We start from the raw sequence: 72,089 nt of genomic DNA on the forward strand, positions 1-72,089 counted from the left end.
ATATGAGGGAGATTAATAGGATTATTGGTGAGGATTGAGACTTTTATCACCATCCAGTTAAAGGTACTGCTGGTGGGATTCTTGTCTTATAGAATAGGTTGGAGGTTCAATTTTCTATTATTGATGAGTCTTCTCAGTTTGTTTTTGGGAGTTTCCAAATTCCTAATAAGGGTAGTTGGAATGTTGTTACGGTTTATGGGAACAAAGATATGCATATTAGAAGAAGGATATGGGATAGTCTTGAGAAGTTGTCTTCTAATGATGTTCCTTCTATAGTGCCTCGGATTTCAATTGTATTCTTTCCAAATAGGATAAAAGAGGGGGCAAAAGGTTCATTTTTCCTCAAGGTCTTTAAGAGATGATATCTTTTATGGCTAACAATGATTTTCATGAAGTATGTATTATTGGAACTAAGCTTACATGGTGCAATAATAAGGAAGGAACTTTAAGGATTTTGAAAAGGTTGGATAGATGTCTTTTAAATTTAGCAGCTTTATAATGTGTACCTTTTGCTATGGTGAGACATCTTGCTAGAGTTGCATCGGATCATACTCCAATTATTTTCAAGATTAATGAAACTCCTCAACCACATCATAAATTCATTAGATTTAAAGATACATGGAAGTCTTATCCAGCTACTTGGAATATTATACTCAGATCTTGGAAAAAATTAGACTTTGAGAATGAAGCTGAAATTCTGCAAAAGAAGATGAAAAGAACGTTTTAATCCTTGTATTATTGGAACAAAAACAAAGTGAAGGAATAGTCTTCACTCAAAGAGGATTTGAAGAAGGAAATATTGGAATTGCAATTAAAAAAAATCTCATAAGGTGGACTAGATCAGCATAATCTAAAGCTTCTCAAAATTAAAGTTCAGGAATGGAATGTTACGTTGGCCCGATTATCTATATGGTGCAACCAAAGAGCAAAAGCAAGATGGATGGAAGAGGGCTCGAACTCTAAATTCTATCATGATTATGCTTCGCAAAAAGAAATGGGAATTGGATCAAACAAATAAAGATGATTCTGATTGTTTGTTAGAAGATTAAGATAAAATATAAGATGTCTTTTTCAAGTTCTTCAATCACAAATGGAAAAATAGAACCTATAAGCTCTCTGGTTGGCCTGAAGTTTATAATAGATAAAAAATTGATGTCTTGGATTTCAATATGTTGAATGTTGATTTTACTAGAGAAGAATTGGGTGAAGTTGTATATCAATGGGGAAATAATAAGTCACCCGGCCAAGATGGCATTACATCCTCATTTCTAAAATTCTATTAGGACACTATTAAAGAGAATGTTTGGATTGCGATGGATTGGTTTTTTTAAAATCGAAAGATGCATGATGAGTGGAAGGATACTTTAATTGTATTAATTCATAAGAATAAGAATTTGGTGGGACGTTCACACTTTAGACCTATTAGCCTTTGTCAAACAATTTACAAAATGGTTGCAAGAATGATTTTGAACCAATTAAAATGTTGTCTATCAAAGATTATCACTGAATATCAAGTAGCATTTGTTCCAGGAAGATCAATGTTGGATCATTGTCATTTGGCTCAAGAAATTTTCAATAAGTTCATATTTTCCAATTCAAAAAAAGGTCTTATGATAGTTAAGATTGATATGGAGCTGGCTTATGATAGTATGGGTTGGCCAACTTTAGCTAAAACTTTAAGATGGTTTGGATGTTCTACCAAGTTTTCAAATCTCATTATGGAATGTGTTCGAAATGTAAGATTCTCTATTCTTGTTAATGGTAGAAATTCAAATTGAATTGAAGCTAAAGTGGATTTAGAAAAGGGTGTCCTTTGTCTCCTTATTTGTATGTAATGTGTTCTCAATTATTATCTAATTGTATTCATCAAAGAGGAACATATCGGGGTATAAGCTTGCTCCAAAATTTGAGAATTATCACTTGTTATATGCAGATGATGTGCTTTTGTTTTCAATTGCTTCTACTAAATCAGCGGTTCCTATGAAGAGAATTATGGCTAATTTTTGTGGTTGGACAAGTTAGAAGGTGAATAAAAATAAATCTCATATCTTATTTGGGAAATCAATGAACGGAAGGAAAAAGAAGAAGTTTTCTAAGAAGATGGGGATTAAAATAGTAATTTATTATTTGAGAGTGAAGATGGCCATTTGGATGTTAGTGAACTTTGACTTCCAAAATATTTTGAATCATGGTTTGGAAATGTTTAATGCTTGGGGTAACATATTTTTGTCTCTGGCTGGTATAATATTTCTTATTAAGAGTTCACTTCTATCACTTCCTATTTTCTTATTCACTCATTCGTTGGTACCTAAAGGGTTGTTAAAGGATTTAGATCAGCTTTGTAGAGATTTTATTTGGCACAAAGATAAAGGAAGGAAAGGATTACGTTATGTTTCTTAGGAGGAAATTTGCAAACCCAAAATGCTTGGGGGTATGAAGCTTCATTCATCAATAAATAAAGTGTGTCTATTAAGATCTCAACTCACTTGGAGATTTTTATTCAAAAACCTTTGTCATTAGTTAATTGTTATATTATCTCTAAATATGGTAGTGATGTTTGGAATGCATATGTTAAAAGTAGTGCTTCTCCTTCATGGTAGATTTTGGTGGATGGAGCCAAATATTTAATGAATATTCTTAGATGGAAATTGGAAAATGGTAGAAAAAAAAAATATGTTGAATGATGTTTGGATTCTTGATAGGTTCCTAAATAAATGGCCTATATGTTAATATGTTTGAATTGCAAGACAAAGATATTCATGCCTTTATTTTACGAAGTGAGAGAAAGAGAGAGCGAGTGCGCGCGTGAGTGTATGTTAGTCTGTGAATGCGAGTATAAGAGTCAAGCCTTTATATATTTCAATTAATATTCTCCAATGGTTAATCTATTTTTAAAAGATCTTTATATAGAAAAGGGTCTACAATGTAACAAAAAAAATATTTAAAACAAATAAAAAGATGCAAATTTTTCTTAATATATATTTTAAAATATGTATGGTCACTTTATGACTACACATAGAAGAATAGTCTATTGCAATAATGTTAAATCAAGTAGTATGTCAATATTGTAGAACAAAATGGATGAAATAGAGTTGGAGATGGAGTTGTAAGAAGTGATGTTAGTGATAAAACCAATCAAAAATTAGGCAATGATGCACACATAGCAAGGTAAGTGTAAGAACCAGTCTAGCTGACCAGTTGAATTAAACGGGCCCTAATCAAAAACAGGACTGAAAAAATGATGCACAAAGAAGTGATCTAGCAGGCGGGTTAAGTGGCCAAGCTACGAGCGCAGGAGCTTCTAGCGGGGTTGAATCGCGTCATTGAGCAAAGGATCACTTAGGAGGGAGAAAAATAACAACTCGTTGTGGAGAATAACTGTGATTTGCTCCCTCCTTTTGAATTGAAAAGTCTTTGTGTTGAGAGAATTGCTACTTAGCTTTGCATGTTTTACATTCTTGTAACTTGTATGTTTTGATGATTCCAAATATTATTGTTTTCATTATTATTTCTTCCTAACATATTTTGGAAGTTTGTTTTGCTCTTGTGTGTACTAGCATTTCAGGGAAATCATACTCCTGATTATTGAAGACTTCAAATCAAGATCTGCTTAGAATGTTTTATAATTTGGACTATGTCTTTTTTCTTTTATTTGAGCTTGAGAGAGTGCGATTGTAATTGAGTAACTTAGCATACACACGTCAAGGGAGAGCTTTAAAATTCAAAATTGTATAAATATTGATCGTACTGTTCAAACCATGTTCGTACGGGATGATCAAGTCAGTTATACTCCCCAAAGAGCAATGGAACGAACAGAGCGGGTGAAAATTTTTCTAAGTCCTTATCATCCAAAAAATTAACCCCTTCATCCCAAGATGATGTCCTCTGGACTCGTGCTTTGAACTATTCGTCCAGACGAATTAACCCCTTCGTCCCAGGATGATGTCCTCTGGACTCGTGCTTTGAATTATTTGTCTAGACAAATTAACCCCTTCATCTCAAGACGATGTCCTCTGGACTCGTGCTTTAAACTATTCGTCCAGATAAATTAACCCATTCATCTCAGGTTAATGTTCTCTGGACCCGTGTTATGAACTGTTCGGCCAGACGAATTAACCCCTTCATCCCAAGATGATGGTGTATGGACTTGTGCTTCTGAACTAATCGTCCAGACAATAATACCAATTTATCCTAGTATAACGTCCTCTATTCTTTAAACTTGTGGTCCATCCTGCTTTTTTATTTCAACGAACCTTGGGAATAACTGTTCGTACCAGACGAACCATGTTCGTACAGGACGAAGATCGGGTACAAAAGCAATTCGTACCAATGTACATTGAGTTCGTACGCAACAGTTTTTACATTATTTATATGTACGAAATGAAATCGTATGGGATGATCTTAAACATACAGATTTGAATAATTGCATTTTTTTGACGGTTTTTTGTGTCTTTCTTATAAAAGGTCCACTTAAGACTGTCATTCAATCTTGTTGTCACTTTGTCTTCATAAATGGTAAAGGGAGATTGAGGGAGAGAGTAAGAGAGAGTGTTTTAAAGAGATTTCTTGCTATAGAACCGTAAAGGGTTCACTTGGTTACTCAAGAGTAAGGATCTCTGTGTGAATTTTATATTTTCTTCACTCTTTTCTCTTGTCCTTTTAGATTTCTCGTGTGAAGATTTTTCAAAAGGATTCAGTTCTCTACCGATACTTGGAGAGTGTGAACAGCGGGAGGTTCTCTGTCTACACTTGGAGGGTGTAAAAGGACGATGGTTCTCTGCCGATACTTGGAAAGTGTAAACAGCGTGAGTTTCTCTACCTACACTTGAAGAGTGTAAAAGGACGATGGTTCTCTACTGCACCGGGTAGTGGTGAAAGAGAGTTTTTGTGAAGGCTTCTCTGCCTTGCTGTGAGGGCAAAAGGAGAGACACTAGTGGTAATAGTGCAATACCTGAAGTGGGAGACTTCAGGGAGTGGATGTAGGTCATGTTTGAGTTAACCATTATAAATCTTGTGTCTTTTATTTTCTACTGCTTTTTATTTTACTATTTTTGTTTTTTATTTGTGGTTGAAAAATTGCTTTTTTTAAATATAAAAAAATTAAATTGATTTAAGAGGAAAATTTTAAATTATCAATTCACCCCCCTCGTGGTTAGCCGTTGGGACATAAGCTTAGGTTTAACAACCTAATTCATATTTAACAAGTTTCAACACTTTGAATTAGAGGAAGTTGTGTCAAGAGGAAGAAGAATGAGAAGGGAAGAAACATAGAGAAAGAAATAGAAAAAGTAAGGAAGAAGGAAGGTGCGTGCATGCATGTTAAGGCTCGAGATTTATCAGCATGCAAGGGAGGCGAGCGTGGGTGAGGGATTCATCGAATGGGAGAAGGTAAGATTTTTTTTAGTATTATTTTGAAAAAAGATGATGATAAGAAATTTTTTTAGAAAATTAATATATTAGAAATTAATTAATGATTGAGAAGAATAACGAATTAGAATAAATTATATTGCTAAATTAAAATATAAGCACTAATTAGATATATTTAATAAATAGTTAGTTAAGCGATTGAGCGAAGTTCTAATCAATAATATTTGAGATGTTAATTTGAAATTTAAATTGTAATAATTAATTATAAATAACAAGTAAGAGAAATTAATGATAAAATGATAAATTAAATTTAATGAAGTGATCTTTTATAAGCTTTAAATTTATCATCATTTGAATAAGGAGTAAAAGTGAAATAGTGCATTTCCTAATTTCAAGATGAGTACTCATGTCTTTTAATTATAGTAATTATTTTGTTTCTCTCATAAAATTTAATTCATCAAAATATAGTAACATCTCTTTATTAAGTTTTTATTGTAAGCTAGTTTATTATTTATCATATTCAAATTCAATGATTGGTCATATTGAATGAAATATAATTTTATATGTCATGATTTACTCTTTTAAGGAAAGTAAATGAATGGTATATCAATATACTTGCCTGTACATGTTGACTGATGGATTATGGTACTAGATGGGGATGCAATGTAACCATACACATAAATGAAAAAGGATATGGAAAAAGAAAAGGAGTACATTCAATGGTACTAAATTAGATAGTGGCTTTTGTGATAATTGTATTATTTATGAGAAATAAGAAAGATATAGATAAATATATTGTATATGCATAATATTGAAAGTCTTGAAATAAAATAAATCTAAATGAAATTATTTTATGTTATGAATTGAAATGCTCATGCATATTCTTTTTAATTACATTGGATTACTATAATTTATAAGCATATTTTACCCACTAAGTTGTAGCTTATTTTTAGTTGCTCTAATATTTTCAGCTATAATTTAATATAATTAAAATAAGTTGAATATGTAAAAATGTGTATCATAGGTGTGACGCACAGAATGAAAGGTATCTAATTCATTTTACATCCGTTTATATATATATATGAAGTTTTAGTGGCTCTTTTAGTGTATTGGAAATAGATTTAGCAAATGAAAATTTAAATCACTGATTGTATGTTCTCGCCTCGTTAATTCGAGTCTCCGGGCTGGTCGTGAAAATAAGTAATGATGTTGGTTGTGGAGCAAATGAAGACACAATCATATTGACTAATTAGTTAGAATTGAAGTTTTTTAAAGTGGTTCAAGAAATCATGACTACTTGATGGAAAAAAATTTTGTTAAATGATGAGTGAGTGATGGATCTACATGAAATAAGTTAGGATGATAACACCAACTAAGGAGTAAGAAATAAAGTTTATGTAGAGTTTTATATAGAGTTTGAGAGAATGTTGTGAATAGAGAGAGAGAGAGAGAGAGAGAGAGAGAGAGAGAGAGATTGTGTGTATGAGTGTATGTGAGTACGCGAGTATGAGGAGTCGAGCCATTATAATTTTTAATTAATATTTTCTAAAGGTTCGCACATTTCTAAAATTTAATACAAATAAGAAATCTACAATATTTTCTTAGTATATATTTTAAAACATGTCTAGACACTTGGTGAAGATTTGCACGTAGAAGAATATTCGATTGCAATGATGTTGCATCAAGTAGTATGTCAACATTATAGGAATGAAGGGATGAAACATAGTTGGCAATGAGTTGTATGAAGTGATGCAAGTGATTTAGCCAATCAATAAATAGACAAAGATGACGCATATAGTACTGCAAGTGATTATGATAGTTATGGAAGAAATGAAGAAACTACATGGCTAAGTATAAATAATCATGTCGACTAATCAGCAATTATTAAAGCCTTTTAAAGTGGTGTAAGAAATCATGACTACTTGAGGAATAAAATACAATTAATTGTTAGATGAGGAGTGAGTGATGGATCTACACGTAATAGGTCAGGGTGATAATACCAATTGAGTAAGAAATAATGTTTATGTAGAGTTGAGAAAATGATTTGAATGAAGAGAAAATGGCAAAATCACACATGGTGATAAACAAAGATGCTTATAGAGATTCAAACGATAATGTCACTCTTGTAAAGATTGAAGAACACTTGTTTGTTTGCATGTTATGTGCAAAAATTAGTTGCATCAACCTTGTGTCTTGAGGTTGTTTGGTTGCATGTAATCATGATGGATACGTTTTAAAAATCTCGAGAAAAATAAAAAAATAATAATGTATTTGATTATTCAAAATAGTTTGGTTGGTTATAAAATAAATATGGGTAAATTAATTTTCCTATTTTATTTAGTATAAAGTTAAGAGTATGATACATGATTACTTTGCTCTCTTAATCCCACACCATATATCAAATATGATACAGAGGGCTATAAGGTGATGAGGGATAGGACAATAATAACACTGAACAAATATTAAATTAAAGTAGGAGGACAAATAGATTAAAGATCATATATATACGATATGTATGTGATTCATTGATATTCATCATCATTAATAATCACATAAAGACTAAATATTTCACTAAGCCTTACAAGAATGTTCATCAATGGTTTATATTAATGTAATGTTAAAGATAATGATAGGAATGTCATTTTCTCTATTACAATGATGGATAGGAAATGTAACCATTTTCTATAAAGAAGATTTATCTTTTTCTAATGTGAGTGATTTTTCTTAATATAGTTAAAAGATTCTCCTTTTGATGGGACTAAAACTAATAGCATTTCATTCCTTCTAAATAATCAGAAGATCTCCCCAAGCCCCTCCCTAAACTTGGAGGGTAAAATTTTTAAGATCTACAAGAATAAAATATCTCTTAAATTCAATAAACATCTCTTAATTTTTTTTTAAAATTAATGGAATGTTTCCATTTTTTTTATAACCGACAACAAATGAGTTAGTAAAGATTTTTATTTAAAGAGGAGATATGATTTTATCTGGTGAGATTTCATTTAAAAGAAACTTTGCCTCTGCTGATTAATCTTTAGCCTAATTTTTATTTTCATAAGAAAATTTGTTATGATTTTGGAATTGTGGAGAAGAGTAAATCAAGATGAGGATGTGGTTAGTGATTTCACAAAAGAAGGATATTTTGTGTATGAATATAAATAAAAAAAATTATGAATTTATTGATGAAGTATGACAGTTATAATTTTATTATATGATGTAAGTTGTTCCTTAGATTTTACGATTCAACCCATTTTCCTGTTATGAAATTAATTTTAGGTTGTAATTTTGGTCATTAGAATGAAATTAAAAATATAACAATTTAACCTTGATGATATATTTGTGATATAAACATAATCTTATGACATAGGTATGCTTAAAATTAGGAAATTGGATATTTGACTGTAATGTTAGTTTAAAGTATTAAATTAGAAAATTGTTAATATTTATTTAAATAAAAAGAGAAGTTAACTAAGTAGGATTTATATAATTGAATGAAACAAAAATAGAAATAAATAATGAGAGAAAATAATATTATATATTTTTTAAATGAAATAGTTTATATCAATTATATGATATTTATAACTACGGTATCATGTATTATTAGACATGAAAGTAAACATGAAAATAATAGTATTATATAATTTCGATTTCAAAGCAACATTTAAAAGAACAACTATATCACTTAAACAAAGTACAAGTATAGATCTTCAAAATTTATAAACTATATGGCTCGAGTTATAAGCTAAGTCTATGTCTTATTTATAGATTGAATCAATCTTTAAGTGTGGGAAAAAGTTCAAGGAAAATCAAGCTAGTTATTATATAACCAAGGTCTTGAGGTGATTTTAAGATGGTTAACTCTATTCTATCTTATAGTAATTACATTTGTTCTCTTAAGCTTGATGCCTTAAAAATTTATTCTTTTATATGTATATTTGATAATGTTAACATTGCAATTTTGCATTGAAGAATAATTAAATGGACATTTTCTTTTTCCTACATAAATAGCTTTGTATTATTATAAATGTTATATAATATTCAGCTTATTTCATGATAATGAACTATCATTTTAGAATGATATGAATGAATGTAAGGTATATGATAAGAAAATATATATGGTATATTGAATGACAAACCTCACCCCCTTATAATTCTAGTTGTCGATGTTGCTTTGCTTGTGCATAAAATAATTGTTTGTTCATAGGTTTGAAAAATGATATATAAATGGATATGATTTAATTCGAATAAATTAATAGATACTTATATGGTGGTTGTACTTTATTAAAAGTTAAATATGATATTACATAATATGTTCTTTTTAAGATAAAATGACGCATAGTGAATCATGATTTAAGTTATTCATCATTTACAACTCTCTAAATAAACCCATAGATGATTCATAATCTCTTTAAAATCATTGGAGAATACTTAAGAAGCTTAATTTAAGGTCCCTTGATGGGTAGGTGGGTCATACCAATTAAAGAGACAAAAATCTTCAAAAATTATTTCATTTTTTAAAGTTTTTAATTTTATTTAATTTATCATATTTTATTTCATGTTATATTAGGATAAGACATCAATCTATGTAATAGTATTTTATTAATTGATAAGGGTTTTCAAAGTTGGCAAAAAATTTTAATATGCCTATAAATAGGGCATTGTTTTATATTTTTGGATTCGTTGAATAAGATTTTTTTAGTGTAAATTTTTTGTGAAAATACTTGATGGTTGCTCTACTCTTTGATGAAGCTTAGTTTATGATTTCTAGTGCTTTAGTGAGTCATTAGTTATCTTTTTAGCACTTTTATTTATTCCTTTTTAACACAATTCTAATATCCTCGACGTAGCCTAAGGCCTAGCTTTCCTCAACTCCAAAACACATACAACCACTTCAAAAACTCCCCCAAGTATTCCCCCATATCCCTCTTAATCTCCCAAGGCCTCACTATCTAATAACCACATTATATTTTAGCCAATATGCATTTAACTTAATGACACTTCGTACGGGACAATCTGGTCAGTTATTTTCCCAAACGAGCAGTTGAACGAATAGATTTGAAAATCTTTTTCTAAGTATGGATCGTATGGCACGATATTAATTTTCTCACAGGGACAAACGCCTCTGTTTTGTCCTTACATGAAGATCATACGGGACAATATTAAATTTTGTACCATGATGAATGTCTCTATTTTATTCTCGAATGAAGATCGTATGGGATAATATTAATGTTCATACTATGATGAACGTCTCTATTTTGTTCTCGCTCATTTCGTCATGACGTTTCATACAGACGAAATTTAATTTTCTAGCTGTTCATCCCGGGAACTTAGTTGATACCTGACAATGATCACATACAAAATGATTTCATACCGATTCATAATAGGTTCGTACGTAATAGTATTTGAACTGTTCGTACATATGAACATATGATCGTACGGTACAATCGTGAATGCTCTAAATTGAAAATTTCAATTTTTTGGATGGTTTTTCGTGTCTTTTGTATAAAATGTCCACTAAAATTAACGTGAGAGAGTCTTATCTACGTGATTTTTCAAGGGCAATTGAAGGAGAGAGTGTGAGAGAGTGTTTGAGAGAGATTTGTTGTAAGTGGAGTGTGAAGGGTTCATAAGGTTACTCAAAGGTAATGATGTCTTTGTAATTGTGGTTATCACTCTTTCTCTTGTCTTTATAGATTGCTTGTGAGAAAATCTTCGGATAAGATCTGGTTCTTTGCCGACACTTGTGAAGTGTGAAAGGATGATGGTTCTTTGCCGACACTTGGAGGGTGTGAAAGGATGACGGTTCTCTGCCAACACTTGGAGAGTGTGAAAGGATGAAAGTACTCTGCTTACACTTGGAGGGTGTGAAAGGATGAAGATACTCTACCTGCAATTGGAGGGGTGTGAAAGGATGAATGTGCTCTTCCTACACTTGGATGGTATGAAAGGACCAAGGTACTCTGCCTACACTTGGAGGGTGTGAAATGACGATGCTTATCTATCGCATCGAGGATTAGTGGAAAAGAGCTTTTGTAAAGGCTTCTTTGCCTTGCTTTGAGGGATAAATGAGAGTCATTTTGGTAATAATGTAATACCTGAAATGGGAGGTTTCAGGGAGCGGATGTAGGCCGTGTTCGACCGAACACTATAAACCTTTGTGTCATTTTTTTATTTCCGCTGCTTTAATTTCTGTAAGTTATCTGTTATAGTTGAAAAATTCTTTTAAAATTTCTTAATTAACTTGCATCAGAATTTTAATAAGTTTTCTAATTAAAAATCCAAGAAGGAATTTTTAAAATTACCAATTCACCCCCCCTCTTGGTTAGCCTTGAGTTATAAGCTTAGGTTTAATAACCTATTCTAAATTCAACAAGAATTAACATATAGTAGCAAAGAATAAAAATTAATAATGAAACATATAATTTAATTTTATAATGAATTAACAAACGAATATTATCTACAAAAAAATTTTATAAATGGAAAAGTAAAGATTAAGAGTTACAATTCATACAAGCAGCAATTACAAATTGAAATAACTGAAAATCATCAATGTTTCTCTGATTCAATTATTCCCATCATCTTTCTTATATATTCAGGTGTCGGCTGGCTGGTTGGTCAACGAAGAGTGTACTCAACTGTGAAGTATTCTGGTATGTTTATGAACTTCACCTAACTGAGTGGTTCCCTAGGTGTACATTATTTAGTTGAAGGAGTAGCCTGGTCCTCGATTTTCTTTTTCTTACATTTTTTTCTTCTCCTAGTGACTCTTCAATCTTGCATTAGAGATGCCTTTAGGCCTACACTTGAGTGAGTCTTTCAATTTTTTTAACCCATCTTATGTTATGGCAATTAACTTGTGGTTCTTTTTTTACCATCCAGTATCAAGTTGACATTTTTCAGCCATGTTAGTTATTGCAACCAACATGTACTTTTTCACTTCCTTATTCCCTTGTCCTCATGTGCTGATTTAACATACATATATACTGAGATGATTTTTTGAATATCATACCACATAATCCCTCGTGAGATGGGATCACTTTCTTTCCCATACATGTGAATGTGCATCCAGCATAAATATCTTTTCTAGTTCTAACTAACCATCTCAGTAGTAGGTATTTCGAAGGAATATTAACTATATCTAAATGCCTTATCACTCTTATGCAATGGAGAATATAGTAAACCTATCATGTTAAACTTTCAATAGCTGCATTGAATGGTATCCTCATTTGCATCAAAATGAACAGTCCAATGGTGCGAATGATTAATCTTCTCGACACTTTTGTGTAGATGAGTCACTTGAGGCAAGATTTATGCACATTCCACCCAAACCTTATAAGAACTTCTCAAAAAATGAATGCAATATCCAAAAATAAAATCGAGCAGTTTATTTTAGTATTGGGCTACTTTTTATTAAAGGCACAATTTTGAATTGGCTGCATCTGAAATCTTCATCCTGTTCATTCCGATGCCAAGTCATCATCACCTTATCTAAAATAATCAGTTATAGGACTTTTTGGCTTAAAAATGTCATGGCACACATTATTAGTGGATTCACTACAATGTGTTGAAAGAATACCAAGGTTAAAATGACTCTTGTTGAATGTTATATACCACTTATTCCTTATTTTATAATTCTCCTTCAAATAGTCATGGCTGTGGAAGTCCCCTTTGTTGATCATTTTAGCACAGGTTCTCTCAAACTCATCAAAATCACACTTACTTAATTATCTATAAAAAGGCCTCTAACTTTGTTGTTGTTATTGAAGCATTACACATTGGATGATGCCTTCTTAATGATGTGCCATTGGCGCAACCTATAACATGTCTGAGGTAATGCAATTTTTATCGCCCTAACCATTGACTGGTCTTGATCAGTAAATATTGTAATGGGATTATTATCACCCATTATTCAAAAAAATGTTCTAAATAACTAGGTAAATGATTCAATTGCCACTCTTATGTAACCCCTAAAAAATATTTTATCAATGATTATTAACTCCAGCAAAGGGTGCACACACTAGATTATATTTGTTAAACCTATAACTTGTATTAAAAATTATCATATCTCCAAAGCAGTCATAATATTTTCTCCACAACCCATCAACCTTAAAAAATTTAACAATATATCATCCTCATCAGTTTAGACGTCTCATACAAATATGTTATCATAAACTAGTTGATCTTTAAAAAGTTTAATTAGGGAATTGATGTTCTTATTCTCAATATTTGTTCTTTTATCTTTCTGAATGTAGTTATATGTATCCCTTTTAGAGAATCCAATATTTTATAAACCTCCTGCTATATCGCATGGGTAGGTAAATGCATCAATGATTATTATCCCGACTTATGTCATTGATTTAAAAACTGATGCTTTTTATCACTAATATTCCTACATGATCTAAGCAGACGTTGATCTTCCGACCTAGCTAATTCGTGATTGTGGCTCTTTATGTATTTTTGCACCATCCATACTCCATCTTCATCAACTGAAAAATCTAATCATAGCAGGACACCCGGTTCTTGTATTTAATTTTCTATATTTTGATTTGAAATTTAAGTCAATACCCTTCTTAAATTTAACTTTCGAACAGACAAAGTCCTTGAATATTATTTTTCTCGAATTAGGCTAGTAACTGTAAAGTTCTTTGTGAACACTAAAACCAATATTATGAGCATAATGCCAATAAATCTCATATGCTTCCTTCTCATAGTTATCAACACCCTGTGTACAAGAAAAACTTATTAGACACTTTGATTTAAACATGACAAAAAATACACTAGTGGTATATAGAGGTACAAAGCATTGGTACTCGTCCAGAGGTACATATCAACGGCACAGCTGGTTAGAGAGAGAGAGTGAGGTATAAAGCAGTGGAACATGAGTAACTTATCTAACACTTTGATTTAAACTTTGCAAAAAACATACCAAGGGTACATAGAGGTACATAACATCAGTACCCAGAAGTACACATCAGGGGTACACAGAGGTACATAGCGAGCCAAAAGGAGGTAGGTTAGAGAGGTACAAAGCGGCAACACACATAAACGATATTATACAACAAAAAATGTTTCAATTTAAGTTTTTATCAGGACTTTCACATAGATTCCAAACTTGCATGTAAGCATGTGCATCTAAAAGAGATTTAAACAATACACCCTAAAAAAAACTTTAGATTTTCAAAGGAAAAATAGTAAAACCTCTTAGGAGTATTAAATTTATTGATAATATCGCCAACTAATCTTTTGTAGTTAGCTGAGGTGCTTCTTCCTGGATATTTTGCATGGTTTGGGTAACACCTTTCATGTCCTCGCAATATTGACGTCCTTCAAACCGGTTTTTATCTTCATAGCATCTTCCTCTCTTCTCGTTCTCAGCTTTCTTTGGAGGAGAAAATCTGTCTCAAGTGAGAAAAATAATCCACCACATCATAAATCTAATATTGGTGCATTTATTTTAAATTTTCATGTCTGATCTGGATCAATTCGTCCGGCCACACGATAACTTGAAAAAAAGTAAAAATGATGGGTCACCGGGCCACACATGATGACATTTTATTAGAGCCGGAGTCCACACCTAATAATTTTTTCTCTTGAAGGTCCTATAAATAAATCAAGATTTTAATGAAGGGCGGTTATCTAATTTTTGATTTTCCATTTTTCCATTTCTACTGGAAATAGGAGTCGAGAAGATAAGAGTTTAAAGGATTCGAGTCCGCGGCCAGAAGTTCCCACGGCCTGTTGTAATGGCTCAGGCTCTCGTTGCTTCCTCTTCCTCCTCCTTCCTCCTAAGTCTCTCTCTCTCTCTCTCTCTCTCTCTCTCTCTCTCTCTCTCTCTCTCTCTCTCTCTCTTTCTCTTCTCTATGTATTCTTCATTTCTTACATAATAGGTTAAGCTGATTTGGTTTTTGGATACAGATGCTTCAGCTGCCAAAACCGCCAGGCCTCAGGTTTCTGCTTGTTTTCTTCCGCGTTCTAGAGTCTCACAGATCGCCTCTTCCTTCAAAAGCGGCTCTCCTCTTGGTAAGTTTGTTTTACTTTCTTTGAACTACACCCCCAAACCTAGCCACATGTGATGACTTCATAATCAGCTAAAATGTTCTGAACTGGGTCCTTACTGAAATTTGAATTTTTTTACAGAATTATGTTCCATTCAACCATGCGTCTTTTTTATGGCTGTTGTATAAACTTACCTTTTCATGTTCACTCTTCTTTGTACTTTGTTATTTATTGACATTTAGTTTCTGTAGTTGTTAGGCTTGCTTCGATGAGAAATTTTGAATGCCGATCAGCGTGGGTTCCCATTAGGTGTGAGCAGGGAGCCAAAGAGAGTAGTGGATTAGATGTGTGGCTTGGTCGTCTTGCAATGGTTGGCTTTGCCACGGTAATCACTGTTGAGATTGTTACTGGGAAGGGGCTTCTCGAGGTATGAATATACCTGAAGTATTCTTTTTCCAATTTAAAATGGCAAATGCAGTACAGGAGATGTTATACCTAAGTATGAAATCGATTTGGTTTTATCATTACTGTTAGTTTTTGATGCAACAGCTCATATTTTCTATTATATTTCATTGTTTCCATTTTTTTGTGCCGATTTGGTTTGGTATTCTACCTATTATTTGCCTAATACCTTTATTTTATTTGGTAAAACTAGTTACATTGTTGTAAGTGTATGTTTTTGTTATTTTTGTTACGTTATTTTCCTAGCTTTTCGTTGGTAAGTCTTGCTAGTACGAAAACTTTTAGTGTCTATACTCTTTTATTCTGTATCTTTTTCTGTGAATTATGCAATAAGTTCTTTCATATTGAAAAATGTATGGTTGTTTGATTAAATCGTGAAAGTGGTCTTGGAGGATCTCAAAACTTTGCAAAATTACTAATAGAGAGTTAGAATTGTAATTGTTGAATGAGGAAAAACTAAATTTCAAATTGATAGTTTACATTCAAAGAAAAGGGGGACATTGCAAAAGATAAAAGAGTGAGGATGTTCAAATGAAAGTTCAACAAGTTTTCCATAAAATCCTCCTTTTCCCAAGGCACTAGCCACCTAAGGAGAGAATATGGAAATTTTCGCAATTTTTATTGTTCTGTATTCATATCTTCAATTTGAATTGTAATAGTACCAAGAGTTTTTTACGCATAATTAAGGTTATAAATAAGCCTCTATGTATCCATGATGATATAATTGAAATTTGATTGAAGATTTAGAATTCATTCTCAAAAAATTACTTGCAGTACTTCTTTCTCTCTCTCTTGAATTTTTCAGTAAAGGCTCCTAGAGCTCTCTTTTTCTTCTCCATTGGTACACCATCCAATGAATGACAAAACTCTTGGAGTCTTCAGGTACAATTTCCAAGGTGGTCAATGGCTCCCTATGATGCACAGACACGAACACGGGACACATCAATTATTGAAAATATATGATACGAATACGGGTTGGACATGGTATTATAGTTTTTATATTTTAAAAATAGTGTATAAAAATTAAATAAGTATAATTTTAAAAATAATTTGGAAATAATAAGTCATTTAACTAGAATTTGTGCTTAAAATATATAGTATTAGGATATCGAAAGTCGGGTGTCGATGTCGTTTATCAGTCACCGAGAGAGGAAATGAAAATACCTTCACTACCAAAGAGAAATGAAAATTAAATTATTTGATGAATGGGTATTAAGTGCAGACATTGATTTTGTGTTGTGGATAGGAAATAATAAATTTAGTTTAAATCCCGACATCCTGTCAAATACAAGAAATTATATTTTTAAAAAATTCATAAAATATTTAAGATACGTGTGTCGGACACGCATGTCCAATTTTTATTTAATATTTTTTTAATCAGACATATTTTCGGCTTGTCCGACACGTTTTAGAGGAGTGTCGGATGAGTATCATGTCGGATACGTGTCAGACATTGCATGCCTCTTTGAGGAAAAGTGGTGGTGCATCATAGATGGCTCCTTTCTCTTTAATTTCTCTCCCAGGTAGATTAGAAAATCAACCTATTTTCTCTCATTTTCTCCATATAAATGTTAACTTCTTGACTTAGCAATTTCCTATTGGTTCTCGAAGTTTTCCATGACCTAATTTTAATGAAGGCTTGGATATTGGCCACCAACTACACTAGATCACACCACAACCATCTGCTCTTTCTTTTAGTTACTGTGATGTTCTTTTGTCAAAAGTCATCCCTTTGGTGTTAGGGAATAGGTAAAACTCAATTTAAACACAGTTGAAAAAGAACATAAAAAATAAAGAAAAATCAACACATACAAACACAAGAATTTTACATAGGTTCACCCAATTGATAGCTATGCTTTTTTTGCCACTGCTGTAGATTTCACTATAGTTTGATTGTGGAGAAAACATAACCCTAATTTCTCAGATATAAACGTAAGATGTTTCTTTTTTTTAATAAAGAATTAGGATAGTCGAAATATAATAAAATTTTCGAAACACTCTGAATGAAATAACCATAAATTTTGGACGTGTTTTACCCCAAAGCCTTAAGAGGTAGGTGCCCTATTCCTTTTTCAACCCTATAGTGTTCTTATAACGAAATTTGACTCGTGACTAAGTTTGCCTGGTACATATTCTTCATAGAGATTAGATTAGTATCCACAACTTAAAATTAGATTTCCTTTCATTTGACCTTTCATTTGTAAGCATATTAGTTATATCTTTAAATACTATTCTTTCTTGTCTATAACGCAATAACAAACAATCAAAACTTTCTAAACATACTGTTTGTTATCTTCACTAATCTCTTTGTATTGATTATCACAGCAACTAAATTTACTTAATGTATTATTCTAACTTTTTGTAGTTTTTCACAGGCTTTGTCCCATTCTCTCTCCTTACATTGATTGTTATTTCCATTCTTTTTTCTTACGTTGGTCATTACTATGCCAAATGGACGGCTTTCTTCCTAATTAATTATTCATTTCTTCCCGTTGCTACCATTAGGTTTTCTTGCTTATACTTATTCTAATATCAATTCATATCTCTGTCAACTTAGTCAATTATATCCAATTTAACTTTTTTGTTTCTTAAGTACCTTTCAAAACTTTACTTTCCATATATCTTTGAAGTTCTCATGCCCCTATTGTACACTCCATTGAATAGTAGCTAAACTACTTTAATATCTAGAAACTTTGTTTGCTTTCAGTTTTTCAACATCAATTTCAACAGTATTAGGAAATGCTTTCATTATCTTTTCTTTAAGTTCTTTGGGGCATTTCCTGTGATTGAGGATATGACCGAGAACAGAGAAGAAGCTAGCAAGTTGGCCAATCCTTGGAACAAAAAACCGTATATCAAATTGAATTTCAATAGGGAGAATGTCGTTCTAACTGAGGATGGAAAGGCTGTAAAATTAATTGAATCCTCTGAAGTAATGAATGCTAAAAAGCTAGAATTTTCACTGGTTGCAAAGGTATTTGGTAGAGAAATACCTTCTCACTTAGTTGCTTGGGAGTTGTGACGACAATGGGCTTTTTTTGGTCAAATTCATTTTACAACCTTAGGAGTGGGATGGTATTTGTGTTCGTTCAAGACATTGGATGCTATGGAAGGAGTTCTGTCAGGTGGCCAATGGTTTGTAAATGGTCACATTGTGGGAATGGAGAGGTGGTCGATTGATTTTTCTCCAAACACAATGAAAGGATTAACATCACCTATATGGATCAGAATGCCCCAGCTGCCTCTACAATGTTGGGATGAAAACAATGTGACTATGATTGCTTCTAGGGCGGGTGTTCCATTGATGTTGGATGGGAACATGTTTCAATGGGGTAGGAAGGAGTTTGCAAGGGTTTGTGTTCGTGTGGAACCAGACAAACCTCTCCCCATGGGTGTATGGGTGGAAGGGATGGCCGGAAGGTTTTATCAGAAGATTGAATATGAGAGAATATCATCTTTTTGTTATGAATGTGGTATGATTGGCCATGATAAAAGTTATTGTAAAAAACAATGTGGAGGCTACAAACAATCAAGTTAAAGGCAGCCAATATAAGATTGCACAAGAGATGGAGGTCAAAGACACTTATAGACCTTGGGTCCATTTTAATTACAAAAGAAACAGGAGATTCAACAAATCAGTGAATAATGTGAGGCCGGTGCAGAAGAAATTAGATGTGAAATACCTTAGCAAAGCAGGAGCTGCTCAAACTGAACAACCTGATTTGGTAAGCAAAGATAAGGAGGCTGCTGTAAACAATAGAGCAGAGAAGATCATTGAAGACTGTTTGTTGGTAGAAGAAGGTGAGATTATATCGGATGGAGAATTCTGCAATGAAAATTCTGCAAAAATGTTGGAATGCAACAACAAGTCTGATAGTTTGGTGGAAGAATTTTGTGATGCCAAGGTATTAAAATCTACTCCAACTTCTTCTACTATGAGTATGGCCAATAAATTTCAAATGTTAAGTGAGAATGTGGAGGAGGAACTATGTCTTCTGGCAGCTAATAAGAAATCTGGAAAGGAAATTAAAAATATTGTAGTAATGAATCTATGGTGGAAAGCTGTAAGATGTTGGAAAATGGAAGCACAGGAGTGATTGAGAAAAAAGAGAGGTGGTAATAATGAAGGAGCTAAAGTTAAACTTGCCAAAGAATTGAGATCGCTTAGGCCGGTTAAAAGTTTACCTCGTGTCAGGACATTGGATGAAAATGGAAAATCAAGAGCTGGGGCTATCCCCCCTTGGTTGATTAATGAATACTATTGCATTCTGGAATTGTAGAGGGGCTAAGAAGGAGGCCTCTCTCTACTTGAAGGAGTTTGTAAGAGATTATAATGTGTTTTTTGTTAGTTTGGTAGAGACTAAGATCTCTTCCTTAGATAAAATGGCTTTTCAAAGAATGATTGGAATGGATTGGGATTTCTTCCTTCTTCCTTCAACTGGACTGTCAGGTGGCATAATGGTGATGTTGAGGTTGGATCTTGCTTCCTTCTCAGTTTTAAAGTCTTCTGAGCAATGTGTAGTTGGAGATTTGGAGGTGTTCAACAAGGGGACCTGGATGATTTCCGCCATTTATGGTAGCAAGGAGGTAGGAAAAAGAAGGGGGCCTGCCTTCATGAAGTAACTCATAGAAAAGTACCTTTGGTGATTGGAGGAGATTTTAACTGTATTTTGGCTCAAGAAGATAAAAGAGGTGGAAGGAAATTTTTCTTTTCTCAAAGCTCCAATGACTTGATTAATTTCATGAATTTCAATGATTTTCATGAAATTGGGGTGGTTGGACCAAGGTTCACTTGGTGTTATAACAAAAGTGGGGGAGGAAGGATCTTGGAAAGATTGGATAGGTGTTTGTTGAATTCATATGCTTTGGAGAAGATTCAGGGGGCAGTTGAAAGGCACAATTAGAGTGGCATCTGATCATTGCCCTGTTATTTTAAAAGTTTTTGATTCTACCAATAGGAAGAAGAATCTTTTAAAATTTGAAGATGTGTCGGTGTCTTTTCATGCTTCTTCAAGTATTATCTCCAAAGTTTGGAGAAAGTCTTTTGTTGGAGATGAAATGCAAATTTTAAACAAAAAATGCAAAAGAACTTTGAAAGAATTGTTCTTTTGGAGCAAAGCTTAAATGAAGGACTTCTTATCTCTTAAAGAAGGCTTGAAAAAGAGGTGTTGCATTTACAAGAAGAGGAGGCTATGGAAGGAGGATTAAGTGAAGAAAAGTTGAAAATGTTGAGAAATAAAGTGAATGATCTTAATGTCCACCTTGCAAGGTTGAATACTTGGTGGAGGCAAAGGGCTAAGGTGAAATGGATGGAATAAGGGGATTCTAACTCTAAATACTTTCATGCCTTTGCAAATGCAAGAAGGAATAGTAACTGGATTAATTGTGTAAAGGGGGCGGATGGAGACATGGTGGAGGATCCGGAGGAGATTGAAGAGATTTTTGTAAATTACTTCAAAACAAAATGGAGAGAAAGGGATTGTTCATTACTAAATTGGCCGGCTCCTTGGAATGTATTGGATAAAGATGATAAAACAAGGTTGGAGGCAGACTTTACTTGTTCGGAAATCCTGAATGTTATCAGGAACTTGGGTAAGAACAAAGCTCCAGGTTATGATGCATAACCTATTCCTTCTTCAAATCCTATTGGAATATTGTTGGTGAAGATGTATGCAAAGCTATCAATAAGTTCCTCTCTTCGGGTAAGTTGTGTGATGAATGGAAAGAGACATTGATTGTGTTGATCCCTAAGGTTAAAGATCCTATTTCTCTTTCAGGATACAGACCTATAAGCCTATGCAATTCTATTTAAAAGATTGCAGCTAAAGTCTTATTAAATAGATTGCTTTTGGTGATTCATAAAGTGATATCGGAGGAACAAGTTGCTTTTGTGAAGGGTAGATCAATTTTGGATCACATACTCTTGGCTCAAGAGGTTTGCAATAAAATTAGGTGTTCTAAAGCTAAGAATGGTTTTTTTGGCAATCAAAATTAATATGGAACAAGCATACGATAGTATGTGTTGGGGTACCTTGAGGCAAATGTTAAAGATGTTGGGTTTTCCATCTAGATTTTCAGATTTAATGTTGGAGTGTGTGAAGGATCCATTGTTCTCTATCATGATTAATGGAAACAACTCAAGGTGGATTAAGGGATGTTGTGGATTTCGGCAAGGATGCCCTCCTTCTCCCTTATTATTCGTTCTATGCTCTCAATTATTGTCTAACTCTTACTTGAATAAAGGCTTGGAGATTGGCCTTAAACTATCACAAAATGCAAAGAAAGTTTCACATCTCTTGTATGCAGATGATATTCTACTCTTCTCTGATGCAAAGTTAAAGAACATCAAATTGGTGAAGAAATTGATTCAAGACTATTGCATGTGGACCGATCAAAAGGTAAATCTTCAAAAATCTTCTATGCTTATGGGGAAGAATATAGGGAGAAGAAGAAGAAGCAAATTTCTAAATTGTTAAATATAAAAGTGGCTGAGGATATGGACTATTTGGGTATTAAACTTGCTTTAAGAAGATTGAAGAAATCTGATTTTCAAATTCTCTTGGATAAGGCTTCAAACAAACTCAATATTTGGGGAAATAGATTTATCTCATTGGCAGGAAGAATTACATTGATAAAGACTATTTTTCTAACTCTCCCTTTATTTATTTCTTCTCATTCATTGGTTCCTTTGAGTATTTTGAAAGAATTTGACAAGGCATGTAAGAACTATATTTGGAATAAACATGATGGTTCTCATGGTCTTCATTTTGTGGCGTGGGATATCTTATGCAAACCGAAGGATTATGGTGGCTTGGGTCTGTTTTCAGCCGTATCTAGAGTGGGTCCATTAAGAGCTAGATTTGCTTGGAAGCTGCTTGAAAACCCAAACTCCTTGCTTAATAGGAACATTATAGATAAATATGGAAAATGCTGGTGGAATAATGATGGGAAGAGGAGTTCTTCAGCCACATGGAAGATCTTGATGGATGGATGGAATTCTCTCAAAGGAATCTTAAGGTGGAGTATAGCTTCAGGCTCGATGATTGATATTCAAAAGGATATATGGATTCTTGATAGAAGTTTAGAGAGATGGCCAATGTTTGCATGCAATAGGGAGGAAGAGATTGTAACTCTAATTCTCTTATAGTTAATAGAGCTTGGGATTTCCTAAGCTTCTCCAAATGTTTGGAGAAGAACTTGTAAATCTGGTTACCAATGTTGAAATACATCAAAGCTGGGAGGAAGATAGATTGGAACTCAAGTATAAGTTATCTGGTAAATCCATTTCAGCTTTATGCTTAGGAGCTCGGTATACAGAGATTGTGCAAGAAGAGACGGACTATTGGTTTTTTAAGCTGAAGCTTAATCCACGAGTTGAATTGTTTATTTGGAGGCTATGTATGAATGCAATTCCAACTGTAGATTTACTGTTTTTTAGAAGGCTTGCTGATTCAAACCTTTGCCCAAGAGGTTGTTTTGAGGTGGAGAATATTGACCATTTTACACTACATGTCCGAAATTGCTGCAGGTTATAAAGTTACTGAACTCATGGGGATTCTATGTTCCAGCTTTTAGCTCATTCTCGGATTGTATGAAGTTAAAATCTTATTCGGTAAAGAACCCTTTCTTGCCAAAAATGTACTTTACATTGCTTTTTTATTCATGGATTAATAGAAATAGAGTAAAGCATGTTGATATGGAAGAAAACAATGTTGTTATTGCTTCTAGAATCATAAGTTTTATGGCTACTTTACATAAAGACAAGATCATATTGGGCAACTGGGGTACTAATCAATCTTCAAGGCTATCTAAATTTTGGCACCCCCTCTACCCAATTGGCTGAAAATTAATATAGATGGATCCCTATGCAAGTCGAATAAAACTGGAATTGGGGGAGTAGTAAGAGATTGCAAAGGCAGGTTTTTAATGGTATTTGGATGTGGATATGTTCATTGAGATAGTGCACAGTTGGAGCTCTTGACATTTAAATCTTTGAGAAGTTTTATCCAAAGTTGGATGCTGGAGGCTAATGGCATTGTTATAGAGGGAGATAATCTAAATGTCATCAACTTTCTCCACAAGTTGTATAGCATACCGGAGAAGAGGATGAGAGATCAAATAAATGAAGACCTATTCATGAAGAATTTCAGCAATGTTTTTTTTAATTTTGTTAATAGACAATGTAATAAGTTAGCAAATTATTGTGCTAACTTAGCTTGTGAGTATGATTTCTTTTGGGATGTAATTAGTGAGAATAATATTCCTCCTTTTGTTTTTTGTTAAAGGAGGAATGTAATAGATTGCCTTTGATTGTGTAGTTTGTATCTAGGCTTCTTTCTTAATGCAATTTGGCATTTCTTCTCAAAAAAAAAAAAAAAAAAAAAAAAAAAATTCTTTGGGGCACTTAAGCTCTTCTATGTACACCATCCAACTTAAATCAAATGAGCAACAGCTCATATCCAACTTGAATAAAGAGGAAATTACCAAGATGCTAATTATATTTTACCATGCCATGGTTAAAATGCACCATCAATTGTTAGACCGGTCCAGCCGGTCCACACGGGACTGGCCCAGCGCAACAGAGACGGAACTTCTCCGCCTCTTACGCATGCTGAGGGAGCCACCAAAGCTAACAGAGCATTTTAGGAAGGATTTTTGAGGGATTTGGGAGGGAAATTTGAATGTTGGGTCTATTTAGGGATTTTCTCTTAATTTGTATACATTAAATACTTTATTTTCCTAGGGTTAGGGCATCTTGAATTTGGCTGAAATTTTAGATATCTTAGATTTAGGTTTTCATTTGGACTCTAGCGGCGTCTAGAGATTTGGGTGAGATCGATCCTCCTCTCGAATTGAGAATCAACTGAATCTTGCTATTTCTCATTTCTATTTCATCAAATAATACAAAATGTCTACTGTTTCTCCGGTTTTGTGTGGATTTTTGTGGACAATTCTCACTGTTTTCCAAAGATTAATAGGAACTACTTGAGAACTACAAGTGTTTCCTATCAAATTGGTATTAGAGCATGATTCGGGTACTTATGGCGGGAAGAAAGGTATAAATGTTGGAAGGGGAGATTAGACAATTGAAATCTGTTTTTTTAAAGATTTCAGGTTTTGAAAAGCTATTTTTAGCCATTCATGAGAAGATCAATGAGAAATTTGTCATCATGGAGGAGATGATAATGAAGATTCTTGAGGGCCAAACCAAATCGACAACATCGGGGGTGAGAGCATCATTGACTAGACAAGAAAATGGGAGAAACCCTAACATAAGGATAATGAGGGAGAATAAGGAGGTGAAAATTTTTGGGGAAGAAGAGGAGATGGTATCTTTGGAATCACTTTCAAGGAGGGGAAATGATGGACTAAGATTTTTGGTGGAACTATAGAGTTTGGAAGAAAAAGAAGATGAGGAGAAGATAGAAGCACCAAACATAGTTCAACCACTCTTACAGGAATATCGAGAAGTGTTCTTGCTAGTTCATGAGTTGCTTGCTCCGCGGGAACACAAGCATGCTATTTTTTGGAAGGATGGAGTCTCACATATCAGTGTTAGTCTATACCATTCTCCCCATCTCCAAGAGGGTGAGATGGATAGATTGATCAAGGAGATGCTGGAGGTAGGAATCACTCGATCTAGTGACAGTCCATTTTTCAGTCTAGTGCTATTAGTCCAGTTCTTCAACAATAGTTTCCTTCATTCCACCTTGAGGACAATGTGACACTTTGGGAGGGGATTATTATTAGACCGGTCTAGCCGGTCCCAACATTTTAAAAGGAGAAATCGGGAATCGAGGCGTTTTGGCTAAGCGAGGCGAGGCGTAAGCCTAAAAAATTATAAAAAAAAGCAATTTAAAATTATGAATAATGATAAAATTGTCAAAAAATAACAAAATATTACGTCAATTGTGAATTTAATGATTTGTTCTAAGATAACATTCGTATATTACTGGAAAAAAAGATTTAAAATAAACTCACTTAAAAATAAAACATCCCTTTAGGATCAAGACCCAATGTAGGCTCATCATCACTTTGATTTTCTTTAGAAGAATCTTCATAATTAATGTCAAAGTCATCCTCAAACTCTTCTTCATCTATAATATTTTTTCCTTTATCCCCTATATCAGTTAATATTTCGTTAGCTCTATAATGAAACAATAATAACATAAAAAATAATTCATTATATTTGATAATACCTTTGAATTTTTTCGATGCTCCAATCTTACTTTATTTCTTTCTTTTATATACTTGGGTAGTTGCTTCATTGTCTTCATTGACATGAGTTTCTCCTTATGCTTCAACTTTAGGAATATCAACATTCTTAGGAGTAACCCATGTTTTGTAGCATGTTTGTGCTGCTCTAAATCCAAACATTCCCTTCTTCAAATGAAAATCCTCAAGTTGATCATTTACTTTAAGGTAGTTTTCTTCAGAAATGAGTTTGTCCATACATGCATACAAACCAGTTTTTACCTTTTTATCAACATGAAAGTCTTTATCATAATGAAATTGAGGGTTTAAATAGTATGCAGCAGCATGTAAGTGTTGGTGTAATTGACGATCCCTCTTTTTCATCTATAATATCCCATATTTCTTTGTAGGCACTTTCTTGACCTTCCAAATCTTTTGCAATATCTTCTTTAGCCCTATTCATTGCTTCATAAATAAATCTCATAGCCGGGGCCCTCTCACCATCAACCATTCTAAGCACCTTAACTAATGGTGTTGTTGTCTTCAAAGCATAATTTGTACTGCGCCAAAATGAATCATCTTTCATAACAATTTTTTTTTACCTATTTTCCTTCTTGTTTTTTTGCCCATGAACTTTTATCCCATTCTTCAGAAGCAAACATAGCTTCCAAAGGTTGCCTTAACTCCTTGAATCTCTGCAATGTTAAATATGCAGTAGCAAATCTCGTAACAGCAGGTCTAATAGTTTCCTTGTCAGTGAATTTTCTCATCAAATTGAGTACCAAAGAATGATTGTATATGAACTTACTAACGAATTTGGCTTTCAATAAGGCTGATTTATGCTGAGGCAACTGTCCCAACCTCTCAAGCATTAAATCAATGCAATGTGCAGCACAAGGAGTCCAGTAAAGGTGAGGCCTCTTCTCCATTAACATTCTCCCTGCAGCTTTATATGCACTTGCATTATCAGTAATAACTTGTACTACTAAAGCATCACCCACTTCCTCAACAACTTCATCCAACATTTCAAACAATAATTGTACATCCTTTACAAAACTTGAAGCATCCACTGATTTTAGAAAAATTGTTCCATATGGATTGTTGACCAAAAATTAATAATACTTCTATGTCAAATATCTGACCAACCATCTGACATTATTGTGACTCCTGTCTCAATCCAAGTCTTCTTAACATCATCCACCATTTTTGAAGTTGTCTTGACCTTCTCATTCAGCATCCAAGTTCTCAGTTCATACATGCTGGGAAGTTGTAGTCCTCTTCCATAGCTTCCAACAGTCGTAACATATTAATCCATGAAGGACTCCTAACAACATTAAATGGAATCCCATTTTCATAGATGAATCTGGCGATATCCAAACAAACCCTATTCCTTAGTTCTTTTGTATCAGTAGGAGGCTGAAGATCCTGAGTGTTTATGCTATCCTCGTCATCAATATTTATCATAAATCTATCCATAGGACCTCGAGTGCCTCTGTTAGAAGAAACTAGATGGCTTCCACTACTGGAACCTTCATACTGTGATCCATAATAAGAAGAGTTTCCTATCATCTCTTTCATATTTCTTTGTGTAACCTCCTTTGTGGTGGAAAACTTCTTTAAATAATATGTACATTTTTTTTTCACCTCATCAGGTACTTTTGCACATGGTCCCACATTGACATGAGTACAGGCTAGATGATCCTTCAACCTCTTAACGCTACGAGTTATGCGTTTCTCACAGAAATTACATTTCATGTAAACATATCCCTTCTTTGCACCTTCGCCAGACACTTCAACTTGAGTTTCATATTTCCATGCAGGATCTTTCCTTCTTGTACTACTAGTCATGCTAATAATAGGATAGATTTTAACAATTATTTGTACTATCAATAATAAAACAACATGAATACAAAAATGTACCAGTCTGCTGGGGGTCCAAGGGGGCGTTGCCCCTTGGCGGGGTTCGACCTGCCCGGTTAGGTCGCGGGGTCAAGGGGCAGCGCGCCCCTGTGGGGGTTTCCAGGGGCAGCACCCCCGGAACAAAATTTTATTATAAGAGTAATTTTGAAATTCTGCTTGTTGTATATGCTCAGTACCAAGCATGTACCGCTCAGTACCGAGCATGTACCGCTCAATACCGAGCATATACTACTCGGTACCGAGTGTGTACCTAGTGGTACCGAGCATGTACCTCTCAATGCCGAGCATATACTTGCTCGGTACCAAGGGGTGCTGGCTCGGTACTGAGGGGTGCTGGCTCGGTACTGAGGGGTGTTGGCTCCGTACCGAGTATGTACCTAGCAGTACCGAGCTTGTACCTGCTCGGTACCGAGCTTGTACCTGCTCGGTACCGAGCATGTACTGAGCGGAATAATGAAAGAAAGCTGAATCAGGAGTTATTCAAGCTTTCGTTACTGCACCTCAAAGTCAAGGCTACAACACTGCTCGCCTGCTCTTCCGACCTAATCGAGGCCTGAACGTTTCCTGCACTCACAACTTCGGCTTCGTTTCCTGCTTTCGAAACCGTTATTGCTTTTGGATTCGTTTCCTGCGTAGTCTCTTTCTGACTTCGTCTCTTGCACTCACGGCTTCGTCTCTTTCCCTCACGGCTTCGCCTCTAGTTCGTCTTTCAATTCTCACAGGAAGCCTTAATCCTATACGCGAATACACAAACACGAATCGGCTGCGTCGTATTTACATATATACCGAAGAAAAAATTTCTAGCCGGTGCCTCGTACTGCCTCGAGGCGTTACGCTCTAATGCGTATGCCTTGTGCGAAAAACTCGTAGGCTTCGCTGGATGGTTCGAGGCGTAAGCCCTGATACACATGACTTCCGCCTCGACTTGAGGCGCGACTCAATGCGGACGTCTCGTCCGCTTTTTTAATGGTTGGCCGGTCCACATGGGACCGACCCAACGCAACAGAGACTGCCTCTTGCGCATGCCGCGTGAGCCGCCAAAGACAACGAAGCATTTTAGGAAAGTTTTTTGAGGGATTTGCGAGGGAAATTTGAATGTAGGGACTCTTTAGGGATTTCCTTTTGATTTGTATGCATTAAATACTTTGTTTTCCTAGGGTTAGGGCATCTTGAATTTGATTGAAATTTGAGATATCGTAGATTTACGTTTTCATTTGGGCTCTAGCGGCGCCTAGAGATTTGGGAGAGATCGATCCTCCTCTCGAATTGAGGATCAACTATATCTTGCTATTTCCCGTTTATATTCCATCAAATAATACAAAATATCTACTGTTTTTTCATGTTTTTGTTTGGATTTTTGTGGAGAATTCTCATTTTTTTTAGGTTCTTTGGCTAACAAATACATAACACCCGTTACACCCCTTCAACGGGTGCTCACCAATTCTGTTCTCTATAGAAAAAAATCTTGAAGAAACTTAGTTTCTTTGATTTTTATTCTTTTCTTGTTCTCTCTCTATTTCTTCCATTTATGTTCGGTTACAATAAAAGAAAGCAATCTATGATTACAAATTAAGTTCATCTTTAATAATTTTACAGTTGAATTCGATTAAATTCTCATGAAATTCTTTGTTTTGTTAAACAAGCATTGTGGATGCTAATTAAGGCTTAAAAACATCTATACATTCAAAAAAGCAGCTTAGAAATAAATAAAACCAATGGTTAACAAATAACAAGTAAAGAACTTCTTATAATTTTAAAACCATTTGCTGAAGCTATTTAAAAAATCGGAGCAGCCGCATCATCATTGTCATTAGCCTTATTTCAAAAAATTTGTCCCAGCTCTATGAATGCTCCTCATAAAGGTGTAATAAGACTTATTACAACAGGTAAGCAACTAACGATATTAACTTGTAGATTATGTCTGCCTTTCGTATAATATGCAAAATAAAATTCAATTTATTTATTTACTACGGAATAAATGATTGAATTGAATTTGATACGAGAAAAAAAAAAGCTTATGCTTTCTTTCCATTGCATTTATCGAATACAAAAGGGAAAATTTTTAAACTAAGCACAATTAATACTTATATTAAGCGTTTAAGTATTTTTTTTAAAAAATTAAAACTAGGCAAAGTCGTCAATTTAAATGACGATTTATGCTGACTAGGCATAGCTGAGTTAGCTAGTCGTTACCAGCAGAGAAAATTAGGTTTAACATAAGTCGTCGTCGACTTATGTATGTCATGAATATTTAAAAAAAAAATGTAAGAAATTATTATTTGGTGCCATTGGATACTGAAGTAGCTGTGATAGATATGATTGTAGACATGTGACTTGAGCTGTAAAGATGTGTTGTTCCATTAGTTTGTCTTGTCAGCGTCATTTTTATTATTTTTTTCATTATATTCATGACTTCTTTGTCAGTTATATATATATTTTTTAAATTTGAGCTCTCTTATTCTACAATATTTTATTTCAGTATAAATATGTAGTGCAAGGTTTTCCCCAGCCTTAAAGGTAGCTTGAAAATATTTCTGCAACTTCTTATATAGCACTTCATAATGTATACACGAGTTATGAATTTAATTCGGATAACTCCCACAAAGCAGATGATTCAAGAGGGTAATATTCGTTTGAAAGAGAGTTTGGAGCTACCTATTAATGAAATCCTTGAAGTGAAGGCCAAAGCTAATGAATATTTTCGGTGTTGTATGCATTTTTAGAGCGAAGATGAAGATTATACATTGTGGCATGTGATAATGATGTTATGAAATTAAGATGTATAGGACAGACAATGATCTTAGAGATGTGAGATGGAGATATCTACAACAGAGGTTCGAGAATAATAATCAACATTAGATTCCGTTGCAATCCCTCAAGGGCCAGATTCGTGAGATTGGACGCGACAAAGAAGGTTGTGTTGAGCAAATCGTTCAAAGATCAATGGTCGATGTAGATCACTGTATTCTTTATCACACATGGCGTCGCAGAGACGATTAATTCTGATTAGAGTCCTATAAGAAGCTAATAGGAGTTGTTGTTTCCGGAGATAAGAAGTTTTTGAATGCAACAGACTGACTGTTTGTTCATCAGGAGTTTGATAACAACTTCAAATGTTGTCCAATTTAGACATAACTCCAAGTCAAATGTTGTCGAATTTAGACACAACTCCAAGCTCGCCTCTATATGATAATATGAAATGTCTAACTCATTGTATTTGTTATGAAGTTTTTAGGTTTATTTTATCTACTACTGTTAAACCCGTTTGTTATTGTTATTACTATTTACTTTTAATATGTATTGTAAAAGTTCTCAAATGGAGTTTCGTATCCCCATTTGTATGGTATTGTCACTAAGTTCATTTTATGTTGTATTGAATTTAAAATAAGATTTTCTCAATAAAATTTAAAATAAAATGTCCACTACATAATAGAATTATAATGAAATACGTGATTCATGATAGTGGTAATATCATCTAAAGCAAACATCAAGAAAACCTAAAAGCATCAGGAGCTGACATCATCAAAAACTAACATCATATATAGTACAAACATATGCTCAACTAACATCTCCTACGTGGCCTCTGGGGCAATGCATCACTATCGGGAGTGTAATGCTGCGGTGGTCGGAGAGGCCTTTCACATAACACATGTTGTTCCTCCACAACAATGTTAGGCTGGGGTTCGTCAGGTGTCTCAATGGTGCTTGGTACAAAATTTGGGTTAAGGTATGCATGAAGATCCTATGGCATCTGGTAACTAAGGATGTCATCAAAGGGCCCCTAATCAGGATACGAAGACGAGCCAACAAATCCATTAGAAGGCTGTGGAGGATCCTGGCTCATGTTGAATGGTGTATCATATCTAGTTGTATCATCAAAATATCCTTGATCCTCAGTATACATTTGCTGACGCAAGCCAAGGCAAAGCTCTACCACTATATTTATGTTCCGTTGCTTCTACGTATCCTTAGTGCCGTTGAAGTGACGTTACAAATTGTGCTCAGTACCAATAAATAAGTCCCTCTGCAATAACAACATAACTTATTCACTAATTTTGTAATAAATGGTCTATGAACTTGACGCTAGGTTTCATATTTTCATACCAGAAGGAGCTCTAAGGGAGCTCTAGGGTATGACGTGGTCGGAGGCTCAACAGGTGCCTTCAGCATGTACAGTGTTGCCCATGATTTGTATTACTATAGGTGCTGATGCACAACATTGTCACTGCCCTCACCAAGATGCTCCTCGGTAACTATGTATCCTCTCATGCTCTCCCATATAGAAATGTGGGTCTGGTGCTACAACATATAATTCATGTCTGACTTCCCACGACAATCAACTCTTTTAAAGCTGTGCTCCATAGGTAGGACATTAGTACTAGGGTATAACCTGAACTGTTGTAGAAGTCGATCGAGATCCACCATCTTCCAACTAATTACATGCACTCTTGCAATCCATGTATTTTCACCTGCCAGATATATGCGTGCAGCCTAAGCACGAATATCCTATGTAAGGCTCTCAAATGACCTGCTCATTCAAAATTTATGTTATTTGCTGAAAATAATAAAGCAAATACTTTAGTATTAAAATTCAAACAATACCCGGCTATCAAGTAGACCATCCAGCTCATCCCATTAACTAATAATGTCACCCATGGGCAATTCATGTAGTTGATCCTCATTCCACCTATTCCAAATAAATTTCAAATTATTGAAAATAATATGCATGTCATATTACAAGTAAAAAATACTTAACTTCATACCTGCACTCAACACTTATACCATCAAGCTGTACTTAAAAGGGCACACAAAGTGCTGGTCGACCAACATGTAGGTGCTCCCAAGCTCAAATACGTAACAAGTGTATGCACCTAGTTATACTGGCCTTACTAGGCCTTGTTGCTTCGCTCAACTCTCTATACAAGTGGGCAAAAGCCGTTATCTCAAGAGAGTATGTACCGAATACTATCAAATTCTCTATAATAGTCAAATATTGTAATTGTGTCTCTTAACCTGATGTATCTTGAATTAGATGCAGTCCATGATAAATAAGATGTACGCTTGAATATGCCTCCAAAAATCTATCTCGTTCAAGTCTAAGTATGAGTTACGCCAAAAAGTCCTACTCAACCACCTGAGCGGGATGCAAGCCTGTACCTATGACTGATCTATATGAAATTTGGATATGATGCGGTGGTCGAAAGGGTCACGGTAGACTACATCGGGCTGTGGATGACTGCCTAATAGGTCATCACAGCAATCTGACCAACTCAACCAATGTCTCCCTAGTCCAACTATTGTGTGACCCACCAAAGCTGGTCCATCTATAAGCACACCCAAAATCATAGCCACATCCTTTAAAGTGATGTTCATCTTGCCAACTGTAAGATGAAAATTGTTTGTCTGTGGTGACCATCTATCCACTAAAGCTGTCAAGAGATGGTGGACCATCCTTAAGTATCTCATCTGGTTAACACAATCTAAGCAAATCGTTCTTAATGCATCTATAAATCTTGGACATTGATCGACTAGTCGTGGACCATCAGAAGATATGATGCCGCTTCTAGAAATGTTCCCTACAAAGAGATTAGTTTAGTAACAATTAATTATAATGCTTATTTTTAGGATAATCTTAAAGAGCATAATAAAAAGATACGTACTCCATCAGGATGTGCAGCCCTGTGTACCATGCAAAAGAAATAATGCTCGGGTGAAGCTGAGCTGGGGATCCTGCATTGCTGGTAGCCTCAATTGATGGCTCGCCAATGAGCCATTTTTTCTTATGCTTGCGTTCTTCCGATGTTATTCAACCTGTCAAATTTAAGAGATAAAGGAATTTGCATTTAGCAATGATAGTGAATAATATTTCATTACCTTAAACTAACATTAATAGTGAAAGTAGTTCTAAAAATTATTAACAACAAAATTAAATGAATTTTGACGAGCATTTAAAGATATTTGTAAATTCACATAATGAAAATCACTATCAAGTTTAGGTGAGTTATTCAACTACAATACATGATCTTTAAAACTTATATTGCTAATAATGGTTTCCCACAACTGCACATACATCTTCTATCAATTAAGTCGACATGATATTATCTGGAGGACATATCGAGTACTTGGAATTCATACATGTTAAGATGAATTGGTTCTAGCAATCTTTTATACCTTTTCCTCAACCCTTTTAACTGATGTAAAAATACGTTGGGAAAATAAGTTATTATTTTGCTGTTCATCAGTTGTAATGAACTTCAAACTCCGTATGAATGTTGCAACTACATTATAATATATTACAGTAATCAAGGCTTGAATTGGCAAACCTCGAGCTCTTTTCAATACACCATTAAAAACCTCAGCTTTATTTGCTGTCATAACACCTTATTTAAAGCCACCATCATGTGCCAAAGACCACCAGGTCACATTTCGTTCCACCAACCATTGATGGTTATCAACATTGATATTCTTGATATCTGTCATGCATCTATCATAAACGTGTAGGTCGTCTGTATTGACAGATGTATATATTTTTTGGCACAGAAATTCAACGTTACCTAACCCCATTTATTGTATTGCTTTATTAAAATTTTCATGTAGATGCCTTAAGTAGTGCTGGTGTGTTACATTAGAAAAAATTTCCCTACATCCTTGGACTAAACCGACATACGTGTCGGATACGGCACAGAGATTTTTCCTATTTATAACTATTGGGAGGAGCTCATGTAGTTGCCTGAGGAATCAAATCCATGACTCAGTACACTCTGACTCCATTATAATGAAGACAAATGAAAATAACCCATTATTAACATCCAACATGACTGCAATTAATAATATTCATTAGTATTTATCAAGCAGGATTGTGTCATCAAGACTAAGAATAAGTTCATAGTACGTCCACACGCTTACAGAAGGATCGAATGCCTAAAAAAGTTTTTGAAATCTATTCGTCTCAATGCATTGAATTCTTTATACAGTTTGTGGCATACCAGAGGTAATGACATCCATGAACAAATTCAGAGTCCGACACGACTCCCAACTATAAAAAACAGCCTTAATAGCCTTCCGCTGAGCATCCCAAGCTTTCATGTATGAATATTTTATGTTGAACTTTGGTTCTATTCGACCAATTATTTCCCTCGGCTTTAAGTTCGTCTATTTTCTTATTGTGGGTAGTATATAGAAACTTATAAACTGCAAATTGTACTGATGGTGACCACTTTTGAGAATTGGAGTGACAGATGTATGTTAGTACTTTATAGATGAGATTTTTCATATACTACCTAAGCATTTAATTTGAGCTGAATGCAACCGCTATACGCAAGGAGATGCCGAGTAATCATGCTTTGCACATGCAGTCGTAAATTTCTTTTTATTTGATACGATGACAATGTATTGAGCATTATTTATGATTGACTATCCTTGTAATGCAAATTACAAATCAATCTTTCTTGTGAAGCACATTTCTTCAATTAAGTCTGTGAGAATTGAGAAGTCATCATCTACTATCACCTCATCAAGGACATACTCGAACTCAATTTTTTGATCCCATTGTTGTGTATTCCTATAGGTGTCGACATAGTTATTATTGGCCACCATTATGTCCTCAGTGCCTATTGATCTGGAGCAGTAATCTTGACAGAAAGGTGGTCAATAATATTTCGACAAACTAAGTTAATAGAAAGCTTCAAAGGATTGTACTTGAGGGCTCTAAGAATCCTTAACTTAAGCTATTCTAAATTGAATATATTTCTACTGGGTATACAGAACTAAAAATTACAATACCGACCATTAATATGTAAACAATTTTTCAAATTGTCAAAATAATTCTCTTAATACATTATAAATGTTAGCCGCTTAGTATGATATATAATTTCAAAATATACAGCATTCGACTAACTACAAAATATTTTCGATTCAAACTTCATTCCACTACTGGCAAAATATTTTGAAAACAAATAATGTTTCGCTAGTACAAATTGGTCATATCATACAAATGGTGCTCAGTACTACAATGAATTTAAATTGAATTTAGATTTACTGCTCCTAAAGAAATAAGAAAATGCATTACTACTTATTTGAGCGAAAGTAGATTTAATTTTAATGATTTTTTAATAACAATATTGCTTTAGAAGAAATAATACAAATTTTGAATTATTTTTTTCATTTAGCTTTTTCGGGGCATGAACTCCATCACATTACCCCAACATTTTTAAGGCAAAATTTTTAGAAGAAAATTGATAACATTACAAAAAAATTACTTTAAACAAAATTAGCTTTAAATAAATTATTGATAACATAATTATCCTAACCCTAAAATACTTCTATCATACATCACATACATAGAAGATTGCTTAATAAATTAATTAGAAAAAAAATAGAAGAACGCTTCCAACATCTTCTCCATGATAATAAAACAAAACAAAAAACATAAATTGCTCACAAAAAATATAATGTCATACTTCTTCCCTAACTACATCACAAAAACTAACAAAAAAAGCTTAAATTTTTTTTCATCTCCATTTTTCTCTTAAACTTAAACTCCACTAAATAAAATAAGTTCTTATAAACTAATAACTTAGTTAAGTAATCCTAGAAATCAAAACTTTGCTTACCTAAACACTCCAACCAGCAGGGAAGAGTAGATCGATGATGTAGGGCACGAGGAGAGGAAGCAAACAATTGGGTGAGGGAGATAACCTGAAGGGAAAGTGCCTTTTCTAAGCAAGGCCAAAGTCGGAAAAATTTTAAACTAAGTACAATTAGAAAACTTATTAAGAGCTTAAGCATGGTTTTTTTAAAAAATTAAAATTAGGCAAAGTTACCCGTTTAACCGGCAATTTACCCCTGACTGATGTAGTCAAACGCCTGGCGTGGCTCACTGATATGGCAGACCTAAGTCGTCCATTAAACGGTCAAGCTACCGTTGAATTTCTTATCATGTACGTTGAAGTTGAAAAGATAAGTTTGACGCGAGGTAATACTGAGCCTCCAAATTCACTAACATATGAATTTTCGACCCAAGGTGAAAGGGTTGAAGTGCTTGCTGGTGCTTCAAGGTTATAACTAGAAGAAGAGCTTATTGATGAGTGAGTTCCATATATTGTATTTTCTTAATTGTCCAATATTATTAATTTTTATTGATTAGTAAATCAAGATGAAAATGTTGAATGTAGTGATATAGAGAACCAACAGACGCAGGAAGCTCCTATCCTTTCTACACAATCGATTCCTTCTAATCATTACAGTTATGAGACTATGAGTAGTGGCTCTAGCGAACAGTATTCTGATGATGATGATGATCTTTTAACAAAGTTGAATGATGGAGTTGCAATTTTTAATGAAGATATTCGTAATGTCATCCAAGATAACTATTCCAGATCAATCGGCACTGCAGACACGATGTTGGCCAATAATAACTATGCCGACATCTGTAGGACTACACAATAATGAGATCAGAAAGTTGAGTTAGAGGATGTCCCTAACGAGAACAGGTGATAGTGGAGGATGACTTCTTGTTTTCCACTGAATTAATTGAAAGAATGTGCTTTACAAGAAAGGTTGATTTGCAATTTGCATTTCAAGGACAATCAATTATAAATAGTATTTAATACATTGTCATCGCATCAAATAGAAATAAATTTACAGTTGCATGTGCAAAGCATGATTGCTCAATGTCTCCTTGCCTATAACGATTGCATTCAGCTCAAACTAAATGCTTAGGTGGTATATGAAAAATCTTATCTATCAAGTACTAACATCTGCCACTCCAATTCTTGAAATTGGCCACCATAAGTGCAATTTGCAGTTTTCAAGTTTTTATATACTACCTACAATTAGAAAAAAGATGAACTTAAAGCCGAGGGAAATAATTGGCCGAATGGAAGCAAAGTTCAACATAAAATATTCATACATGAAGGCTTAGGATGCTCGGTGGAAGGTTATTAAGGTTGTTTTTGGTAGTTGGGAGGAGTCATATCGGACTCTGAATTTGTTCATGGATGATGCTGCTTCTGCTATGCCACAAACTGTATATAGAATTCAAAGCACTGAGATGAATGTATTTCAAAGACTTTTTTTAGCATTCGGTCTTTCTGTAAGTCGGTGGACGTACTATCGACCTATTCTTAGTCTTGATGACACATTTCTGCTTGGTAAATACCAAAGAATATTATTAACTGTGATTGTGTTGGATGCTAATAATGGGTTATTTCCACTTGCCTTCGCTAAAGTGGAGCTAGAGTGTACTGAATCATGGATTTGATTCCTCAGGCAATTGCATGAGCTTCTCCCAGTAGTTATAAATAGGGAAAATCTCTGTGCCATCTCTAACATGCATGCCGGTTTAGTTCGAGGATGTAGGAAAATTTCTCTAATGCAGCTCACCGGCATTGCTTAGGCATCTGCATGAAAATTTCAAGAAAGGAATACAATAAATAGGGTAAGGTGACGTTGAATTTATGTGCCAGGAAATTTATACAGCTGGCAATACAGACGAATTTCACGTTTATAATAGATGCATGACAAATATCAAGAATATCAAGGTTGGTATCCATTAGTGGTTGGTGGACCGAGATGTGACATGATAATCTTTAACGCATGATGGTGGTCTTAGATATGATGTTATGACAATAAATGCGGCCAAGTCTTTTAATGGTGTATTAAAAATAGCTCATGGTTTGCCAGTTCAAGCCTTGATTACTGTCATATATTTTAATATAGTTGTAATGTTCATACTACATTTGGAGTTCATTACAGCTGATGAGTAGTAAAATAATAGCTTTTTGCCCCACCTAAAAGGGTCGAGGAAGAGGCAAGAAGATTGCTAGAACCAATCTGTCTTAGCATGCACGAATTCCAAGTTCTTTACAAGTCCTCCAGATTATGCCGTGTCAACTTAATTGATGGAAGAAGATGTATGTGCAGCTATTGGAAACCATTATATATCATATACTGTGTGCGCATGTCGTCTGTTGTGTTACGATGTTAAGACGAAGCCATTTAGATTATGTATCTTTGTACTTCAGCATGACTAACCATCACATCCTCAACAAGGAAGAATGGGGATAACATGACCCCACTGTAGGCCGATATCCTCTTCTCCCGTCAAACTATTGCATGCGGTCTGGTCGTCCAAAGACTATTCGCTATCGCAATACAATGGACGAATTAAGAACACGGACTAACAGAGTTTGTGGAGCTTGTCATACATTTGGACATAATCGAGCCACATATCTAGTTAGGCTTGGTTGTATGAATTAGGACATCATGTGTTTGTTGATGTACTATGTAATGAACATTCTTATGTAATGAATGTTTATGTGTTATAGTTTTTGGAGCTTGTCATATGTACTAGAATTTCATGTGTCGTTGATGTTACCATTTGCTAAAGGTTTGCTATTAATGGAATTAGTGCAATCATATATCATGTGTTATGATGTGTTTTAGTTGGGCGAGGTTGAACACGTAGCAACCTAAGTTTTAATGATCATGTATGCTGAATAACTTTGATAGTGATTTTCATGATGTTGATTTACAGATATCTTTAAATACTTGTCAGAATTCATTTAATTTTGGTGTTAATAATTTTTAGAACTGCTTTCATTATTAATATTAATTTAACGGAATGTAATATTATTTACTGTCATTGCTAAATGCTAATTCCTTGATTTCCTAAATTTGACAGGTTGAATAGCATTGGAAGAACGTCAGCGTAAGAAGATACGGCCCGCTAGCGAGCCATCAATTGAGGCTACTAGCAATGCATGACCCCCAGCTCAGCTTCACCCGCACATTGCTTCTTTGCATGGTACATATAGGGCTATACATCTTGATGGAGTACATACCTTTTTGTTATGCTCTTTGAGATCATCCTAAAAATAAGTATTATAATTAATTGCTACTGAACTGTTCTCTTTATAGGGGACAATTCTAGAAGCGACATCACATCTTCTGATGTTCACGACTAGCCGGTCAACTGTCCAAGATTTATGGATGCATTAAGAATAACTGGCTTAGATTATTTTAGCTAGATGAGATACTTAAGGATAGACCACCATCTCTTAATAGTTTTAGTGGAGAGATGTTCATCACAGACAAACAGTTTTCACCTTACAATTGGTGAGATGACCACCACTTTATAAGATATGGCTATGATTTTATGTGTGCATATAGATGGCCCAACTTTGGTGGGTCACACAATAGTTTGACCAGGGAGACGTTGGTTGAGTTGACCAGATTGTTGCGATGACGTATTAGGGAGTCATCCATAGCCCATTGTAGTCTACCGTGACCCTTTCGACCACCGAATCACGTCCTGATTTCATATGGGTCAAGCACAGGCGCAGACTTGCATCCAGCTTAGGTGGTTGTGTTGGACTATATGGTGTGACTCATACTTGGACTTGAATGAGATGAATTTTTTGCAGCAAGTTTGAGCATACGTCTTGTTTATCATGGGTTGCCATCTACTACCGGATATATCAGGTTCAGAGATACATTTATAGTACTTGACTATTATAGAGGATTTGGCGGTATTCAGTATATACTCTATTGAGGGAGTGGTCTTGGCCCACTTGTATTGGGAGTTGAGTGAAAAAACTAGGCCTAGTAGGGCCAATATAGATGGATGCATATACTTGTTACAGATTTAGACCTGGGAGCACCTACGTGTTGGTCGACCACACTTGTGTCATTTCCAGTATAGCTTGATGGTATAAGAGTTGGGTGCAGGTACAAAGTTAAGTATTTTTTATTTCTAATATGACATTATATTTTTTTTTCAATCATCTAAGATTTATTTGGAATAGGTGGATTGAGGATCGGCTCCGAGAATTTTCCGTGAGTGATATTATTAGCTATAGGGATGAGCTGGATGGTTTACTTGATAGCCAAATATTGTTTGATTTTTAATACTAATGTACTTGTTTTATTATTTTCAGTAAACAACATAAATTTTGAATGTGCAGGTCATTTGAGAGCCGTACACATAGGATATCCGTGCTCAGGTTGCACACATATGTCTGACAGGTGAAGATATATGGACTGCAAGAGTGTCTGTGATTAGCTGGAAGAGGGAGGAGTGACACTTGCTTGATCGAGTTCTACGCAAGTTCAGGTTATGCCCTACTACTGATGTCCTACTTATGGAGCCCGACTTTAAATGAGTAGATGGTCGTGGGAAGCCAAATATAGATTGAATGTTATACCACTAGGCCCACATTTCCATATGAGAAAGTAGGAGAGTATACGTAGTTATCGGGGAGCATCTTAGTGAGGACAGTGACTATGTTGTGCATCAGTACCTACATTGGTACAAGTTATAGGCCACACTGTACATGTTCAAGGCACATGTTGAGCTTTCGACCACGTCATATTCTAGAGCTCCCTCAGAGCACCTTCTACCTAGTATCAAGTTCCTAGACCCTTAATTGCAAAATTATTGAATAAGTTATATTATGATTGCAGAGGGACTTCTTCATTGGTACTGAGCGCGCTTTGCAACATCACTTCAACGGCACTGAGAATACGCAGAAGTAGCAGGACATAAATATGGTGGCGGAGCTTTGCCATGTCTTGCTTCGGTAAATGTATATTAAGGATCATGAATATTTTGATGATACAGCTGGACATGATACACCACTCAACATGAGCCAGGATGCTCCTCAGCCTCATAATGGATTTTTTGGCCCAACTTCATATCGTGATCAGGGGCCCTCTGAGGATATCTTTAGTTAGTTGATGCCAGGGGATCGTTATGCATACCTCAGCCCAGATTTTGTATCAAGCAACATTCAGACACCTAACGAACCTTAGCCTGACATTGTTGTGAAGGAACAACATGTTACGTGAAATACCTCTCCGACCACCGCAACATTGCACTCCCGGCAGTGATGCATTGCCCCAGAGGTCACGTAGACGATGTTAGTTGAGCTTATGTTCGTATTATATATTATGTTAGCTTTTGATGATGTCATCTCCTGATGCTGTTAAGTTTTCTTGATGTTCACTTTAGATGATATTACTCTTAATGATGTTACCACTATTATGGATCATGTATTTTATTATGCTTCTGTTTTGCAATGGATATTTTGTTTTTAATTTTTATTGAGAAAATTTTATTTAAAGTCAATGTAACATAAAATGAACTTATTGACAATACCATACAAATGGGGATATGAAGCTCCATTAGAGAACTTTTACAACACATATTAAAAGCAAATAATAATAACAATAACAAATGGGTTTAACAGTAGTAGATAAAACAAACCTAAAAACTTTAAAAACATCATCACAAATATATTGAGTTAGACATTTCATATTATCAAATGGAGGCGAGCTTAGAGTTATGTCTGAGTTGGACAACATTTGAAGTTGTTCTCAAATTCTTGTTGAATATACTGTCTGTCTGTTGCATTCAGAAGCTCTTTATCTCTGGATACAACAACTCTCATTAGCTTCTTATAAAACTCTAATAGGAATTGATCCTCTTTACGACGTCATGTGATAAAGAATACAGTGATCTATAACGACCCTTGATCTTTGAACGATCTCCTCGACACAACCTTTTTTGTCGCTTTCGATCTCAGGAATCTGACTTTAGGAAATGCAATGAAACCCAATGTTGAATATCGTCATCGAACCTCTGTTGTTGATATCTTCATTCCACATATCTAAGATCATCGCCTGTCATGCACAGCTTAATTTTCATAACCTTATCATGCACATGTCATGATATGCAATCTTCATCTTCACTTCAGAAATGCATATAACACCAAAAATATTATTAGCTTTGGTCTTCACTTTAAGGATTTCATTAGTGGGTTACCAAAGTCTCTTTCAAATGAATGCTACCCTCTGAAATCATCTGCTTCGTGGGAGTTGTCCGAATCAAATCCATAACTGATGTATACATTGCAAATTGTTGTATAAGAAGTTGTAAAAAAAATTTCATACTACTTTAAGGATGGGGGAGCCTTGCACTACATATTTATACTGAAATCAAACATTGTAGAGTAAAAGAGCTCAAATTAAAAAAAAAGTTATAAAATTAGTAGAAACGTTATGAATATAATGACAAAAATAATAAAGATGACGATGATAAGCCTAATTGATGGAACAATACTTTTTTACAGCTCAAGTCACATGTCTGAAATCATACCTATCACAACTGCTTTAACATCCAATACCACCAAATAGTAATTTCTTACTTTTTTAAAAATATTTATGACGTGCATAAGTTGCCAGTTATTTCGGCGACTTATGTTAAATCTAATTTTCTCTGTTGGTAACGACTAGCTGACTCAGCTTTGCCTAGTCAGCATAAGTCGTCATTTAATTGGGTGATTTTGCTTAGTTTTAAATTTTTTTTTAAAACGTGCTTAGATGCTTAATATAAGTATTAATTGTGCTTAGTTTAAAAATTTCTCCTTAACGGGTAGCTTAGGTATGCTATTTCAGTGAGCCACAACAAACTTTTGACTACATCAATAAGGGGTAAATCGTCGGTTAAATGGGCGATTTTGTCTAATTTTAAATTTTTTAAAAATCGTGATTAGTGGTTTAATACGTTTTCTAATTGTATTTAATATAAAAATTTTCCCAATATACAAAATAAGGATGGCAATGTGATTGGTTAAACCTGAAGCATGATTCCCACTGGCCTAATTTTAGCATGTCTGGAATTATTAGTACAATGGGTTGAAATTAGAGCATGGGTAAGGGATTTTACACCTTCCTTTGGTATGGCTGCTAGCCTAAGGGGTTCTTGACTTGAATCCTGACATGGTTGTTTATATTTTCTTAATACATATATTAATATAGTTCTAATATAGAAAATGGTAAGTTGAACCTTGAAAAGATAAAATATATGTATTATGTAGTTTATAAATGTATTAGTGGAAACGCCCATTTATCAACATTTTTAATACTCATCCCTTAATTTACTCGTGGAATACATTAAAAATCTTCTTTTTGTAATCTAGTTGTGATTATAAAATTAGATTGTGAAACTTGCATCAAGCTTGTCACCAACTGTTTTTAACTTATCTCCGACCCAAGCCTTTGTTGTATGGGTATGAGGCAGGTGCAGGTGGGTAGAGGTTTGTGAAAATTACGGGTGATTGGATTGGCAAAACTTGAGCGGATCTTGGGATGTTTCCATTTCACCTTTGTTTGACTATTTGTATGGATCCCCTCATCTTTTTCACCCCAAAAAACTTATTCTATAGTACTAGCGAAAAACTGCTTAATTCTTACGCTTGACCTGTAATTGGCCTAGGCTTTGTTTGTGACAGCTTTTTTGTTGCTTTCTAAAACTATTTTCTAGTATAAAAATTTTTTGAATTATAATTTTTTGTACTAAAAAACAGTTTTATAAAGTAGCAAAAAAGCTTTCTCAAACAAAGACCTAGTTTTAGCTTGGAGGGGCATCCAGCCGCTCTACCAGCTCAACAGTAGTTCAAGATTTGAAACTTATTTCTCATTAACATTGGTCGGCAAAAAGATGCAGAAAATTGCAAAAATGGCATGAACAGCGAAGTTATTTTGCATGCAAACTAGCCTATATTTTTCTGACAGCACATTCAGTTAAGCTATTTTTATTCAGCACAGGGCCTGTAGCATTTTTTTTTTAAGTTTGCTTTGCGACTTACCATATTTAAATGCATAAGCTACTCAATAGGAAAATTTACAAATAGATTCTCCACTCATTACCATTGAAAAATTGCATTCCAAATTTATGGCAATAAGACTTCTGAAGTTTATGTAAGCTACTTACCACCACAAGGCCTTGACTAAGTGATGCTCTTTGGTTTCTACCTAGCGGTCTTTTGCATTAATCTTCACACATGCAACAAAGACGAATTTCTTCAGATCCTATTTAGATTTTGATGTGAAACATACAAGTAAACAAGAATTGCCGTTGATTTATGATTCTGTTGATGGTTCACGTGTCGGAATCTTTGAGTGATGTTCTCATCAGATTTAATATTTGTATTTTTCCTTAGGCCTATAATGGGCCTTGTGCCCCCTTATATTTGTACTGGATTTGGGCGCTCCTTAAGAAATATTGGGATTGATTTCTATTCTTTAAAAAATATATTTATGTTAGCTACTTTTGAGTGCCAATTAATCAGGATGGTCAAAGCATAAAAATTTGTTGCCAAAGTCTTGTAGGTGGCCAAAAAAAAAAAAAACATTGTAGTATCTGACTATAGAATATACACCTGATCTAATTAGAACTGCCCTTCTTAATCTTTCGGCTGCACACACTCATTATCAAGTTTGCTTTTTTATTTTCTTAAAAAAAACTGAAATCTATCATACAGACAATAACGTGCAGCACTTCAGCCGCGCATGCATGCCTCTGATGATGTTTATGGCTACAACCATTTGATCAATTTGTAAAGTTGTCACATTAGTTCTTATTGAAGTCTTTTATAGTTGAATGTTACATTGCCAATTCAAAGTCCAAAGCAGTCTTTCTGTTTGTAATTTGACCAAACTGTTTATAAAATTCTTATCAAAATTTCATCCGCGCCACTTGCTTCGATGACTTTAGCTCTACTTTCTCACTTTATTAATTTCATTGACAATTAATAGACTTTCTTTCATTTTTCTCATACTAAGGTATGAACTAAACATTTTTTTGATCTAGTTTCCTCCGCATAATTGTTTTAATAATTCTGGCTGGCTGGGTTTTTGTAGGAATAACATAATAAATATTTGTTTGTTATGCAGAATTTTGGGTTTGTGACGCCATTTCCTTCGTTAGCATTGGTTGTTACAAGCCTGATTGGAATTTTGGCAGCAGTGTTTATATTTCAGTCTGCAGCTCGAGATTGATCCTTCTTTGAATGATAAATTTTTAAGTGTTACTTTTGATGATTGACTGAACATGTACTATGCTTATGTAAAGATATTAAGGCTCTGTTCCGTACAATAGTGTTCATATTGTGTACTACTCTTTAACATTCACATATGAGTTGTGATATAATTCAGTTCTTATGCATTCAAGTTATAGAGAAAGTGTATGCACATAATTATAGAGAAAGGCAGATAACCTTCTGATTATTGGCTCTCTCGTGCATTATTCCTTAAGACACTCACATCACATGTTGTCTAAACATTCTAAGCCTTATAAATTGGATGGTCACCACATTCATATATGCTCCCTGAACAATCACCTGACGACCTTCTACAACAAGTCATGGTGATCACCATCATCACCAACGTCGCTTGGTTGGATGGTAAAGCAATGCCTCACTTTTCAATCGATTGAGATGATTTTTTTACTACTTCTTGAAGCAATTTTTTAGCTAAAAAATTAAAATTTTTATACTAAAAGTTGCTTAAAAAAATGATAATAAAATCGTCCCAAACGAAACATGACTCTCAATCTGTAATGGTCTTCAATCACTCATGTGGCTCGTCCACTCAAAACAAGTGTAGCTACGAGCCCACTATGCTGCTAAAAGTACTTTGGCAACTCTTATATGATTGTTAGATAGTAGTGATTCTCACCCCATCATCATTGATTAAAGCAATATCTCACCTCACAGTTCGTATGATGGAGACCTAATAATATTTATCTCCATTAGATAGGACATTGGTTTGTCCATAATCCACACAATATTTACATATTTATTTCCCTACCTTTTGTAATTTTTTTCTTAGAAAAGATTCTTTGTATACCTGGCATGAAAATAACATTATGTTTTTAAAGCAATTTTTTCATTCTAATAATAAATTTATCAAATTCATATTCGCTTCTTTTCATGTGTAGGATATATACATGTCAACAATTTTTTTGATGGGGCAAACTAAAGATGATGCACGAATGACCAATTTCTTCGCTCTAGTCACATCAACTTTTCTCTTTCCAATTTCAAGAGCACGTAACTCCATTGGCATCATAGATTTAGGCTTCATTTGATACGGCTTTTTTATTGCTTTCTAAAACAGAATTTTAGTATAAATTTTTTTATTTTTAAATTAAAACTCCGTCTTAAAAAGCAATAAAAAAGCCGTCCCAAACAAATCCTTAGTCATCCATCACGTTCAATTCTCAAAACATGTTATCTCCAAGTTTAATGTCAATTTAATGCCGCAACTATCAAACTTTTTTTGTAAGGTCAAAATTAATATTTCTATTATATGTCATACAACCCTATCACCTTTCTTTTAGACTCATATTTTTGCTAGGATAGTCTACCTCATAAATAACATTGGTTTTGAAAATTTGGCTGATCGATTTGATCAGTTCAACAATGAACCGGTCATAGGATCATATTGGTTCATATTAAAAACTGTCATGAACCGATCATAACTGCGGATTCAACCAGGCAATCGGTTTTGGTTCTATTCAATATTATTTGATTTAAATAGTTAAATAAATTAATTCAATAAAGTTAGTATAAAATGTTATTAAATATAATAATTTAATTTAAATTTAATATATTTAGATTTAATTATAAGCATTAAATTTACATAATAATTATTTTCTAGCCAACCACCAACAAAATATCTACATGGTTCTGCCATTCCATGTGAGCTCTTGCCACATGTAAATTAAATGGCTTTATAAACAAGACTAAAGCAAATCTCTTATGTTATGAGACTAAATAATTTAGTTAATGTTTTCAAATTTAAATATATACATTACATATTTTTAAACAATTTTTTTAATAATATAAATAATAATTATTTTTTATTAATCATTTTTAATTATTTATCAATTTAATTTTTTTCATGCAGAATCATGTTTATAATGTAAATTTAACATATAAGTTATAATTGTAAATTTTATCTAAATATATAGCATAAATTAGCAATAATTTATATTAAATTTATATGTTTATATGTTAACTAAATTTATTTTTTATTCACAAATTCTTATTATTGCATAATTATTTTATTTCGTAATATATCATTTATTTTTTATTTAAATAATTTTAATATTTATTACATCATTCGATTCAACTCTGGTCGAATTATTGAATCTTGAATCTCTCTTTTTTCCGGTTCAATATCCAACATTGTAATGGCACTGCTGCTTATGCCATCACTTTAACTAAGAAAATTTCTAGGGTTGTTTAAGTTAAATTGGATAAGTGGAAATGATGGAAACAGTTAAAACAAAAGTTATATTTGTCTTACTAATGACTTGTTCACCATGTCTGTTGGGCTATTATCTGGATGCCTGGGAATATTTGTCACCTGCTTGGGTTATTTACTGGATTCCTATTGTGTTTTTTTTGGATATCTTAAGTCAGCTTAGTTGGAGCGTGTCTTAGGTTTGGCTGGACTTCTGCTTATGTTATTCTCCAATGATGGGATTCTTTCTGGTTGTTTAAGGTACATAGTGAATATCGTTATATGCTTATCTGTCGGTTAGTGGATTTTATGGTTTGTTGGCGGCATATCTTTGTTGCCAAACCAACTCATCGTCTGATTGTTCTTTTTGGCTACTGGTGCTGTTGCAAGATTGTATGCTTTGGCAGGCTATTTTTTGACTTGATTGCTGCAGCAGTGGCTCATATTTATTTTTGGCACGCCATTTTTTGGGTCGTGGACAATGATGACTCCAGCTCTCTCCTTTTGGATGGTCTTTGGGCAACTAAAGGAGGATTTGATTTCTTCTATAATCGTACAAGCTCGTTCCGAGTCTCTGCCAGACAGGATTTCTGTATGTTTTGGTTTTTCTCTTTATTGTTGTATTTAATCTTTTTACCATTTTGTCTTAGCCTCTTTTTGTTGGCAAAGTTCTTTTTTGGTTCTATTTTGTAATTCTTGTTTTTTTTATAGAATGGGCTAAACCCTCAATTTTTCCCCCAAAATAAAAATAATATATAAAATAAATTGTTCACGTGCTCCACACTTGATATATCTTCTCGGTATGAACAACTCCCAATTATTCCAAACATTCTGTTTTTGAGTACCCATTGCTATAAATAAGCCCTCAAGTTGGGAGTTGTACTTGAATAAAAAATTGTGAGTTCTTCAGAAATAAATTATTTGCTTGGTTCTTTAATCATCCTTTTCCTCAATCTACTCCATTTTGATTGAAATAGCATTCTTTTCTATCCTAATTTCTTTGATCAGATTATGTGAACCAGATTTTAGGCCTTTTGGTTTAGGTCATATTAACCAAAATATGCATGCTTGTAACTGAAAACAGTATGAATCATTGCGCCTTTCAATACCAACCTTTTTGATTGACAAAATACTTAACTGAAGACAAAAAAAAAATTGCTTGAATCATGCTCCAAAAACAATAAATCACTGGAAAAACCTCAGCAAGCAAACCAAAAACTTCAGAGTAAATTCTTTCTTCTTTACCCCAAACAACTTTCTCTTGCCAATTAATCCCTTCCTGTAGGAGAAACCCTACCAGGAAACAAACCATCATCAGCTGGTGGAGCCTTCATAATCAGCCACAGAACCATAGCAGAAACAACAAAAGCCTCCTCAGGTTATATGTGAAACAAGAGATACCCACCGCTGCTTGTCCGGGTGGTGAAGAGTCGGCTGGGCAAAGCTCAGGTCCCTGATTCGAATCCCTTGACAAGCAGTGAAAGCCTTAAGTGTTGGCCCGTGTAAATTGGTATGAGTTGTATGCTAGGTCGATCGGGGTTTTCACTGACCTAAAAACAGTGCTTCCTCGTCATAAAAAAAAAATCAATAATGACCACCCCTGGCATGTGACCTAGAGCAATACTACCCCATAATTGGAGGACCATTCTTGCCAACAATGTACTGTGTAAATTTTAAGATAGCTTGTCCTTTGATTCTTCTGCCTACAGACAGAACAATAATGTCATGAGGTTTATTATTAAGTAGCTTTTCTCTGAGATAACTTTATTATTGATCATTTTAATATTTCTCATTTCATTATTCGGCTAGCAAATGATAGCTAGGGATCATTCAAGTCGTTTGCTTGTGGAGCTTTTTTATATTGTATGTGCTGAAGTGAAGGATTTAAAAGGAAAATTGCTGTGTTAGAAGATTCTGAAATAAATTGTATAAAGATGAACTTGAAAATTATTAAATTTACTTTGAGATTAATGCTTCATACGAGGAATTGTTATTGCACTAATCTCATATCCAGTTCAACAATTTTAAAGCCCCTTCTGATACATTTATATATATCAAGATATTCTAACATGATTTTTATTTATTTTAACTTGATTATGCTTGTGTATTTTACACAATAATTTCTCCTTTAACTAAGGGTCTATTTGAAGCGATCATAATTTTGTTATTATTATTTTTTTCCTTTTTATTTGAAGCGAATATAGTGTTTTATAAAGTTGGTTGTGAAACTGCGATAGCTATTTTGGTTGCAAAAAATAATTTTTTATCACAAATAAAAAAAAATACTTGTATTATTATTATATCTCTTACCAATTTAACTCAGATGAAAATTTATCTTCTTAGCAATTTCAAGTTATACATTCATAAACTTGTTAATTTTATTTGAATTAATTAATTTTTTTTTTTAAAACGATTAGCTCCCTTTTAATTTTCTTTTAAGAAAATATCCAATTCTTAATAATCAAATTAAGTAAACACCTTTTTAAAAATTATCTCTTTGGTGCCACTTTTTCTATATTTTGATTATTTTTTGTTAAGTTAAAATTTAACTATTATTTGTGAAGTTAAAAATAATTATAAATAAACTAAGAGTAATTTTTTTCTTCTCACAATTAATAATCAAGCTTATTAAAACAAATTGACAAGTATCTAAAAAAAATTATTGCATATTATGTGAAATTAGTATTTATTAGTATTTTTTAATAAAATATGCTATAAAATAAAGTCCTATTGCCTAAACAGAAGTAAAAATACAACTAAAATATATTATTGCAGATGTTTTGATTAAAATTCTATTCCTAATAGTGGTACGAGGATTTGTATTTAGTGCTTGAGGTGTCTAAGGGTATAAACGAGTCAAGTCGAGCTCGAGTCACCCCTAGTTTGAGTTTGAGCTTAACTAAATAATCAAGTTCGAGCTCAAGCTCAAGTTTTATTCTATGAGGATTGAGGGCTCATTTATTCTGAAAGAGAGAAAACGATTATGATTCAAACATTTTTTTTTAAATAAAATGTTTAAAAAAAAGAGATATTATAAGAAAAATAATAAGTAATCACTTAATGTAAGAAAGTGAGATATAATTTTTAAATATATTTACTAATTTTGTATTTAAAATTTTGAATACTAATATATTTTAAATGTATTTTATTAAACAAGCTAGCCAACTCTCGAGCTAACAAATTGAATCAGGGCTTGTTGACTTCAATCTTGTATGAGATTGTTAACCAAAATCTAAATCCAAAACTCCAAACCCAAAGTCAAGGCCAAAAATTCCTTATATCATAACCCTTTTTGAGTGATTTTTGAATCGCCTCAAAACCAAACCAAATGAACTCAGATTCATAATCCGTCGCCTGTATATCAACTAGGCATGTCCATAGAGTCAACTCTTCAAATTTGAGAGCAGTTCGACCTCTCTAACCCTACAAATTGAATTGAATTCCACATGTGTAAAACCTTCAAAGGTTTGCAACCCATGTCATTGGACCCTACATCTTATGGAATTTGACCTTGTGAACCTCTCCAAAACTCTTGAATATGTCCATGATCATTGTTATGATATGTTATGCATAAAATTGAACTTTAAGTGGACCCTAGTTGATCATAGGTCGACGAAACACCAAAATCCTTAAAGAAAAAAAATAAAAATTTCTCATAAACTTTAACATGACTCAATCAAACTAAGCAATGAAACATCTTTAAATGCATTCCAAATGTCATTTGGAGTCTATTGAATTAAATCCTAAGTCTTTATTTAACCTGGTTAACCAAGTTAATCATAGTTGACCAAAGGGATATATAATTTTTACCATCCGATGTGATATATCATTTATGATGATGTGTTCGACTACAAAACTGAAAATCTAAGAGTTTATATTCAATCTTTCGAGACACACACAAAAAATTTAATTTATTTGCTCATTCCCACAAAGAAGCAAGCAACATCAACAAGGTTGGCTCTAGTTTTATTAGTTAGCTCATCGAGCTTGACTCACGAATCATTTATCGAGTCAAGCCTGAACCGGCTCACGAGTCAACATGACTCACGTACAAACTTTAGAAGTGTCTATCTTCATTTTAAAAAAATATGAACATACGACTTCTATTTAAATTTTGATGTTATTTTTTTGAAAAAAAAAAACAACAACAACAACAACAAAGCCTTTCAAGAGGGTCACATGTGAGAAATAAATTAGATCAACGGCAAGACATTTATTTATTTACTTTCCCAAGCCATTTATTGGCTAAGGCTGTCAATTTTCTCATATTAAAAATAATGGGGACAACTTCAGCTGTATTTAGAACTTGATCAATATGTCGAACTTTTGAATGCATAAAACATAACCCATGTAACGGGTTTGGAATTTATTAAAATTTACCCTTGATTGGTCTCCAAAATCACAATGATCTGACACGAATCAAAAATTAAATTTTGGAACTTCCAAAATTTAATTTGGGACCATCTGAACTCTAATTTTAGCAAACATATAATCAAATTGTATGTTTCAGTGAAACGAACCCAAAGACATCAAAATCAGTCCCTCTTACCCTATTGCCCCCGACTATGGTCCCTCAAACCTCTTTTACTCACTGACTATAATATATGCGACGTCCATCACCCATTGACTATGTTCCCTTTGACCTTCATCACCAACTGACTACAGTCCCTCCAACCTTTGTCGATTATCGTCTCTCATCGAATAAGATCCCTTCGATCACAACCCTCTAACCACAGTCTCCTACAGACTATGATCCCTCTGACCTCCATCATCCATCGATTATGTTCCCTCTTTCCTCCGTAGCCTGCCGCCTAGGATTCCTCGGACCACCATCGCATACCGACTACGGTCCCTCCGACTACCATCGCCCGCCAACTACGGTCCCTCCATCCATGGTCGTCTGTCAACTACAATCCCTCTGACCACCATCGTCCATCGACTATGGTCCCTCCGACCACCATCGCCTACCAATGACTATCCTTCTGACCTTCGTCTAACTATGTAAGTGATTTATATGATGTATATTGAGCGAACGTCTTCTCTTGAGGAAGTACATCATTTATAATTAACAAAAAACAATAGTAGATTCATTTCAATTGGGCAAGGTCTCATGGTTTTTTTCCCATTTAAGTGGTTTTCATGTAATTTTTTTTGTGTATTTTATGACTATAGAACCTCTTTCTCTTATCTATGAGTGTGTTGAATCTTTGTATGAAACAATGATGCTAAACCATATATCTCTCTACCAATGTGAATGTTCTGGCACACAAAAATCATTCATTTCTTTGGCTTCAAATCCAACACCAATATTTTTAATTTTTCTAAATTTTAGTGATGAGAAATAACTAATTATAAATTTCAGCTATTAAAATGTTATCAAACTTTTTAAAGAGAAAATTTTTTATAATGCTTGTTGCAGCCTAGAATATACACGACGATAGAGTTAGAGTCCTATGTCTTAGCGTTGCATGGATATCCAGCTCAAACATAGAGAACACAAGATTTTTTACATGGAAAGCCATGAAAAGGGGAAAACCATGGGGCCTGACCCTGTTGAAAATGATTCCACTAAAATTCGAGTAAATTATAGTTGGCTGAGTCGTCCTTGAGGGAAATCAGATTATAAATGTCAACTGTAAAGTTAAAATATAGTGACAAAAAGGGATGATAGTTTGTCGTCACTTGGTGGTTTGGAAGAAGTTCGATGTGACTTGGAAATTCAAGCATTAATTAGTAGTTTGGTGAACCTCTAGGGTCACTTGGTTGTCCGACAAAACTTTCTAGCCTCAGATGGTGGTCCGGCGGAACTCCGAACCTTAGGTGGTGGTTCGGCAGAAGTCTGGGCCTCAGGTGGTGGTCTGGCAGAAGTCCGATCCTTAGGTAGTGGTTCAACAGTACTTAGGGCGTTAGGTGGTGATCTGATAGAACTCAGGGCATCAGGTGGTGGTCCAGTATAACTTCGAGCATCAGGTGGTGGTCCGACACAACTACAGGCGTCAGGTGGTAGTTCAGTGGAATTTAGGGCTTCAGGCAGTGGTTCGGTAGAACTTACGGCCTTAGGTGGTGGTCCGGCAGAGCTCAGGGCCTAAAGTGGTGGTCTGGCGGAGCTCAGGGCCTCAGGTGGTAGTTCGATGAAACTCAGGGCTTCAGGCTGTGGTTTGGCGAAACTCAGGGCCTCATGTGGTTATCCGATAGAGCTCAGGGCCTCATATGGTGATCTAGAGAAGCTCAAGGCCTCAAGTGATTGTTCAGTGGAGCTCAGGGCCTTAAATGGTGGTCCGGCGAAGCTCAGGGCCTCAATTGGTTGTTCGATAAACCTTAGGGCCTCAAGTGGTGGTTCGAAAGAGCTAAGGATCTTAGGCAGTGGTCCCGCAGAGATCAAGGACTCAAATGGTGGTCCGACAAAGTTCCGGCAGTGGTCGAGGAGGCAAGGAGGTAAGAGCGATCTCCGATCTCTCTCTTTTCTCCATAGGCTTTGGGTCCCTTTTTAAGAGGGAGGAGGTATCTCTTTATAGATTTCGTAGAGTAGCATGATGTGTAAATAGGAGGAGGATCAAAGGAAAACAGGGAGTAGTTTTGATGGACGATCGATATTTAATCCCTTGATCGTAGACCATTTGCTATACATTTGAAGGTCTTAATGATGTCAGAATTCTGCAATCTTGGGCTCGTTGGGTTCATCCCGTTGAGCCACTCAATTTGACTATAAGAATGTTATGTTTGAAAATATTTTGAAAATTCAAATTATGGTCCGAACCCTCTAATGGTGCTTCAGACCAATTTGGGCTTGGATTGAGTCGAATTTGGTGTCGTCAAGTTTGTATTTTGGAGATAGTTCAACTATAAGTTTTCTAAAATTAAAGTTAATATGATCGTAATTTTAATTTTGGAAGTTTCCAACTTGATTTTTTATTGAGATTCATGCCCATCCAAGATAATTTTTTGAATATCAGTTGCCCCCCTATTTTTGGATGTCAATGCTCCAGAAGTCCGAAAATATACATTATAGCTCATTGAAAAATTTCTATGTGATTGGAAATTTGGAAATACTCTATTTTTTGCGTAGAAGTCCTGAACGACTTTAAAAGTTCCAAAATAGAGTATGGAATGTCAAAAAAAGTCCTATATACCAAAAAAACATCAAATCTGACCTTTCTAGGGCCAAAATTGGGCCTAAAAATTGGAACTTTGCCCCTTCTTCTCTTATACTCCCTTCTTTCACTTGAGGCCTTCCCTTAGCCTTATACAGGTGGTATCCCCTATTTAAGCCTAGGGCCTTTATTTGTAAGAAGGAGGTTCCTCCCTCTCTTCCCTCTCTCCTTTTCATACTGAGGCATTTTTCTAGTCTTGTTTAGGTTATATCTTCTCTCCAAGTCTAAGGTCCCTCACTAAGTAAGAGTTTTATCCTCCTTTTTCTTCTCTCCCTCATGCTAAGGCATTACCCTAGTCCTATTCAGGTGGTATCTCTTATCCAGGTCTAGGGCCCCTCAGTAAGTAGGAGTCTTCTCCTTCTATTTTGAGAGATCCTGTGAAAGTCTGATGTTAGTCGGTGAAAGTCTGGTAATGGATAGAAGAAGTCAGGTGCCTGGTGAAAATTTGATGGCATATAAAAGCCTGATGAGAAGTTCGACGATGGGCATAAGTCTAGCGTCAGGTAGAAGTATGTCATCAGATAGAAATTTGAAGAGAGTCCGACAACCGGTAATAGTCTGACGACGGATAGAAATTCAGCATTGGGTTGAAATCTGACGAGACTTCTGCGACAGACAAAAGTCTGATGATGGGTAGTATAGTGTAGGTTAATAAAATATGTCAAAGATATATGACCTATCCAAGGTTGTATGTCAAAGCATTGTTTAATGACGTTAACTTATGTGGAAGAGGTCGAGATAATCAACCAATTATGTGTGACCTATCAAATGTTGTATATATCCGAGGTTGCATGTCAAAGTGCTGTTTGATGATGTTAACCTTTGTGAAAGAGGTTAATAGAGTCCACTAAGGATGTGTGACTTATCTGAGGTTGTATATTAGAGCATTACTTGATGACATTAATCTATGGGAAAAGGTTGAGAGAATCCACCAATGATGTGTGACCTATCCGAGGTTGTATGTCAGAGCATTGCTTAATGATGTTAACATGTTGGGAAAAGATCGAGAGAATCCAACAAAGATGTGTGACTTATCTGAGATTGTATATCAGAGTAGTTCTCGATGATGTTAATTTATATAGAAGAGGTTGAGAGAATCCATCAAGTATGTGTGACCTATATGATGTTGTTTGTCAAAGCGCTGCTCGATGACATTAAATTATAGGAAAGAGGTCAAGAGAATCCATCAAGGATGTGTGACCTATCCAACATTATATGTCAGAGCCCTACTCGATGATGTTAACCTATATGAAAGTGGCCAGATAGAATCCCCCCTAGGATTGATCATCCAGTGATTGAGACGTAATAAAGATTACATTGTTCTCAAATCATGGATAAAGAGATTATATTCATCGGTAATTTTTTTATTATCATTTTTTATCCTTTTTATGGAATGGGACAATATCAAAACACATTACTATATTATGTAAAATAATACAACAAGTCTCTAACATGACTTAGGGATATATAAGTTACACTATACTCAACACATAAGATATACATACGAGAATAAGATAATATTTAACTTGGAAGAAAACATTAGGGATATCAAAAGTGACACCCTATTTAACATAAAAGAGACGATGAAATAAAATAAGTAGTAATACTAACACAAATACATGAACTGTTCAGTCGTTTAATCTCATCAATCATTTGAATATTATTCAATGGTTGTCTTTATTGTTGTTTAATTTTCACCCTAGTGGGACCAGCTTCATCTCGAGCAGGTATGCTTTCGATGAATTATTAGAGATATCATTGTTCGATCAGCCTCTTAATCTCTTCCTTGAGCTGCCTGTAAGCTTCAATAGTGTATTCATGACTACGGTGGAATTGACAGTATTACTCCTGATTTCCTGCATTCGACTTTAAAGGGTTTGCCCACTTTATATTTTCTTGATCTCGAATGGCCATCAACACATTGGGTCAAGATGCATTGAGTGGTGCATATTTATATAATTGTTGAAACTCACGTCATGGTACTAGGGGTCTAGGAGGCAAGTTTTTATTTTGTTGCGATAATGAGTTCGATGATATTTGTGCCTCCACACGATGGATTAGGTCCGCATATGAGAAAATCATGTCTAACATAAGTGCCGAGTAAAAGGGACCAGGACGAATGCTTCCAAGGAAAACTCCTTTAAGCAATTCAGGATTTACTCCTAAAATTTATCTTTCTTCCATGGAAAATCATTAAAAATACTCCTTAAGTGATTCTCCTTCATTCTGGAAAATTCTATTAAGATGGGAAGAATCCTTAGCAATTCTCCAATTGGTGAAAAATTATTCAAATAACACTTTGGCCAATTTGATAAATATAGAGATTTTTCTAGCTAGAAGTGAATAAAACCACATTCATGCTTGTCCCTTGAGGGTAGCAGGGAAAACTTGGCATAGGAGCATATTTTGGGCTCATTGTATATGCATGATGGTCTTATAATAATCGATATGCTCATATAGGTCGGATGTCCCATCGTAGGAATCAATATTTGGTAGTTTGAATCCTACATGAATGGGGTGTTGAATGATGGCTTCAGTAAGGGGAGATGAATCTTAGAAGTCCCACTAACTACGAGATTTTCTTATTCCTACCACGGAATTCTTTTCGGACCAATCTTTTTAATTCACGACATAGGGTGTTATGAGGGAGTTCAATAATGTGCTATCAAGTTTAGTCCTCAGTGATGTTTAAAGAAATGCAAGGTTGGAGACTAGTGTATGAAGGATGGGTAGAGCTTGCTGTGTCAGCAAGCTCATTATCTTGATGTGTCAGAGAATACATCCTTGGTGGAGGAAGGGAAATCTCACCATGAAGATGTTCGGGTTGAACATCTTTAAGCCCTGGTGGATCTCGTATGAGAAGAATCTCTTCTTAAGGTGCTAGTGCCAGTCGTCGAGTCTTGCAGGAGTTGAAGAATCTCATTCTAAGATTCCCTCATCTTTTTGATGTGATCTCTAGAGAAGTCCCTGAAGTTCCTTCTCCAATAGCATTATGCCCCCCAGGATAAAAAGAGGCGGATGCCTAACATCTGTGGTTCATAGAAGGATTCCTAGATTAGTGTGAGTTGGAGTGGGAGGCTCCCAAGATGCGATTGCTATGCCTGTTGTCCATCGAAGTGGTGCTTAGGATAGTGGGATTGAGTTTCCCACAGATGGCGCCAAACTGTTGCAGGCTAGAATATACACTCTGATAGATTTAGAGTCATATTTCATAGCGATGTATGACTATCCAGCTCTCACATAGAGAATAAAGAATTTTTTTACGTGGAAAACCCTGGAAAGGGGAAATACCACAGGGCCTAACCTATTTGAAAATAATTCAACTAAATCAAGTATATTACAACGAACTGACTCATCCTTGAGGGCGATCAAATTACAAATGTCAACTATAAAGTTTAAATCTTGTGACAAACAGGGATGATAGTTCAGCATCACTTGGTGGTCTGATAGAAGTTTGATGTGACTTGAAAATTCAGGCGTTAATTAGTAGTCTTGTGAAACTATAAGGTCACTTAGTGGTCCAGTGGAACTCCGGGCCTCAGGTGGTGGTCTGACAGAAGTTCGAGCCTCAAGGGGTGGTTTGGCAGAAGTTTGGACATCAAGCGGCAGTTCAACATAACTCAGGGTGTTAGGTGGTGATCCGGTGGAACTCAGGACAACAGGTGGTGGTCCGACACAACTCCAGGCGTCAAGTGTTAATCAGACACAACTTCGGGTGTCAGGTGGTAGTATGGCAGAACTCAAGGCCTCAAGCGGTGGTCCAACGGAACTCAGGCCCTCAGGTGGAGGTCTGGTGGAGCTCAGGGACTTAGGTGGTTGTCTGACAGAGCTCAGGGCCTTAGGTAGTTGTCCGGCGGAGCTCAGGGTCTTAGGTGGTGGTCCGGTGGAACTTAGTGCATCAGGCGGTGGTCCGACGGAGCTCATGGCCTGAGGTGGTTGTATGGTGGAGCTCAAGGCCTTAAACGGTGATCCGGCGGAGCTCAGGGCCTCAGGCGGTGGTCCAGCGAAGCTCCGTCAATAGTCTAGGAGGCAAGGAGGAAAGCGATCTCTGATCTCTTATTTCTCCTTAGGCTTAGGGTCCCTTTTCAAGAGGGAGGAGACGTCTATTTATAGATTTCCTAGAGTGGCATGACCCGTAAATAGGAGGAGGATCAAGAGCAAATGGGGAGTGATTTGGATGGATGCCCGATATTGAATCCCTTGATCGTAGACCATTTGCTAGACATTTGAAGGTCTTAATGATGCCAGAATTCTGCGCTCTTGTGCTCGTTGGATTCGTCTCATCGAGCCACTCGATTTGATTATAAGCATGTTATGTTTGGAAACTGTTTGGTAATCCAAACTATGGTTTGAACCCTCCAACAACGCTTTGGGCCCTTGATTCAGACCAAATTTGACTCGAATTGAGTTGAATTTGGTGTCGTCGGGTTCTTATTTCCGAGACGTTCAGTTCAACATTTAGTTCGCTGAAATCATAGTAAGATGGTCCCAATTTTAATTTCTGAAGTTTCCAACTTGACTTTTCCTCGAGATTCATGCTTAATCAAGATAATTTTTTGAATACGTACCAATGCTCATAACAACTATTTTTTTTTAATATATTTCTCTAAGTTTCATTACAGCCACTTTTCAACATCATTTATTTTTGAAATTCGCCATAATTTTGATTCACAATAACCTTCTTTCTACTTTTTATAAATTTATGTGGTGCAATTATTAGAGTATGATAGCTATCGGAAAATTAATTTTTAATTTTTTTTAAATAAAGAGTATTATAGCTTTAAAAAATTAATATCTATTTTTTTTTTAAAGAGAAAATCTACAATACTCATAATAAATATTTTTTAATAATAATTTAATAATTATTCTTATAAACATTTTTTGAATGAAATTTTCTAAGCAGGCTCTGATGGTGAAAGTAAAAAAAAATGGGTGAATGCAAAATGAATTTGGTAAAAAGCTGGTGAGAATTTATTGGACCGCAGCTTCTCAGCGAGAAACTGTCAAATGGTACACCATAACTGTTAGCAGACAAATCTTATTTACTTCTTCAGAAAGATAATGAAGGGATAAGATGAGATTTCACCATTAGCTAAAAAAATAGACCGATTTGGCCCCTGACTATCAGTTTAGCCTTCTGAAGCTATTTACCGATGCAGAATGCTTGGTAAATCCTGTCTGCTTATTCGGTGCATAAATTACAATTGACATATAAGCTAAGTTTGGCTTGTACAGTTGTGATATCTGGCTATCAGCATTGAAGGCTGGTTAAGGAGAACTGCTGTCTGGTCTGGCGATCGCTTTTATTTTATTTTTCTTTTTTGAACAAATTTAATCATTAATCTGCATAGGGAAGTCATCGAACTCATGCTCTTTGTTCTGTTCACGGGAAGAAAATTTTATATTAATTTAATTGGGATCATAAAAAATATCATTTGGTATAGTAAGGATTTCAGAGCTACGAACATCTCAAAATGAGGGAGGCTAGGATTTAAGAGGAGAGTAGAATCTTATTTCAAATTGTAGAAGAGTCGTCCAGATTTTTCAAAAGAGTTTTGAATAATTAGCAAAATCTATTTCATTCAACAACAATAAAAATACAAATATATTTGTTGTGTGTTAGAATATTCACGAAAGTAGAGAGATATAAAGTCTAACATCATATGATCATAGCTTTCTATAAAGATCCAATACACACCTAGATAATAGAGGAGTGTAAGAATTGTAAGTGACACTGAAATTTTTAGTGAAAAGTTCAGGAAAGGAAAAATTCACTGGGATTGGCCCTTTTAAAAATGGGTTCTCTATTGTTTATCATTAGTTATAAATAATACCCTTCCTCAAGAGAATACATTAATATATTATAAAGAGGAAATCCTTCATAAATCCTAGTGTTGCAATTAAAAGACAGTGGCATGTGGTTTTATTAATGATGGTAGGTGATGAAGACAATAGGCGTTAGATTAGCTATACGATAATGATAAGAAGATTGTAAGTCAGTGGATCGTATTTAGGCAACAGAGGTCTGAGGACAATTGTTGGATGACAAAGGTCAGAGGATCATTGTTGGCTGACTGAGGTTGGAGGAGCATTTTCGGGTGATGGAGGCCAGAGAATCGTGGTCGGGCAACAATAGTCTAAGGATCATGGTCATGTGACGACGGTCCAAGGAGCATGGTATGTTGACAATGGTTCAAGGGTTGTTGTCTAGCTACGATGGTTTAAGGGCCGTAGTCTTGCGAAGTGAGTCAGAGGATTGTAGTCGGGCGACCGAGAGAGAGAGAGAGAGGGGTGGGGGGGGGGGGGGGGGGAGGGGGGGGGAGGGGGAGGGGGTTGCTGTAGTATACAAGTGACAGAAGTAGGAGGACTATAGTCGGCGAGTGTTGAAGGTCGGAGGGATCATAATCAGATGATAATGGGTTTGAGGACAGGGGGGGTGCTGTAGTATACAAGTGACAGAAATAGGAGGACTATAGTCGGCGAGTGTTGAAGGTCGGAGGGATCATAATTAGATGATAGTGGATTTGAGGACAATAGTTGGATGATAGTGGTTCAAGAATTATTGTTGTGTCATGCCCTCGAATCTAATGGAATAATCAAACACTTAAACCTATGTATTTCTCAACATCAATACACAATAAACCAGGGCTATCCAAATAATTCAAAATAACATAATTTGATTTTTTATTTATTATATTTAAATAAGTTTGAGAAACTTTCTATAGTGTAACTTTTGATGTCATAGAATAGATGATTTTGAGTATTTTGATAAGAAAAACTTAAAGTTTTATTGGGTGTTTTTTAATATGTTATTTTTTATGTATTTTACTCAAAAAATAATTTGAACTTGCCTTGATTAATACTTATTCAAGTTCTTTCAAGATAGTAATTAAATAATTTTGAATGATTTTTAAAAACCTCAAGGTTAAATAAGCCAAATATGAATATAGTCCAACCTATTTATTCATGTTTATGAATACACATGTTAATTTGGTTGCTCAACAATTAACTTGTTAAAGAATTTTTTTTTCTAATTCTAAATTATTTTAATTTCCTATTCATGTCATATAATTATATGCACTATTGTATATACATTAATTTACCGATTCATCACATATATTAGTTGTTACAATATTTTATTATACAAGTCTTTTTGCCTTAAGTTAGTATTTTTCTTATGCAACTCCTAGCTATTCATTGCTTTTTATTTGATTAAAAAGTATGAGAAATTTTATTTTTAGCAATATTCTAAAACTAAACAATTCACATATTAATTAGTGGTAGGTCTTAAAATAAGCATTACTTGATTAGTTTTAAACTAAGCTAGCTCATACATGATGACTTATTATAATTAGTTTTATATGTTAAATCTCAAGATTTCGATAGTTCACAATTGCAACCTCTAGCTCTTGATTTGTAACAACTAAATATAAAATCTAGTCATGCATATTTTGATGATCAAACAATAAATGATACTCAAGCAGATGACTACAAAGGTTGTTAACATGCGAAGCAAAGTACTAATTTTTTTTTTTAAATCTTTTTTTATAGTTTTGATTTTAATACACATTCAATTAATTTATACAAATCAAATATGAGTTAAATATGATTATAGACAAATCTAAATAAGTATACATATATGCATGGAAGCTTAGCTAAAGCTTGAGCCGAACATAAACAAATTGTGATGTGACCAAGCCAAGTACATTCCATGGTGTGCTCATTTTGGTTGGTTTGATTACAATCTTAATAGAAATTGATGTATTTTAAGTTATGTGCTTGATTAATTTCTTCATGGTGGGGTTGACCTCTTGTTTGTTTGACTTAAGATTTGTGTTGTTATTGTTCATAATGTTTCCTCCATCTTGATTACAAGCTCTTTTTCAAGCCTTGATCACACATTTGTGCTGCATCAAAAAGATTTAGTGGAACACATAAAATCATTTAAAATGGGGAAGAATTATGGAGAAATGGACATGGTGGTGGGGTAGTTAAAGAGGTGATGGAGAAAATAATGAATCATAAATGCATGGAAATTTTTAAGAAAGAAGGTAAGGAGTTGCATTATGATTTATAATATCTTTATGAAATGTTATTTTATCTTAAACATTTCTAGTTTTTTGTTACAACTCATCATCCACATGTACGTGATTTTTTTAGATATATTTGAGCCCTCCTTGTTTCTGACTATCCATCATACCAAATAAAGTAGGCTAGTCACTCATTTCCTAATTTAAAAAAAAAGGTGAGGATAGAATGTAGAATCAAACTTGGTGAGCTGATGAAAACTAGTACTCCACAATGCAGAAGACCCAAAATAATCTATCATAATACAAAATCTCAAAGATGATACAATAACACTAAATTATGTAAAGCATACACAAATATGCACAAAGGCACATCATATATGAAAATAACTCTAATATACATAATAATCATTACTAGGTATATAGCTGCCTTAAATTCTTTTTAAACTATCAATGCATCAAACTTTATATACCCAATACTCTAGAATATAAAATTATCAAAACATTTTGGTCTAATGCATATGTTATTGCTATTCCCTCTGACATGAGTATCACTATGGCAAAGTAATATTCCTATATTAAAGTATTTTTGAGACTACACTACTTACTGCAAATGTTTCTTCTAAAGAGGTTGCTATATTGCCAAAAGCTATACAAGCTTGTAATATCATCAGTTCAAACATCATGAGAAATTAAATAAGTAACCATTAATTAAGTTAGCAATAATTCCTTTAACCAATAAATAAGAAGCATCTTTTTATCATATGAAAAGCTTCATCAAGATTTTATTTAAAACAGTTTTTTTATTGCTTTCTCAAACAACATTTTAGTACAAAAAAATTTTGTATTAAAAAGCTATTTTAGAAAACTGTAAGAAATGTGTCCCAAATGAATTCTAAGTTTCTTTTGGTCTGTTTTATTTATTTATTCTTTTAATTTTAAGGATTGTAAACAAAACATTTCAATTTCTGATCTATCAGATCAAGAGAATGAACAAAGTTTTCCAAGTCTACACATGCACGAAATAAATGAGATGAATGACAAGTGATATTTATTGAGTTATGGCTGTCAATTTCCCCTTTAGAAAAATATTGAATAAAACATGCATGTGATTACTTTCCCTTAGATACTACATTTGATTTAAAAATAGGTCCCTTATTTCTGTGAATTAAAGCTCTCAACAAGCAACCTACTACTAAATAGGCAATGAAAGGGTACGTTCTTGCTGAATTATATTGGAAAAATATTTTAAGTCAGAATATTCTAATTAAAGTTTGATTCCAATAAAGTTTGAAATTATTAAATATTTTTTAATTAAAGTTTTTATTTCATACATTTATCTTAAAATAAATTCAATAATTATATGTTCGTTTTAGCTAAAAAATTAATTTTGAGATTTTTTTTGGTTGAGTATTGCATTACCCTCAAAAGTCAATCTTATGTATATATTCATCCTATCTGCTAGAATGTATTTGGCACACCTTCTGTATGATTTTTCTTGGCAATGCAAGTGCGCATCTTTTATGTACCTGAGTCATTACATATGTGGGTGATATTTTGAATATCCCGATTCCAATCATTTTATTTTTCGGCAAATTTTGATTAGACTTTTCTTTGTATGTTATCTTTTAACTTTAATATTTTATGCCTACCACTCGTAGAATAAATATGAATGCAAGGAATAAAATATTAAAGTTTATAGGATGATAGTAATAATATATATGAATGGGGTCATATTTGATATGAGTGATATGTATTAAAATTATTGATGTTAGATATATAAATAATATGATATTTTTTTTGGGACATTTAGGCCATTTAAGGCAAACTCACACACACAACGCATACACCTAGACTCGAACTCTAAACCTCTTAGTTGGAAGCCTAAGCTCTCAACCAATAGGCCAAGGAGAGTTGTGTTACATCTTTTTTTATAATAGAAGAGTTTGAAATTTGTTTATTTTATTTTATCACAACACTTGATATTGCACTTTTTATTATTTAATTTCCCATTATGTGAGCATGTTGTGGTGCTGATGGAAACTAGAAAATGAGTTAATGTGAAATGAATTAGATTATAAAACTGGTCAGAATTTATTGGACTGCTTCCTCTCAACAAAAAAATCAGATGGTTGAGAGAGCCATAATTGTTAGTATAAAATTTTTTACTTCTTGAGAATGACAACCAAGGGAGAAGATCGAATAGATTTCACCTTTTGTTTTCAAGCTATTTAAGCCTCGGTAAATCCTGTCTATCACGACTTTCAATTACATGCAAATAAGCTTTTATTATTTGATGGGCATGTTCTATTCACACGAAGGAATTTTCTTTCCCTTTATCGCTTAGTTTTGTACATGTAAAACAGAAAAAAAAAAAAAACTGCATTTATATGACCATACAAATGATCATCATTTGATCTAGCAAGAATTTAGAAGGATTCCCGGATCTGAAAGCAGCTAAGAAAAATGATGCTTAGTTAATGATTTTACTAGGAGAAATAAAATCAGATACTAAATAAGCCTAGACAATTAAGAATCCGCATTTTGTGTGGAAAGACATTCTACCCTTATTGTTCAATTGAAATTTTATGTTTATTTGATATTAGAACTAACATTCCTTGTTCAAACATCTTTATTTGCTTGTTTGGGCATAATTAATAAATACTATGCATAGAATGTTGAGGTATCTCCCTGTACTTTGTGCTAATCATGACATTGGTGCGATGAAGCAGTCTCCACTAGATCTAGGAAGATTTGTTTATATTGGATCATCATAATTAACCATCACTAAATCTCATCATTCTCCTAGCTTGGCGAACATCATGTGGTGAACTTCTATTATTGAATTGAGGTTCTCCTATTATTGTAAGCCAATGATTTTCTCAATATTGCCAAATTGTCATAATTAACTTGCTCTAGTAATTGAAGAAATTCCTAATCATAACATTGGTGCGATGAAGCATTCACCAGTACTCCTAAATGAGAAGAATTATTTTGTGCGCACACTGGAAGGAGAATATCGTCCGGATTGCTGCGCTTTTAGTATCCTTTTGCTGCGCTTTGCAAAAGGGTGGTAAAATGTCAACAAATATTTAATATTTAATATTTATTAAATAATTGAATATTTGTTACGTTTTTTATGCGCTTTTGCAAAAATACAACAAAGGTGCAATAAAAATGCATTCATAATTGAATATTTTTTGTCCTTTTGCAAAAGCACAACAAAAAAGCAGTAAATCCGGACGGTTCTCTCTGTCACGTGTCCGCACATGTTTTTAATGAAATTCTTTAAGATAGTTATATGCCCCCATTTAAGAAGAATGTACCCTATGGGTCCAAGGCTCTAATTCATCCTCATTAGTATTTTCATGAGACATCTTTCGATGTTCTGTGTTGCTGTACTCCTCTTTAGTTCAAATTAAATCATAAATATTAAATCTTGCGATTGGTCCATCAAACTTTCACCACAAGAAATACACATGTTTTTCTAAACTACTTCGAAGCGCGTACTGCATAATAAAATCATTGAGAAAATCCATTACCCATCTAATTTACTCATGCGTTTGGTGTTCTCCATGAAACTTGACATAATTCTACTCTCTCCCTTACGGGACCATCAACTTATTTATTGGCGCATAAATTTTGGATTCATAGTTGACTAGTTCATCATAAAATGAAGGATAGCTAATGACTCCTCCATTGGCTCCGCCATTCACATCGCATTTACTGGTTTCACCATTCATGTCAACATCATTATATTGTCAGATTAGGATAAAAAATGAGTCATATAGTCATATTGCCCGCCCTTGCTTGCTTGTTGATCTCGCCGATCACCGCCGCTGGGAGATAGAACATGAGAGGCTGTCAGCACTGTCCTTACTTACATCGCCCACTGCTCGCATCAAAAGATCGTCAGAGTGATTAAGAGAGGAGACAATATTAGAAGAGGAGATGAGACATTACCACCGCACCTAAGAAGGGCTACCAACTTGCCGTCACATATTTCACAGGAGGGTGATTAAGGGCAAAGTATTACATCCGATCATCAGACCAAGAAATAGATCCGGATATCCACTAAATATTTGTCATGTGGATTGCACTTTGACTCAAAAAAGCACAGTCAAGAGCACAGGTAAAGCTAGTATAGGTAAAGCGCAGGTAAAGTACAGGTAAAGCGCAGATAAAGTACATTCAAAGTGCACCTAAAGTACACCTAAGCGCAGTCAAAGCACAGTCAAAACCCACAGTCAAAGCGCAATCCACGTGGCAAGTTTTTATTGGATGCCCGGACCTATTTCTAGGTCCGGGACCGGACGTAATAATTTGCTGTGATTAAGAGAGGTGACAAGATTAGGAGAGAAGATGGATATTACCACCGCACCTAAGAAGCCTATGAAGCCAAGGCTATTTTTTAGTGAATTTATTATCATGTTTTATAAATGATATGATAAAAATTGAAGGATTCAACTGCTCTTTAAAATTTCTATAATATCTTTAGTAGTCCGAGGAGTAAGAGTGTAAGACCATTTATTTTATTATTTATAATGATTTCACTTAAAAGCAAAGTTTTAGAAATGGCACAGAACCGGTTGGTTCGACTCGTCCAATCATGAACCGGCTACAAAATTAATCTGATTTATTCTGAATTTATGTTTGGCCATTATTTTGTCTGTTCTTTCAAAAAAAATTTTGAGCTTTCTAAAACATCTTTTTAATATAATACATTTTTTTAAACAATGAAAAAAAAACGAAAACTGTTAAAAATAATAATAATATTATGTAAAACAAATCTTACAAAATAAAAGTATATATATATATATATATATATTTTTTTTTTTTCTTTCTTTCTTTCTTTATTACCACAAACTACGAAATGTATGGCAAGGAGCGTAATCAGTCAATAAGGATATCGATCGGTGGAGCACGCGAACATGGACGCCTTTATTAAGCCAACAACTCATTCACTCATTACATTTATTTCTGGCTCGCAAGCACATATGGGAAAGGGAAGACCTTTTTCGTTTTTTTTATTTTTTATTTTTTGGAATACATAACTCGTCTTCTATTTATAACCAGCTTACGGCCGGCCACCTTTCATCTTCCTCGCACACAGCGCTTAAGCTTTTACAGACAATCCTCTCTCTCTCTCTCTCTCTCTCTCTCTCTCTCTCTAACAGTTGTGAATTCTACTTACTGAAATGGAGTTCGGGGGAATAGTCGATGGCTTGGAAGACAAGAGCATTCTCATTACTGGTTCAACTGGCTTCTTAGCAAAGCGTAAGGGGTTAATTGCTCGCTTATATCTATAGTAATTTATTAAGAAAATCATTATTGGTTGAGGATAGCTGATAAATTTTCTGTATTGGATTTTATCTTTACTTTTCGTTTTATTGTTCTAAAAATAGAAGAAAAAGTTGTGTTTTTTTCATCAAAAAGAGACTATTTTTTGCTGATATTTTTCTATCACAAATAAATTTTATACGGTTAAAAAAATATACGCATGAACATATTTAGAATGACTAATATATATAGCGATTGTCAAGCATATATATCTCAAGAAAAAAAAATCTAAAGGAATATATTTTTATTTCCTTTTGTCAAGCACTTTATTCATTATGTAATTTTTATGGAATGAATAATATTTTTTCCTTTCTAATGTTGTTTCCGGTTCCAAGTCTTTGTGGAGAAGGTGCTTAGAGTTCAGCCAAAGGTGAAGAGGCTCTACCTTCTTGTGAGAGCAAGTGATACCAAGTCCGCTGAGAAGCGCTTGCAAAACGAGGTTCAGCTTTCCTTCCTTCATTAATTAACAACCTAATTCAGTAGTTTAACTACAATTATTACACAGCTCACCTTGGCTTGTTGGTTGAGAGCTTATGCTCCAACTAAGAGGTCTTGGGTTCGAGTCTTTGTGTATGGGTTGTGTGTGTGAGTTTGCCTTAAATGGCCTAAATGTCCCAAAAAAAAAATAACTACAATTATTCAGTCATTAATTATTGGCTTATTATAAGAGTATGTGTGTATATTTACATAAACTAGAATATGTTAATTTAAAATTTTCATTTTTTTCAATATTATTGGCGACACGACAAGTTCATTTATTATTGGAACATGACCAACGTGTTGTCCATGGCTTTAAATTCACACATTATGGGCAGTGGGGTTGAGCTCAGTCAGTTTGGCAGTCTTGTTGGTGAGCTGAAATTTGCTCGAGGTGGTGGATGGAGTAATAATATCACATGTGAAAGTATCTATGACTGCATCACATTGTGTGACATATTATATAAAAATGAAAAAGACAATAAAAAATTTGATAATAAAAATAAATAAAAATATATTAGTCAATTATCATCGAATATATAAACTTTGTAAATATTGATTCGTACCAACTTCTTCCTTCAAGAAAAATTTTGTATTTATATGTAACATCAATTGAACAAGTTATTAATTGCAGAGGTCCTTTGCTTGAATTATGCCTTTAGAAAATAAATTGTATTAGGATATATAATTAAATTATATCAAAATTATTGAATCTACTTTAAAATTAGTGATGCATATAAAGAGTCTGTATTTTGTTAGTTTTCAAGCTCTTTTTAATATAATTTGTATCAAATTCAGAGTGACTAGCTAGTGCTATAATAATTATGGGGATCTTTACCTCTTGAAACTTATTCTTTACATCCAGGGTGATTAGTTAACGTTATAATCATTATGAGGATTTCTTCCTCCTCTTGAAATTTATGCTTTAAATACAGGGTAATTAGTTAGTGTTACAATCGTCATGGGAAGAATAATTATGAGAATTATTCTTAATTTAGAGCTCTACTTGTTAGAACTTTAATTTATTGCCTTTTTATGTTCATATTTGTTATTACTTTTAGCTTTGCCATCTTGTATATATTAACGGACTTGGTCCTTGTCAATAATATCATTTTTTCTGAAAAAATAAAGATATCTTTAAGAAGTATAGTATAACTTACACAAAAGAAGAATTTATATGGAAACGATGCTTAAATGAAAATCTTTCAAAAAGAGAAATTAAAGTGAAAGCCTTTTGCCAATTATATTATTCTAAGAAAAGTTTGATGGTAGATATCTTATAATGACATTATTAAAAAAAGTTTCCTCACAAAGGCCTTTATTTTTCCTCTATATTTAGGTGATAGAAAAAGAATTATTTGATTGTCTGAGGAAGAAGCATGGAAAGGAATTCCATTCGTTTATCACAGAGAAGATTTGTGCTATCCCAGGAGATATTATCCATGAGAATTTGGGAATAGAAGACATAAAATTGAGAGAATTAATTTGGAATGATATCAACATGGTCATCCATGTAGCAGCAACAACCAATTTCTATGTCAGGTAAAATATAAAAATTTACATCTTTATTTTACTTACCTATTCATCATGCCAATTCTTTATTATTTTCCTTCTTTTTTAGTTTGAAAGTTAAGGATTCTCCATCATTCTCATTAATAAAAGTTTAAGTACAATTAAAGGTCAAAAACAATTAGGGAACGATCAAATTCGCAAAATTCTGTATGTCCATTTATGTGTATGTGATATATCTATCGTTTGTACGAATATATGCATCTATGTATAAGCATGAACATAGGCATGAATGAAGCACAAAATAATATCTAATTGTTGTTACCCATCATTTGAAAAATGTTTAAATATATCGGTGGTGAAATGTGAAAAATGAGAGAAATGTGTATTTTATTAAAAGTATATCATGAAACATGTAGTGTGGGATAAGAAGATATAAATTATAAAAATTACATGATGCTGAATTTTTTAGAAGATAATTTTTTTATTCAAATATGTTCTTATTCTAAGACCTTGTCTTATATCTTTTATTATTTAAACTTTTAATCATAATATCAGTTCAAGATCACCAATTAGTGTGAACTATAATCTTGGAGCACTCAAAATAAGCTAAACTTAAACTCAATTATAGATATAAACTTTAATTTAGATGTTGAATGAACTTGACTTGTCTCAGCCATTATCAAATGGATTGTCTCATCACAATGATTCTACTAATTCCAGAAATATAGAACTTTGAACACAAAAGGCCTTATATTCAAACAACCAACTAGTTTGTAAGACTAATTGGCCCATAATTGAACCATAAAGTTTGGTCATCAGGGCCTTCATCACATTCAACTATCACATTTGAAGGGGGAAGACCCTACTTTTACTTTTGCCAATCTCAAAATGCAAACAAATCAATCCCGGATACCTTCTTATCATGAGCATTGTGTTAGTTTCCTCTTATTGATTCAAGGCACTTTTTTTTTTTTTGTGTAATTCATCTTACAAAAGTTTAACTTACTAGAGTTCTTATGACCTCCACGCATTCTTTTTTTCAAATGATTGCTCAAGTATACAAATATTTTTACATAAAAATAACGACGACGTATAGTAACTGTTTCTTGGCAACCCAAACTTTGATCCAAAAATATAACAAAATTGTTCTCATCATTTTTGGTGATATCAAATCAATTAAATTCATTTCATTGAGGTCTACAGGATAATCTTTATCTAACTAACCAAATACTTTATTGATGGTGACTAGTATCAAGTTAATAATTTTAGCCCTATATCAATTGCATGGGCAATTCCTTGGATATGCCCTTTAGTTTAGCTAAAGGGTAGGACACCAATCACTTTCTTGTTGGCTAAGAACATAATTTTCTTATCTATTGTTAATAAGATTATGAACATTATAAAATAATTGTGGATGTGAACATTAAGCCTCCTCTCAATTTATATAAATATACCTCATTTTTTATTCATGTAAGAATTTTGAAACTCCTTGATCATATAGGATTCTAGAGTTATGAACCCCAACAAAAGTTTTTTTTTATTATTTATGGTG

At 34.1% G+C, this 72,089-nt stretch overlaps 2 protein-coding genes across 4 annotated transcripts in view; both read left to right on the top strand.

The window, feature by feature from the left end:
* Nucleotides 1–14,996: 14,996 nt before the first annotated feature.
* LOC110112056 (stress enhanced protein 1, chloroplastic) lies at nucleotides 14,997–45,955 on the top strand. Of its 3 annotated transcripts, XR_003702539.1 has the most exons (6): nucleotides 14,997–15,156; nucleotides 15,283–15,387; nucleotides 15,615–15,790; nucleotides 23,354–23,437; nucleotides 39,623–39,745; nucleotides 45,676–45,955. XR_003702539.1 is itself a non-coding variant. In XM_028699752.1 (5 exons), the coding sequence occupies exons 1-5, from the start codon at nucleotides 15,111–15,113 to the stop codon at nucleotides 45,778–45,780; spliced, it is 516 nt and encodes a 171-aa protein (XP_028555585.1). In that variant the 5' UTR covers nucleotides 14,997–15,110; the 3' UTR covers nucleotides 45,781–45,955. The 3 variants fall into 3 exon arrangements, 2 of the variants coding, with proteins under 2 accessions (XP_028555585.1, XP_020699794.1); XM_028699752.1 differs by lacking the exon at nucleotides 39,623–39,745; XM_020844135.2 differs by lacking the exons at nucleotides 23,354–23,437; nucleotides 39,623–39,745 and having other exon boundaries at nucleotides 14,998–15,156.
* Nucleotides 45,956–68,299: 22,344 nt separating this feature from the next.
* LOC110112054 (alcohol-forming fatty acyl-CoA reductase) overlaps nucleotides 68,300–72,089 on the top strand; it is an 11,321-nt gene continuing 7,531 nt past the window's right edge. The window contains exons 1-3 of the mRNA XM_020844129.2: nucleotides 68,300–68,485; nucleotides 68,884–68,987; nucleotides 70,365–70,567. Of these exons, the coding sequence (XP_020699788.1) occupies nucleotides 68,407–68,485; nucleotides 68,884–68,987; nucleotides 70,365–70,567 (386 nt within the window). The 5' untranslated portion in view covers nucleotides 68,300–68,406. The remainder of the gene's footprint in view (nucleotides 68,486–68,883; nucleotides 68,988–70,364; nucleotides 70,568–72,089) is intronic.

This window comes from Dendrobium catenatum, unplaced genomic scaffold (genome assembly GCF_001605985.2).
Source record: "Dendrobium catenatum unplaced genomic scaffold, ASM160598v2 fragScaff_scaffold_1384, whole genome shotgun sequence".
Taxonomy (NCBI): domain Eukaryota; kingdom Viridiplantae; phylum Streptophyta; class Magnoliopsida; order Asparagales; family Orchidaceae; genus Dendrobium; species Dendrobium catenatum.

Excerpts from the sequence above, each read along its gene's own strand:
- LOC110112056 (XM_028699752.1), top strand. The coding sequence starts at position 15,111 with ATGGCTCAGGCTCTCGTTGCTTCCTCTTCCTCCTCCTTCCTCCTAA. Across the intron at positions 15,388-15,614 it reads CAAAAGCGGCTCTCCTCTTG|TTGTTAGGCTTGCTTCGATG; the intron begins GTAAGTTTGTTT and ends TAGTTTCTGTAG. Across the intron at positions 23,438-45,675 it reads TGAAGTTAAAATCTTATTCG|AATTTTGGGTTTGTGACGCC; the intron begins GTAAAGAACCCT and ends TTTGTTATGCAG.